This window comes from Helianthus annuus, chromosome 16 (assembly GCF_002127325.2).
Source record: "Helianthus annuus cultivar XRQ/B chromosome 16, HanXRQr2.0-SUNRISE, whole genome shotgun sequence".
Taxonomy (NCBI): domain Eukaryota; kingdom Viridiplantae; phylum Streptophyta; class Magnoliopsida; order Asterales; family Asteraceae; genus Helianthus; species Helianthus annuus.
The window spans coordinates 142633384-142705472 of record NC_035448.2 but is presented as its reverse complement, the minus strand read 5'-3'; the positions used below and the strand labels follow the sequence as shown (position 1 = coordinate 142705472).

Here is a 72089-nt window from a genome sequence, read left to right as displayed (position 1 = left end):
TTTACCTGCCAAATTCAAATACAACCCTTTCAATATGTGTCCCTGTTATATTTAATAAGTATTAAATCCATCTGTATGGTTTTATAAAGTATCAAGATCCATATATACATTCGCATTTCTAAAGTTAGATTACATTAACATTTCATAATATTAACATAATATTATGAAATATATATATATATATATATAGGTATATAGTGGAGAGTTTAAATGAGAAAAATTTTTTGTAAAAAAAAAAAAAATCAATCAGTAAGAATGTTTTATTTTACTTCATTTAATATAAATATTTAATGTTACTATAAGGATAAATTAAAATATATTAACATCTCAAAAAATTAACATTTCTAAATATATATAACACATTAATCATTATGACTTATGATTACATAAAAAGTTAGATAGTCCTACAAACACTTATATCAAAAGCTAGACTATACAAACACCCGCTTGTGTCTCGAATCAAAAGTTGTATTGTTCTAGAATCTCAGGACCACACGAACTTGCATGATGAGATGGCTTATGGTAACGATAACCTTAATACCAGCTATAAATGTTCAAATTAGTTGTATCAAATTAAATTTTTCAAAATAACTACACTATTTAAAAATTAATCAACATGTATTAACCAAACAAAGTAAACTAATCAAATATTATAAACTAAAATAACTACGATAATCATGCTTATTAAACAAAATAACTACACTAATCATAATTATAAACCAAAATAACTACACTAATCAAAATTATATATATAACAATCACTGTGGCCAAATGATTTCCTTTTCTTTGTCTTTTTCTTTTTTTGTTTTTGCTTTTTTTTTTTGGTTTTTTATACATTTTAAGTACGTGTCTTTATTGTACCAAGTTGGTATACATTTTGACGTAAATGGTCGACGTTTTGTCATAAATTTTGTTCAAAAACGAGTCGCGTCAAACATACATAATACGTTTTTATATACAAGGTGGCAAATAAGTTCGAGTTACTTTTCGTTTCAACGCTTCTTTAACGCACGGTACCATTCTTAACTTAAAAAAACATTATTTTCTTATGTGATTTTTTAAAATATGTTTCAGTATAAATCTAAGTTGGTTTACATTTTGACGTAAGTTTTGTTCGGAAACGAGTCGGATCAGATATTTGACGGTACAAATTCGAGTTTTAAACAAAACCAAAATGACTAATTAAGTTCACTACCCGCCACACCATGGTTATCGACGGTTGCCTCAGCTTGAAATGGCATCTTTTCGTCGTGGTGTGCGATCGAAGCAGAAGGGGATTGTAATGGTGTGACCAGAACTGAATAGGGCTGCGAGAGTTTGCGATTGTGGTGTGCGATCGTTGTGGTGGTTGCCATAGTTGTGTGCGACGGTGTGGTGGTCGCAAAATAGGGTGTGGGATGGTGGTGATCGATGGTGTACGACGGTGTGTTGTGTGCAATGGTGTGGTAGTTGTGATGGAGAAGACGGTGGTTGGGTTAGCTGTGGTGGAGAAGACGAAAAACCACCAGGTGATGGGGTGAGGTTCGGTGGTGATTGACGAATGACGGTGGTATGGGTGTGGTGAGATGGAGAAGACAATGGTGGGTTAGGTTAAATAGTGGGAGCGTAGGTTGAAGAAATAAGGATTTGTGAGGGTGTGTGGCTGATATAGGGTGCTAATGGTGTGTGAAATGACGTTTTACCCCATGGTTGTTAGCTTTTAACTAAAAAATTTACCAACACGAACTCAACATGTGGCACTTTTCAAACGAGAAGGACTCAGGTATGCAAACGTTTCATCCGGGGACGTAGGTTGATGCCACCCCTAAACCACATAAACGCAAATTGCACTTTACTCTTTTATCTTTGTTCTTTTAAATTTCATTATAAGCGTAACGAATTAAGCTAATATATCGATATTCGTTATAAGCATAATTAATTAAGTGGATATGATTCTAGATCTATAGAAATGATTAACCCACTTGGGAAGGTAAAGATTATAAAGTTTACAACATCAAAGGATGCTTGGATCAATCTTGAAGGGGGTGGTTCGAAGGAGAGCAAAGGTTAAGGGTCTATAAGTATAATTGTTTCAATTTGTTATTACTATATACTAATATTAATATTAATATTAATATTAATATTTTATCTATAACATTTAGAAGTTGCTGACGTAGGCGGGGAACAGGTTTTCCAATTCATTGGCCACTTTGGGCGGCATTTTGACTTTGCTTTTTTTTTTCTTTTTTCATATAATAGTTATTTATAGGTGATGCCAAATTACAATTTTATCCCAGGTATAAAATTACGATTTCGCTCTCGATTCAAAATAACATTTTGCTTTTTCCCCTTGCTTAAATTTACGATTTTGCCCTCAGTTAAAAAAAACAATTTTGCCCTCAGTTCAAAATAAACTTATGGTTTTGCCCTCATTTCCAGTTTAAAATTATGATTTTGCCCCCAGCTAAAACTTACGATTTTCCCCGCAGCTAAAATATTACGATTTCGCCCCATTTCAAAATAAAAAAATGGTTTTGCCCTCAATTCAAAATATTATTTTGCCTCCATTTTAAAATTATGATTTTACCTCCGCTAAAAATTGCAATCATGCCATCGTTTTTTTCCTTTGGCAAAACCATGGTAGTGTTTTATTTTACTTTATTGACTTAATTTTGTTTTTATTTATGCCAAATAGCTGCCTAGCACTCGCTAATTGGTCCTCACAAGTTATTGTTTTGCCCCCAACTTTAAATTACACGTTTGTCTTCGTTTTAGTTAAATTTTTTTTATCATAACTATGCTACTGGTTTTCTTTAATTGGTTAACTTGATGTATCTTTTTTGATATCGTGCTATAGGTAGCATGTATAACTAACCGACATAAAGGCGTACATGCTATTAACCTAAGAAATACTCGGTTTAGCGCCCCGCAACGCGGGCGGCGCATAACTCTAGCTGCCTAACACTGGCTCATTAGTTCTAAAAAATTACAGTTTTGCCCTGAGCCTAAAATTACGGTCTTATCATCGTTTTTTTCATAGCAAAATTAAAGTAGTCTTCTTTTTAGTTGATTGAGAATTATTTGGCAATTGCCCCGCAACGCGGGCGGGGCATCTACTAGTTAATAAACGTAAACGAATTGAAATGAATAGTAATTTTAATATTATAATAATATATATTTTTTTAATACTTTTATTATTTTAATATTATAATAATATTTATTTTCTTTACTTTTTAACTTTAATCCTTTTTTTAGTATCAGGGGTTGGGATAAGCTTGGTGTCAACCGGTATCGAACCAGTATTGGTATCGAAAATACCGGTACGGTCCTGTTCAGTATTAGTACATGAAGGTAAAAACCGGCACTAATACAGAAAACGCCAAAAGTTGGTGCCGAATTTATATTGGAAATCTTTTGGTTCGGGAAATTCAGTGCTGCTACCTGGTACCATTTGCTCATCCCTGATCACGGTTACCGTACGAACAACGGTATCGTACAACTTTTTTTGTAGATTTTCTTCAACTTTTAATTTTTTCTTTTTTTAGTTTCAGGGGTAGGGATGAGCTCGGTGCCAACCGATACAGAATCGGTACTGATACCGAAAATACCGGTTACGGTACCGGTATATCAAAGCAAAAAACGGTAGTGAACCGGTACCAGGACCGCCAAAAGTCAGTACCGAATTGGTAGGTACCCAGGACAATTTGCTCATCTCTGACCACGGGTTTCATACGAACAACATCGTTACCATACAACTTTTTTGATTGATTTTCTTTCAGTTATCTTTTTGTGTTTTTTTCTACATTTTCTTTTTATTCTTGTCAGCAGTTTCGTTCGCAACACGCTCGTAATAATTTTAAAACACATGTAAACACAGACTAAATAACAAAAGAAATTCGCCGCAACGCGGCGAACGTTTTTAAACCTAGTTTAAGTTCAAAATTGTTGTTTGAATTTGTAAGGGATGTATATTAACTTGTTATTTAAGTTTAAAGTTGTTGTTTGAATTTGTAAGGGATGTATACGAATCAAATTAGGATAGTTATAAGTTTCAAATGTGATGTATCTGTTTTTTTCTTCTTGAATAACTCGTTTTAATCATACCTGGAGTCCAAACCCAAACCTAAACCCGTTTTGACGAGTACTAAACATAGTTACAAGAAGACAGTGACGGATCCAGGAATTTTTTTCACTGGGTTCACTTTTTAGATACTCCAGTCATATGACTGAACATAAAAAATTCGGGTCGGTACGGCTGTTCGGATCGGGTAAGGTTCATCACATAATAAAAGTACGATACAATAATGAAAAGAAAATCGTCATTAGAAATTTAAAAACACATAATATAAAATACAATAGTCTTTACAAATAAAAAACACTACCTAAAGTTGTTGACGACGAGTTTTCATCTTTTGAAAACGTTGCATTACACTCTCAACGGAAACTTGTTGTAAGAACTCCTTTTCAATGTAACAACTGCAAGAATCGTTCATGTATCTATCACCCATCCTATTACGCAATTCTGTCTTCACAAGCTTCATTGAAGAAAAACTCCTTTCAACACTAGCCGTTGCAACCGGTAAAACTAGTGACAACTTTATTAAACGATAAACCAACTAATACTCAATGTGTTTCCTTGTTTCCACCATCCTTTTGACAAGTTAACTAACCCAAAACTATTTTCAAGGGTTTACTAGTTGAAGATGACGATTCAATGTTAGATGGTGGTTGCCTTTGAAAAAAACTTGAAATATTCTTCTGCATAACTGATAATGCCTAAATACCAAATTCAAGTATAAAACATTAAAAGCTGATTCAATGTAATCAAACCCATTTTATGTAATCAAACCTAGTTTATGTATAACAAACAGATAGTCAATTAACAGTATTCAAAGATCAACAATGCTGACTAATTAAAGTTATTTAACAGTATAACAAACAGGTAGTCAATTAAAGTATTCAAAGAACATAATCTCAATTGGTTGTGTAATAAACAGATAGGCAATTAAAGTATTCAAAGAACATAATCTCAATTGGTTGTGTAATACTCATATCTAACAAAAAGTTATTTGTGAGCTTAGATTAAGTCTAAACAGATTCGGTCAAATTCAGAAATCAGAAACACATTAAGGGGGCGTTAGGTTCGCAGGAATTCAATGAAATTTAAGGGAATTGGAATTTGAATTCCATCACTTAAGATGTTTGGTTCACAGAATTTGATGGAATTGGAATCCCAATTCCAATCTTTATATGTTTGGTTGACAATGGAATTAGAATAGGCATGAATTCCTTCAAATTCCTTTAACTAAAGGAATTCAAAATCCTTCCTATATGTGAAGGAATCAAAGTAAATTCATTGGAATCTTTGACCGTTTAGACCCGCACCGTTTCAACCCGTACCGTTTCGATCCATACTAGTTTCGATCCGAACCGTTTCGACCCGTACCGTTTCGACGCGAACAGTTTCGACTCGCACCGTTTTGACGCGAACGGTTTCGACCCGTAACCGTTTCGACCAGTACCGTTTCGAACCGCTTAGACGCGAACCGTTTCGACCCGTACCGTTTCGACCCGAACTGGTGGTTGTGGGTGCCGAGGTGATGGATTCCAATTAATTTGACAACCAAACACAACAAAAATGGAATTAAGATTCCAATTCCAACAATTTTCAATTCCAATTGGAATGTTCAAATTCCAAATCCAATTCCTTCAAATTCTAATTCCTATACAAATTCTAATTCCTATACAAATTCCAATTCCAATTTCAAATCATTCCGCGAACCAAACGCCCCCTAAGATTAACCTGTCGGTGGAGGCGGAGGCGGAGCCGCGGAGGAGGACGGCGGCGACTGTGGAGGCAATTTGTCATTTCGTGTCTTCGTCACTTGTTCTCTGAGTCTCTGACTTCGTCACTTGTTCTCTGAGTCTCTGACTTCGTCACTTGTTCTCTGAGTCTCTGACTGTGGTGTGGAGGCGATTCATTTGTTTTGTTATAACCCTAAATGTGTTTTCCTTTAAAAAAAATAAAAAGAGAAATTAAAAAACGGAACAAAAAGTATGCCATATACGAGATTCAAACCTGAGTATCTTGAGGAGAATAATGCGGACATAACCAGTGGAGAATAAAGGCTTTTTTATTTATGGGTTCCCTTTATATTTTACTTATGTATTCCTTTTCAGTTTGTTATATATATAAATACTAAAAATTAAAAACTGAATGGTTTCTGAGAAACCATACTTTCTTAATAGGTCCGCGCTGCAAGAAGAACTCAACTTCTCAAGAATAAAACTTAAATATATAAAAAAAATTAAAAAAAAGGAAACAAACCAAAGACACTTAACAGCCACATGCTGAAATACAAGTCTTCAAACGTGTGCCGCACATACCTCAATTAAATTTATAATTTCAAGTAAAAGTTAAATAATTTAATAAAAAATATTAAACTTTAATCAATAATATGTCATCATCTTCATTCATTCGTTAGAATCAATCAAAGCCCAACTAATAAAACAAAAACAAAAATAAAAATAAAACAGATCACAGAGGTTACCCACCCAATAGCCATGGATGAAGAAAACAAGAGCAGTACCCAAACCCGAAAATACTTTTGGGGAAACACACCAGAAGAACAAGACTACTACAACCTCCACAACATCAAATCCACCTCCTCCTTCTTCACCTCCCCAAGAGGCTTATCTCTCTTCACCAGATCATGGCTCCCTCTTACCCCTCCACGTGGCATCATCTGTATGGTCCACGGCTACGGCAACGACATCTCCTGGACCTTCCAATCCACCGCCATCTTCCTCGCTTCCAACGGCTTCGCCTGCTTCGCTCTCGACATGGAAGCCCACGGCCGATCCGAAGGCCTCAAAGCCTTCGTCCCTGACGTCAACTCCGTCGTTGAAGACTATATCGCTTTTTTCACATCCATCGTATCGAGTGATGAAGGTTACGAGAAGCTTCCGAGATTCCTGTACGGTGAATCTATGGGCGGTGCTATCTGCCTTTTGCTTCAGTTTAACAAGCCTTTCTTCAACGGAGCTGTTTTAATCGCTCCGATGTGTAAGATTTCAGATAAGGTTAGGCCGAAATGGCCGATACCGGAGATTTTGATGGTTGTGGCGAAATTTGCGCCTAGGTTAGCAATTGTACCGACGGAAGATCTTGTTGATAAGTCGGTGAAGGTGCCGGAGAAGAGAATAATTGGGGGGATGAATCCGGTGAGGTATACGGGGAAGCCGAGGTTGGGGACGGTTATGGAGTTGTTGAGAGTGACTGAGGATTTGAGTAGGAGGTTGAGTCAGGTGGAGATACCGTTTATTGTGTTGCATGGTGATGCGGATGCGGTTACGGATCCGGATGTCAGTAAGGAGTTGTTTGACAAGGCTAAGAGTGTTGATAAGAGTTTGAAGGTTTACGAAGGGATGTGGCATTCGTTGTTGTTTGGTGAGACGGATGAGAATGTTGAAGTTGTTCGTCGTGATATTCTCGAGTGGTTGAATCATCGGAGTTGATTGAAGATGATTGATTTAGTTGTTGGTTTGATTGATTGATTTGTGTTGATGAATCATGAATGTGTGTTGTTGATATTGTTTGTTCTAGTGTTTTGATCAAGTTAAGAACCACTGAAATCGAGTTTGTTGTGCAATGTTAAGAATTCTTCTTTACTTCATTAGTTAAAATCCGTTGTGGTTGCGATCTCATGGGCGTGGAGGAGCCACAAGCCACGTCAGGTGGTGGGGCGCGCGCAGGGAGGGCGCCAGGTGAGGGCAACCATGGTCGTGCCAGCGATTTGAAAGAAACCAAACTGCCCAAATCAAAGTAAATCATATGGTTTAACCGGCTTAAGGTTTATATGGTTTGGTCTACAGATTAGAAAACTAGGTTTAATGTTTCAGTTTTATAATTTACTTTTTCATTTTTAAACATACAGTTACGCATATTTATCATTTTTCTTTAATAATACGAAGTAAAAAAGTTTCAAACTGTAATTTGCCCCACAACCAACTCTCACCAGTTGGACGGGACCATAAACAACCTAGTTGCAATCATATATGTTTATACAGTAAATATAACAATTTGTTTTCATTTTATAAATACAAGGTATAAAAATTGAGTCAAACTAATGGTACAAGTAGAAGACAGATAATAAATGATAAAACATATAAAAATAAAATGCAAAAAGAAACCTCTATATCCTGCTGTATGCCATTATCATCATCCTATACATGGAGATCAAACCCAAAAACATTTTCTGAAATGAATTCAATCTTTCTATAACCTTCTAATGAAAAACTATCAAGAAACTGTAGAAAAAATCCTGCTTTAGTTAATTATCATCACTGGAAGTCAATATATCCATTAATGAACCTTGTTGATTATGATTGAAAGAGGTATTTCAAGTCATCAACTGTAAGACGAGTCTGGCTGCTACCCGTCTCATCTTCCCCGAATGCAGAAGCCACCATTTCTCGCTTCTTTTGCTGCAAAAACCACACACACTTCTAATTTCAGTAATTTTAAAGGGCAGATATGGAAAGTTTGAAACTGTAGTCCAGATTTCCAAAGGGCCAAAGACCAGTTTGTCAGATCCTGAAAATTATTATTATTCAAGTAACCCTCTAAATTTAAATTTGAGTAAAATGCCATTTTCATCCCTGAGGTTTGGCTAGTTTTGCAACTTTCGTCCAAGAGTTTTTTTTGCATCTGGCTCCAAAAGGTTTGAAATCTTGCCATTTTCATCCAGCTTGTTAAGTCCATCCATTTTTCTCCGTTAAGTCAGGGGTATTTTCGTCTTTTTTGTTAACCTAAAGAGCAATTCGGTCTTTTTCACTTTATGTAAAAGCATTTAGCATAGTGTACAAGTATTCAAAAGACCAAATTGCCCTTTAAGTTAACAAAAAATACCCCTGGCTTAACGGAAAAAATGGATGGAGTTCACAAACTGGATGAAAATGACAAGATTTCAAACCTTTTGGATCCAGATGCGGAAAAACAAACCTTGGGACTCAGGAAAGGGTTTCGGTTTTTTTCTCGGGTTTCGGGTTTTTCGGGTCGGGTTGTTCGGTGTTTTAGTTGGGAAAAAGTGACCCGAGAACCGAACCATTTAAAGCTCGGGTTGTTCGGGTTGGGTTGTTCGGTTTTCAGGTTTAGATGTAATATTAAAAAAATGTTTTTTTCGCAAAACATAATTAAAATTCAGCATTCTACTTAAAAATATCTTCAAAATTAAAATATATTTGACAATATGATACGATAATGTTCAAAGTGTCCTAAAACATAATGTTTCAGATACCAAAAGCTTTAAACCAAAACACATCTACCAAAGAAAGACACTAAATGTTCGGGGGTTTTTTTCGGATTTCGGGTTTTCAGTCGGGTTTTTCAGGTTTTTGGCTAGGAAAAAGTGACCCGATAACCGACCCATACAAGGTTCGGGTTATTCGGGTTCGGGTTGTTCGAGTATTCTCTAAGTCGGGTCCGGGTGGCTTCAAATTCGGGTCGGATTTCAGGTAAAAATGAACAGCCCTAGACTCGGGGACGAAAATGGAATTTTACTCTTTAAATTTTAAAAGGTGAAGGGTTTCAAGATAATATACCTGAAGAGCCAATATGCGATCTTCGACAGTATCTTTAACAGTCAGCCTTAAAACAGAAACTGGACGAGTCTGCCCGATCCTATGAGCTCTATCAACCGCTTGATCTTCAGTTGTTGGATTCCACCATAGATCCAAAAGTAGCACATGACAAGCGGCAACCATGTTCAATCCCAGACTTGCTGCTTTCAACGACATTATCATAACATTAACCTACAACAATCACAAAATCGTTTAACGTTATTTCCAGGAATAACACTCCATACGCATATATGTATATATAGTAGAAAAAGGCGTTAGATTCCCAACAAAGTTGAACAAACCTCTGGAAGAGTGTTAAAATCTTTCACGGCTTTATCTCGCGCCGCAATAGACATTGTTCCATCTAGTCTTCTGTAACCAATGGAAGATTTATTCAAGCAAGCTTCAAGCAAATCCAGCATCCGAGTCCACTGTGAAAACACAATCGCTTTCTCTCTAACAACCTTGACGTTATTCTTATCATCGGTTTCTATTTCACGGGGTTTAGCGATAGACTCTAGAACCTCAACTGCTGCCTTTATTTTAGAGGAATCAAGTGCCTCAGAAGCCACAATATTATGTGACCAACTAGACGAACAAGGGTCGCTAATCTCTTGTTTCACCACACCAGTAAAATCCGTTATTTCGTCATCAATAGAGCTTTTGAGTGTCAATTTGGAAAATATTGATGAAGTGTTGAGAACAACTTTGCATTTAGGAGACGGACACTGGCTATCATCCGTTGACAGATGTTCAAGTATGCACTGGTTGCAGAACACATGTTCACAAGGTGTCACCACAGCATCTTCAGGTGGATCCTGTGGAATTTAGTCATTTACAAGAACTTTAATTATAAAATTTCATCAAAGAATGTGGTTTGAGCAGGAAAAGATGGTTTACAACTTTACAGTTTACATACACTGCATATGCTGCAAATTGCTAAGGAAGCTTCCAAACAATTAAGGAGACGAATTCGTGTTTCGGTAGGAAGCTTTTTTGCCTTATCGAGAGATGACTTCCACTCAGAGTTTGGCTTGCACCCTTTGACCAATAGAGGGTGGTCACAAGCTTGTCTGAGGCGTAAAAGCATCAGCAGTATGTTAACGTAGTTTTGTTTCACAGTTCCAGCTGCTGCATATTCCTGATACAGTGAAATTTATAATATTAAGTTAATTAGCATGAAAGATATTTGACAAATGCAATAGATAGACATAAACTGATAAACATACTTCAAACTGAGCACGAGAATCAGACTCTAGCCTGCAGTAGAAATCCCGCTCCTCAGGAGTGAAATCCACTTTCTTCAGATTAATGGTCTTCGGTGGCAGAGATATAATCGGTTGTCCATCAAGCAGTGTAGCTTAACAAAACATATAAGCAACAAACAGATTAGTTTCCGGACAATACATTACTAATCAGTACAATTTGGATATGTTTAATCTTTAACAGATCAAATGGGTCAAAGGGGTCGAAACTTGCCCAAAGTGTATTTCTTATTGTAAAAATATAGTTTCTCTATCAAATCCAACAAACTAATTACTAAGAAAGCTAACAGAGTATTTTGACCTGACCCGACCCATTTCAAACTGTACTAATTAGGGCTGCAAACGAACCGAACTTTGCGAATAGTTCATGAACCGTTCGGCGGGAAGTTCGTTTTTGTTCGTTCGTTTAATAAATGAACGAGCACAAACAAGAAATTCCGTTTGTTTAGTTAATTGGATGAACATAAACAGAGGCCGTCTTCGTTCCTTTATGTCCGTGAACGTTTGGTAACGTGTTCGTTTATGTTCGGTACCTAAAATTAAGTTTATGTTCGTTTTTTTTTTTTGAGACACTATTGTATGTTAATTATGTTTATCAAGCTTATGTTAAGTACTCAAGTATGTTTGGATAATTAGGTTAGTATATTTTTGATGGATCTACTTAATGCTTGTGATGAAAGATGCCAATTTTATTCGAGATTTTATACATGTTCGTTTGTGTTTGTTCCTGTTCATTATGTTTGTGTTCGTTTCTATTTGGTCCTTATATACTGTATAACAATCGAAATATGGTCGAAAGAAAAAAAAAACTCTATTTGAGTTTGTGTTCATGAACGTTCATTTGTTTTGTTTCTGTTCATGAACGCTTGTTTTTGTTCATTTGTGTTCATGAACGTTTATTTGTGTTCGATACTTAAAATTAACGAACGAACACGAACACATTCATTTCCTTAATGAACGAACACGAACAGAAAATCTCGTTCGGTCAGTGTTCATGAACTGTTCGTGAGCACATGTATTTCCTTAACAAACGAACACAAACAATATAGGGATCATATCTTAAGAATCTGTCTCACCTTTTGTGCGGCGAAGCATAATAGTCTTCAAAACAGCCTGTAGCTTCTTATACCCATTTGCAGGATTCCTTTGAATGGGGGACTTGATCGTAGAGCAGAACGTTTTATAAACAGTATAGGGATCATATCTCAAGAATCTAAAATAGCTATAGAGATCATCAATTGCATTCTGAATAGGAGTCCCTGACAAACACCACCTACGTTTAGCCTTAAGACCCCAACAAGCCCTAGCTACTTGCGTTCGATAATTCTTAATACTCTGTGCTTCATCAAGTACTACCCTAAACCATCTCACCTTAGCAAGAGGCTTAGCAAGAACTTCGTATAATTCACTATCAATTCCCTTTTTGCCCTTCTTGGAAGACTTACTAGAAGTAGAATGTTTTCTTTTATTCCCAACAGGATTGAATTCATTACGCCTTTTTGTTTCATCGTCGTCTTCATCTACGAGTGGCTGTTTTGGGACCTCCATGCTTACAATTGCGTAAGTGGTTAGGACCACATCATACTTGGCTAGCTCACATGGGTCCTTGGTCCGGTTTGGACCATGATATACTAAAACTGAGAGCCTAGCTTTGCTGCTTACTTTATTATGCAACTCATCATTCCATTGACGAAGAACACTAGTAGGGCATACAACTAGGGTCCCTGCAGCTGGCCTACTTTGTGTATTACTTTCCACCACACAAGAATTTAATGTTTGTTTGGATTTATAACGCTCTGTCGCATCATCATCACCGTCGTCATCGTCATCATCCAAATTAAGAGTCTCTGTCTTAATCTTATTCGCTTCAGCAGTGTTAATACTAGATGATGGAGATCTTTCTTTCAGAATCAGAGAAATTGTTGATATCGTTTTACCCAGTCCCTGCAAGAGAGTTACCACACAGAACCAGAAGGGTTGATCAGCAAGTTGGGTAACGGGCCAACATGGGTTCAAGTCAAAACGATTGACCCGTATCATCTAAAAAAATTTAATCCTTTATAAATCATTAGTCTCAGATATGCTTCGGAAATTGAAAGTAATGAATTTCTAAACGTGATGATTTATAATGTTTATGCATTGAAATTACACTCCTTGTTTCCTTTTTAGCTTACTTTTTTATTACACCCATACCCCGTTCATATTAAACGGGCCAAGGTTGCAACGTCTATGTTATAAATAAATTAAACAATAAACAATAAACACCTGGTCATCAGCAAGGATTCCTCCAAAGCAGTGCAAGCTTTTAGTCTCTTTCTGTACCATCCATGATAAAGCAATTCGCTGCCAAACATCAGCATAAAAATTAGAATCATAAAAAATCATTTTCAAATAGTTATGTTCGAAAAAATAATATTTCATTCACAGATCTGAACCTGGTGTCTCAAAAGTTGAACCTCCAATGAACCTTCAGGTGCATAAGCCTCTGACTTCGGTTGGGAAAGATCCTGCAGTAGAACAACAATTCAACATTCAAATTTCATCGAATTCAACAAGATCTTGCAACTTATAATCCTTAATAAATAGAATCACCTGCAATGCAGCTCGATAAACAATATGTTCATCATTTGCCTTAGTTCTTGCATTGTTATATCCCACGGGAAGTGGAGGAACGCCAAGTGGAGGCCTTACCGGAACACTAATAGGTGATTTCCCACCCACAGAAGACGGTTTTCTAGCCGCAGGTCCACTCATATCTTCTAAAATACATATATCAGGGTCGTCAACATCAATATATGTAGTATTTTTCCTGAATGCTTGCATGCCGAGTTCTGGTGGCAAAAATGCAGAAAATCTACCATCTATTTCTTCCTTTGTAGAAACATGTTGCTTCTTAATTAAAACATCTTGATGAACATACGACTGGGAGGGTCTAAAATGGTGAGAATTGTTGATTCCGTAAAACGGTGGCAATGAGTTTTTGTCAGTTAACAGATCAGCAACATCAAATGACTTTTCAGTACCCACATCAGGTTTCTCATCCACTATAGAAATAAAGTGTTGTTTGTTTGGTAACATAGAAGGATAATGAGTTCCATTGGCAGACACTTTAGCAGGCATTTTGGTAGAGCTTTCACTGCTCCGTAAAAAAGGACCATTTCCTAATGCAATCTTATCATCAAATAACATTCCACTATTGTACATCGCAGCTTGGGTGCCAGAATACGGTTCGTTTATGTCCATGATATATGGCATATAAGATTTCTCATTCACGTTGTAGAAAACGTCAGAATACATTTCATCAGTCATCCCAGAATTATCCATCAAATTGAGATCAACATTACCGTCACCAGTACCAAAGGTCCCATTTTTAGGTTCATTAACATCATTGTGGCGGCTATATGATGAAAAATCTTCCCTATTGTCATAATGGCTAGAAGAGACACCTGGCGGAAGTGGTGCCGCCCAATCACCAGGGGTCCAACTGGAAAGGTGTGCTGAGGAGACGTCTGGCGGAGGTCCCACCACCCCGTGATTAACTGTTTGTCTCTCAAAATCAGATGAACCACTTGAGCAAACAGTTCTACCTGCTGAAGCTTCTGCATGATCTGAAGAGAAAATCCAAGTGAATAGAGATAATCCATAATCATAAAATTCGAGAATTCACATACGATATAAAATACATAAGTTGGTTCATGAAAAGTAACTGTTACCATCAAGGGTTGGAGAGTATTCATTAGGACCAGCATCTGAAGCTGACTCGTTATATGGCGCAGTACTTAAAGAAGGATCAGCTAATCCATTCTGTAAAATGTATATCAAACAGTAAGTTTCTAACTTAAATGCTTTTTTAACAACATAAGAAAAAAAATCACATTATTAATTTGTTAACAAAGGCGCCTTTCGCAACAGCATTAAGGCACTATATAAACACAAACTATTCAAGGAACCAAATTTAAACTATCAAAGTTGTTCATATTCATCATTATGTAAACAAAAACTCATCCTATGTTGTCAAAAGCCCTTCGGGTGCACGCCTCGGCCTTCAGGCGTGGCAAGGCGCAAGGAAAACACCTTGCTGCCACCAAGGCCCTCCGGCGACCTTAGAGCAGAGTTTCAGTCAGCTTTCGGTCTGATTCTGGGGAGATTCTGACAAAAATCTGCAACTTCTGGGCAAATTGGTTGGAACGTCCAAAAATGGTCTGGAATCTCTCTAGCCCTAAAACATGTCTAAAACCCCAAACTTTGGCACATTTATGCTATGCGTAGTGCTTATCTCAGGGCCCTCGCGTTGTAAGCGCCTTGTGCCTTTGACAACTATTAACTCATGACTCATCTAATGATGTTAAATCCTACAATCAAACACATCATTAGCCCGAAAATACGACAAATACCAGGCTAAAAGAAACAAAAACATCAAACACCTTATGCAATTACACAAAAACCATAATCCACACATCAAACCCTAACAAACATCCCACATGGTATACTCTAAAACCATCACTCCACAATTCCACTTTTAAAAAACCAAAATGATATTTAATCCTCCAATCAAACACACACACAATTCATACAACATCACATAACGTCATAACCAACATTCTTCCACTATCAAACACCAAATCAACCTCATATAACCAAACAAACAACAAAAAACTACCTGAGAACAATCCTCCGGCATCGTCTCCTCCAAAATACTCATAAACGAGTCCATATCCATGCTCATCGATGCATCATCCGCAACAAAGCCTTCATCCTCATCCTCGCCGTCGAATTTCCACTCATACGATGTCCCTACGTTCGCCGTCATCATCACAGCCAGAAAATCATCCAATCGGTTGAAAAAGGAAACCCTAATTCGTGAATCGCGACGGTTAACTGTTGAATTGCGATCGGAATCAGTGGATCGTGAATGATAAATAAGGTGAAATTGTGAGGGTTATAGAGAGAGAGAGAGAATTAGGGATTTGTGTGTGAAATTGGGGAGAAAGTTCTATGGAGGTTCTGGTGATGTGTGTTTGTGTGTGTATGTGCGACTTTTCCCCGTCGTTGAAGGTTAAAGATTTGGAATCTGCGCGTGACTGGTGCTGTTTTTCGTAGCTTTTTGTTTTTTTATTTTTATTTTATTTTGGTTGCCGTTTACTTATTATTTAATTAATTAATTAATTTTGAAAATAAAAAAGATTAATTTAGATGCAATAATTATGAAATTCTTTTTTGGGGGAACAGATGGTAGGATTTTTTTTATTATTTTAAATGATGATAAGAGATGTAATTTAGTTATAGTTTAAGTGTAACTAATACCGTACTTATATACCGTACTTATATAATCTATCTATACTTTCTATAAAAGGGGAAATTTGAGTGATATAAGAAAAGCTGACGTGGCAGCTAGAGAGGCTGTCCAACAATATTTTTCTTATGTCAGTACTGCATCATAAAGCCTAATATATAAAATCACTTTAAAATCTATCTAAACCTCTGCTCATATTCATCCATACTTTAAAAGCAACAGCGGTTGAAGGTTCATATAATGCTATATCTCATCAGATGTTTAGTTGCCAGTAATTTCAAATTCAAAATGCCTGGGAATACGTAATTTGCAATTAATGCATGTCACTCACTCACTTCTGTCAATCATCTTCTTATATAAAGGTTTTTTTCTCATTTCCCTCTTCATATTTCCACTCTCATGTTCTCTGCTTTTGTATTTTGAAATTTGAATTCATTCCGATTTCCGAATTAGAAGCACGTCGCGTCAGTTGAGATTAACAATTTTAGTTTAGTTAACGATTTGAATCCTGAGAAAGATTTGTGGCACATGAAAGCGAGGATCACCCGAAAATGGAATCAAGGTTATAGAATGGATCTCATCTTCATTGATGAAAAGGTATGGTGTATTTGTGTTTTTTCCATTCGTGTATAAAGGATTCTATGGATGTATATCTGTGAATTCCTGTTTCTATGCTTTATAGGTTTCTATTATAACTGTTCCTGGGAAAGATTTGTGGCACATGAGAGCGAGGATCTTCCGAAAATGGAATCAATGTTATAAAATGGATCTCATCTTCATTGATGAAAAGGTAATGTCTATTTGTGTTTAAAAATATATGTATATGTGTGAATTCCTGATTCTATGCTTTGTAGGTTTGTAATATAAATGTTCATGAGTTTTGTACGGTAGTTTATTGAGGATGTATATTCTTTGATTTTTTCTTTTTATCACAAACTGTAGGTTTTTATGCAAAAAAAATACTTTGTTTAAATGTTCTTCAGGTAGATGTTGCTGGATTTGTTATTTGGTGTGGAGGTCTTGAATTCGTTGGCCGACCTTCAAAAGACACTAATAGTATGAAAAGCGATATTCAAGAGTTAGAGTAAGTGGTGGTTTACATTTTCAGTCATGAATTCAAATTATTGTTTATATTTACTGTGGAATGATCTTAAAAAATGAGATCAGGACTATTGGTATTTAAATGAGACTAACAGTCTTTGTATCTAATGTGGAATCATGGTAATAAATGAGATCAACAAATTTATTCCCTCTTCAGGTGAATATATTTGTTAATTTGTTGCTCATTTACTACTTTAATATATGGCCATAATTTTCGTTTGATTTTATGTTGTTATTCATTCACTTTTTGATTTTATAGATTCTAGAAAACTAGTCATAAATTAGTGTTTAGTTTATGGTTAAATGAATATTGTTTCCATGTTGGGTTACGGTTTTGCGATGTATTGTGTGGAATGATTATGCTCTGCAGTTTAACGAATTCATCTATAAAATGACAGCTCATGAGCATCTGATGGCTGTTGTACAACATGTAAAGTGTAAGGAAATGGAAAAGTAATTTTTGTTACTTTCTGCAAATCATAACTATACTCTTTATTTCTGGCAATATAATAACAGATTGAATAAATATTCATTAGTTGTTTTATGATTTGTTGCAAGGATGTTGGTCATGTTACGAAAGACTTTTCAGCAGCAGAGGTTGAAAAGGATTCTGGATTAAGTCTGAATGGAAAGTAAAAACAACTTATTTTGAAGACTAAAATTGTGGTTTTTAGTTATGTTTGTTAACTGTTGTTTTAACCTGGTGTGTTTGAAAGTTTGGTATGTTATGGCTACAATTTGAATCATCTAAACTGATGGATTTTGTATGTAATTGCTACAATTTGAATATTATTGTTATTATATTATTGTTAATATTCATTTTTTGCACAAGTAGTATGGTTATATATATTATTTTTAGTGAATGAGTACTACTTTAATGAATTGGTTAGTAGGAAAACTGTTAGAATCCGTTGAGCAGGTTTTGCTTCAACAGACCTTATCACCAGTTGATCATGGTCTGTTAAAGCTCTATTGAACTGCATCATCTGTTAGTCCACAGCAGAGGTTCTCTTTGGTAGGCCTTTGCTTGAACAGTCTCTTTGTTTATCAACAGATGTTTCATTCAACAGACTTTGCTTTTACAGATTTTCTCTTCAACAGAGTTTTGGGTTTGGTAGACTTTATATAAGAAGATGTTGACTGTATTCCTTTTGTTGCAGATTTTCAAAAGACTGTTATTTGTATTTAGAGGTTTTAGAGTATAATTCAAGTTAGATTATGACAATGATCGGTCGTAAATTTGTTGATCATTCAACAGACCTTATCATCTGTTGATCATGATCCGTGTGCTTCTCAGATGTTGAAATCCTCTGTTGAACTGCATCATCTGTTAAATCACAGCAGATGTTAGCTTCATCATACTTTTGTATTCATCAGCAGAGGTTATCTTTGGCAGACCTTTGGTTCAAAAGTCTTTGTGTTTATCAGCAGAGGATGTTTGGTTCAATAGACTTTGCTTCAACAGATGTTGTCTTCAAGAGAGCTTTAGGTTTGGCAGACTTTAGCGAAATAGATGTTAAGTGTCTCCTTTAGTTTCAGATGTTTAAAGCAGGGGCGGCTATGAGGGTGTGCGGGGAGGACTTTCGCACAGGGCCCGTGATTTCGAGGGGCACGTGTTTTTTAGACTGATATATATATATATATATAGGTAGAGGATCCTGTAAAAAGTGGGACTTTTGTGAGAAGTGTGAGAAATAATTTGGGAATGACAAGTGTGTCCTTTATCCTAATTAATTCAAAAGGATATATTAGTAATTTGACATTTTTATCATTTAATTGATTTCCAAGAATAACTGCCAAAAAAAAAACTGGCGATGAGTTTTTTTAGGGTTTGAATCGAATTTTGAATTAGGAGAAATTTTAGGAAACAGTATACATCTGATTGTTTTATATTCTTCATCATCTTTTAATCATACATTGTTCATGGCGTGGTGTTTTAAACATCTGGATACATTGTTCATGGTGTGGTGTTTAAAAATCTGGAGACATTGACTATGATTCAAGTTATGGTGTTTTATCTGGAGACATTGTTCATGGCGTGGTGTTTTAAACATATGGAAACATTGACTATGATTCAAGTCATGGTGTTTTATCTAACTTGAATTCCAGATAAAACACCATGACTTGAATCATAGTCATTGTCTCCAGATGTTTAAAACACCACGCCATGAACAATGTCTCCAGATAAAACACCATGACTTGAATTATAGTCATGGTGTTTTAGAATCTGGGAATGTTTTGTATTGATTGTCCAGATAAAACACCGTGACTTGAATCATAGTCATGGTGTTTTAAAATCTGGGAATGTTTTGTATTGAATCATAGTCATGTTTGTATTGAATAATGTCTCCAGATAAAACACTATGATTCAAGTCATGGTGTTTTCTGGATTCCAGATAAAACACCATGACTTGAATCATAGTCAATTTATCCAGATGTTTTAAAACACCATGCCATGAATCTGATTACAGTTCTTCTAAATGTAAAACACCACGCCTTGAATCTTATATAAAACACAGAGGCTTCCGATTTAGATATTGATTATTAATTCCGATTTTTAAGGGAAAAGGAGTGAATGTAGGTGTTTTTGGTTGTGTAGGATACGGTTACTATATTTGAAACATTGAAAAAGACACTATTGCCCTTCAATTTTACATAACGTCCCTCTAATTAAAACACAATTTACATTTTTATACCCTATTGATCTCAACCATTAGATCAAATATCCAATGGTTTAAAACACTTCTTACCCTTCTTACATTTTAGACACTTTTTACCATATCCCTATCATATATATATATATATATATATATATATATATATATATATATATATATATATATATATATATATATATATATATATATATATATATATATATATATATATATAGGGTAGGGATCCTAAGAGAAGTCCACCCTATTTGAGAAACTTGAGAAGCAATCTGGACCACACATTTTTCCTAAGCAAAATATGCAAAAAAAAAAAAAAAGGTGAAAAAAATGCAAATTTTTTTTTTGAAAAATCGCAGCTTTTTCTTTAAGGATTAATTTTTTTTTAATTTTTTTTTGGGATTTATACATATGAGTATATTGTTAATCTTTTAACTATACATATATGTATATTGACAATTATACATATATGTATATACATGTTTAAAATTGAAAAAATATGTGTTATAAATCCTAAACCTTATACCATAAACACAAAAGCTAAACCTTAATGCTAAACCCTAAACCCTAAAGCTAAACCCTAATTCTAAACCCTAATGCTAAACCCTAAATCTAAACCCTAATTCTAAACCCTAAAGCTAAACCCTAATGCTAAACCCTAAAGCTAAACCCTTAATGCTAAACCCTGATGCAAACCCTAAGTTAAAGCTAAACCCTAATGCTAAACCCAAAAGCTAAACCCTAATTCTAAACCCTAATGCTAAACCCTAAACCATAAAGCTAAACCATAAACCCTAATGCTAAACCCTAAATACTAATGCTAAACCCTAAATAACACTTATTTTTCAATTTTAAACATGTATATACATATATGTATAATTGACAATATACATATATGTATAGTTAAAAAGATTAACAATATACACATGTGTATAAATCCCAAAAAAAAATTAAAAATAAAAAATCAAAAATAAAAAATTAAATTTTTAAAGAAAAACCTGCGATTTTTCCAAAAAAAAAAAAAGTTGCATTTTTTTACTTTTTTTTTTTTTTGCATTTTTTTGCTTAAGGAAAATGTGTGGTCCAGAATGCTTCTCAAGTTTCTCAAATAGCCTACTACTTCTCACATGATCCTTATCCTATATATATATATATATATATATATATATATATATATATATATATATATATATATATATAGGGTAAGGATAGTGTAAAAAGGGCCTAAAGTGTGAGAAGTGTAAGAAGTGTATTATAACACTATATATAATACAATATAACACCATATAAACACCGTATAACAATATGTAACACCATATAATACCATATAACACTATGTAACACTATATATCATTATATAACAAATATAACACTATAGGTTGTCTGATAGCATGTCTATGATAGATGTATAGTGTTATATTTGTTATATAATGATATATAGTGTAACATAGTGTTATATGGTATTATATGTTGTTACATATTGTTATACGGTGTTTATATGGTGTTATATAGTATTATATATAGTGTTATAATACACTTCTTACACTTCTCACACTTTGAGCACTTTTTACAGGATCCTCTACTTGGGTAAGGATAGTGTAAAAAGGGCCTAAAGTGTGAGAAGTGTAAGAAGTGTATTATAACACTATATATAATACTATATAACACCATATAAACACCGTATAACAATATGTAACACCATATAATACCATATAACACTATGTAACACTATATATCATTATATAACAAATATAACACTATAGGTTGTCTGATAACATGTCTATGATAGATGTATAGTGTTATATTTGTTATATAATGATATATAGTGTTACATAGTGTTATATAGTATTATATGTTGTTTCATATTGTTATACGGTGTTTATATGGTGTTATATAGTATTATATATAGTGTTATAATACACTTCTTACACTTCTCACACTTTGAGCACTTTTTACAGGATCCTCTACCTATATATATATATATATATATATATATATATATATATATATATATGTTAATAAATAGAAATCGAATCAAAGAATATACATAAAATGATCTTTGGTGCAGTGGCGCGCGTGTTTTGGTTAGTTCTTTGGGCCCGGTGAGACTCGGGTTCAAGTTCCTTGGTTCACTTCTTTTTTATTGAGTTTCATTTAACAGTTTCCAATAATTGCACAACTGGTCCCTGCACTTAAAAGTTCTAAAGAAATACCAAATCAGTCCCTTCAATTAGGAAATTAATTTAATCTAAAATTTATAACTAGGTTAGTTATTTCTTTTGTAATTATTAACGGGACTAACAAGTTTCATTCATAAAATTAATATTTTAAACCCGAAAAAAACTAGTTATAGTAATTTCTAAATACGCGACATCTAATATAAATAAAAGAAGTTCGTTTAGGATCCGGTTTTCAAAACGGATGGGTATCGGAGATCCGTTTTTGGCGGATGTTGCACATTATTTATCGAATAATACGATTTTGTCATTTCCGTAAATGCCTTGTTTATCGTTAAGATATAAGGGCACATTTTTTTGACCTCGAACAGGGTACATGAATTCTCAGAGACGCCACTGGTTTAAAGACTGCATCATCTGTTAAGTAACAGCAGATGTTAGCTTCATGATACCATTTCAACAGTTTTTGGTTGATGGATACATGATGATAGAATCTGCGAGGTTGAATTATATAAGGTCACAACAACCAAAACTTAGAACTTAAAGTCTTAAGAACTTGAATGCTATTGTTGAAAGTGGAGAGAATAATGCCTCAAGTTGTGGTAAACCTATACTTTTACCTTCATCATTTACTGGTGGTTCTAGATATATGATGCAAAAGTACTTGGATGCTATGGCAATTTGCAAGTCTGTTGGATATCTCGATTTACTCATAACGGTGACTTGTAATCCCAACTGGCCTGAGATTTGTAGGTGTTTGCATGATAAAGCTCTTAATGCTGAAGACAAACCGGATATTATCTCTAGATTATTCAAGTGTAAATTGGATCATCTTATAAAAGATTTCAAGAAAGATAAATTCTTTGGTGATATACAAGCAGGTACCTTTTAGTTATATTTTTTACTTTTAACATCTAATTATATTTATCTAACAACTCACTGTTGAAAAATTTCAATTATGTATACAGTAGTATTTCAGAAGCGTGGACTCCCACATGCTCACATATGTTTGTTCTTGAGTGCTGAAAGCAAATTTTCAACTGCATCTGATATTGATTGTGTTATTAGTGCTGAGATATCAGATAAAGAAAGAGATCCTGAATTATATGAGTTTGTCAAGCAATTTATGATTCATGGACCATGTGGTACAGACAACCCACTTTGTCCATGTATGGTTCAGCAAAAATGTTCTAAAAAGTTTCCCAAAAAATATGTAGATGAGACTTGTGTTGATTCTGAAGGATATACTGTCTATCGTCGTCGTCAAACAAGTAATACAGTAGTAAAGAATGGTGTGGCACTTGATAATAGGTTTGTAGTTCCTTACAATACTCTCCTGCTCAGAAAGTATCAGTGCCAAATTAACGTTGAATGGTGCAACCAGTCAGGTTCTATCAAATATTTGTTTAAATATATTAATAAGGGGCCTGATAGAGTCACGACTTCTGTTTTTCAATCCAGTAGCACCAACAATGATACGCAGCAGAATGTAGCTGTAGATGAGATAAAAGCATACCTTGATTGTAGATATATCTCTGCTTGTGAAGCTGCTTGGAGAATATTCATGTATAATATACATTATAGATATCTAGTTGTTGAAGTATTGTCTTTTCATTGTGCCCGCGATGGACTTGCCTTTCCGGCTATCAGAGTATTGTGTATAACGATCATGATAATTTGTATGATATTGTTAATGATCCAACTCTGAAAATGACAATGTTCACAGAGTGGATGAATTGTAACAAAGTCGATGAATTTGCCAGGACATTGAAGTATGTTCAGTTTCCGGGATATTATGTATGGAAAGCTAAAAATCGGAAATGGAATCGAAGAAAGCATCTGTATGGATCAGTTGGGAGGATACATTATGTCCCACCATCACTTTGTGATTGTTATTACCTAAGGATTTTACTGGACCATATTAGGGGACCAACCTGTTTTGAAGATATAAAAACAGTTGATGGACAGGTTTTTGAAACATTTAAAGATGCATGTTTTGCACGGGGACTGTTGGATGATGATAAGGAATATGTTAATGCCGTCAAAGAAGCTAGCACATGGTCAACCAGAGATTTCTTGTGACAACTGCCACTTTCTGGTAATTTTCGTACATTTAAATTAAACATTTAAGTTATACAGTTATGTGTTTTGAACATTCGAACTGCATGATTACATGACATACACCTAGAATACTCATGAAATACATATTTATAGTGTACATTATTCATTTTATTGGTCACATCTGAAACAGATTAAACAATGCATCTAAACAACTAGTACAGTTACCTAGTAGACTATTAGTGCAGATAGAAACGCAGGAAGCGCAGAACTCAGCTTAATGACATATTTAGGAATTAGGCGAGTGTCCAACATCAACTATACATTAAACCCTAAGTGGGAATGCAAGGGTTTAGTTTAATACCTTCCCGAAGTCCAACAAACACTAAAAACTATCCGAAAAGCACTATAAGTAACAAATTCAGCACTTTTATGCAGAAAATCGGCAAAATTCTGCATTTTATTTTTAATACAATGTGTAAAAGTGTTGTTTAACTTCAAATTCATATGAAAATACATTGGGGTTATCATTTAAACCAATAACCATATCATTCCTTACAATTTACATAAGCTAATCCTTCAACTATTTACTAGCGGAACAAACGCCAAACGAATATCCGAACACTATCTAGACATTTTTTTTCCGAACTAGTTAACACTATTTTTGGTCATTTAAAGCTAGTTATGATCATCTTATATCTTAAAACAATTGAAAACCCTAAACATCTAAACACTTAAATCTTTTTCTACATTTTTACTAACATTTAAACACTTAAAACATTTCACAAAACAAGACCCCCCCCATACATGACCGCCCCCATGTGGGACCCATAGCTTGAACAACTTGATGAAATATCTAGATATTTTCCTAAGTTTTGCAAGTGGTAACTTGATGAATGATTAAAACCTTGTAATCTTACCTTTACTTGATCATTTCCATCATATTTCACACCATCAAAAACACACACATAACTTCCCATCTTCATCCCCATTTTCAGCCAACATAACCTTCATCCCATCTTCATTTTCAAGCCACTTTCTTGATGATCAAGATGCATTTCCATGGAACATGAGAAGATCTAAGGCATCTCCAAGTTGAAGCAAGCAATTTAATCCATCTAAGAGCTTTCAACCATCATAATCTTCATCATCTTTGCTCATCATTTTCATCAAGATCTTCCCTAGCCACAAGAGCTAGAAGTGAGCATCCTAATCTTTATTTCATACTTGTTTATGTATATATTACTTATGAACAAGTTATTATCTAAAACAATCATACAAAAATAAAGATGGAAATACATGAAAGCAAACTAAAAATCATAATATATAAGTAGTTTATGTTGTGATATGAAACTTGTTACTTGTTTATTTGAGCTAGTTATGATGAACATGATATGTAAACTTGTTAGATGATGTTTAAAAACATAATCTAACAAGTGTACATGAAAGTCTTGAAAGGGTTATTTTAAACTTGATGTTAATGGACGAACATAAATATTGATGTTGAAAAAGTGTGTAAAAGATTTCACTAAAAACTATAAACTTTGAAAGATTTATAAAAGTAAACATACAAGATGGGTTTTTATAAAAGTTTGGCAAAACTTGAAGTAAAGTATGATTTTTAAACAAGTAAACGTATGTAAAGATCATACAAAAACCCTACATGTTTAGGAGTTCATCTTGTTAAAGTTTGTTATAAATCTCATATACTTTTGTGTAGAAATGATATGAGTAATTTGTTGTTGATTTTTAAAGAAAATGATATGTTTTAATAAACATGGCAAAGTTCATATTTCAAAGGAACTATGGCCAATTTTTCTTGAAAATCTTGCGTTAGAAAAATTATCATTTTTTTTTACAAAGTCATTACAAGAATACAAGATTAGAAAGTGTAGTTTTTCTAAAAACAAAAATAGATATAAATATATATTTTTGAGAAAATATATATTTAGTGATCTTAACAAATATGTGCTAGGTGTTTATTATTTGTATTAGTTATATATGAAAGTTAGGAACTTGATTATAATGATACAAAAAAATACAAGACACGTTTACAACTAAAGACTTACAAGAATACATATAAAAACACCTTGAATACAAATTACGGACGATTCGGACACCCGGATACAACTTATGGACAAATTGGGCATATGGACAAATAAACGGACTTTATAAGTATTTTGGACTACAATATATGATATATCAAAGTTTGGTAAACTACATTTTCAAAACCGAACAAATGACCTTATATATTCTACAAGTGTACAATATATATTACACTTGGTTTATCTTAAAAAGGTATTATTTTTGAAGTAAATAAAGATATATATATATATATATGTATATATATATATATATTTCATAACATCTAAAATGTATTATTTTGGTGAAAGACTAAAATTATATATTGTCTTAAAAATAGATTATTTTTAAGATGATTTTACACATACCTTTACCAAGCATAAGTTATATATTTATATATATATATATATATATATATATATTTCAAGAATACAAGATCATGTATAATGAATACAAAGCTATACGTATTCCTATACGTACAATTGTATACCCACTTACATCACCAACACTTGGTGAAAATACAATTATACAAGTATGATACGACTCACAAGATACAAGAATATATATATTTGGCAAAATATATATTAAACAGTTATCAATTAATACATCTAAGATACAATTCAACGAATAACAAATACATACAAGTCCTAATACATATTCAAGATAGAAGACTTGTACATGAGTCATTACAAAGACCGAAGTGTCTAACAAATCTAGGACGTTTGTAGGTCGTGATACAATTCAAGACAACCGCATGTGAGATCACAGTTACACACAGTTTACGGACGCAATTCTGTGAGTTCATGTCCCCTCTTCATTTTAAATGCTTTTCAACTTTACAACTATCGGGGAAAATACATGTTCAATAGTATGATAAGTCAAGGAATGAAACACCATAGATCATGTGCGAATAGGGTTATACAACTAAGCACCATTAATCTAGTTTGGACCTAGGAACAAAGGGTTAGATCTAATGGGTTTTGGCGAGCCCCACTCTTGGTCTTGGACCCATACAGAAGAGTGCGTTTGTGTCCCAGTCGAGGATAGTCGACACGAAATCGTCTAGGTATGGATTGCTTCCTAATTCGTCACATATATTATTGTCCTTTCAAAACATTAATGATCAACGATTTCATTGACTCTTTACATACTACATCACACGTTTTACAAATTCATCTTTTACAACTGAACTGCATGAACTCGCCAACTTTTGTTGATGTTTTCAACTTAACATGTATTTCAGGGAATTAGTGGACCATGTCGGGGATTTCAGACAAGAAAACAAGTATCAAGACTCCATGTCATCTTTTAAAGGGTTTGCCTGTTATATACCACCTCTTTGCGGCAATATAGTGGTCAAAGCCTTAGTAGTTTGAAACTCTCATTTTGATGTATGAAACAATGACAATTTATTTTCAGTTAATGGTTTGTAACCAATACACTTAACTCGTGTTGTGTTCTTTTGAAACAATTATGTCAATGGCATTGGAGCATGTTTTATTCATTTAGAATGTTCACTTATATTGATTATGCAATGAGAACCAATCAGATCACACATCGCGCTTTCGCTATGAGCGGGTGTGACATTTCTTGAGGACTTTTTTTGTAATGTTGTTGCTGTCAAATTCGATATCTCATCCTGGTTTTTTTGGTCGGAAACGAAGTCCCTGTTATGTGAAGACATTCTGTATCAGCAACGAAAGATAACTGGCATTGCAGGTAGTGTGATTATTTTATTAAAGTTGTATACAACTACATTAATGTTATGCAATAGCTCCGTTATTGGGAAAAAACTAATACTTTTTTCAGCATTTGTTTTAGATTTGGTTCTTCAACAAGAAGAACTTGAAAATATTTGTCTATCTGAAATTGAAAAGTTGCTACTTATCAATGGGAGTACAGTGAGAAATTTTGATGATATACCAAGTGTTCCGGACAATTATATTTCGTCGTCGAACAACCGATTGATAATGAAAGAACTATCGTAGGACAGAGTAGCTCTTCAAAGGGAACATGATGGTTATGTAAAGTGTTTAACTGCCGAACAGGAAAGAATATATAAAATTGTTATGAAAGCGATTGAAAAAGGTGATGGAGGTGTCTTTTTTGTATATGGTTATGGTGGAACTGGAAAGACGTTTCTTTGGAAGACATTCGCAGCTGCATTACGATCGAAAGGTGAAGTTGTATTGAATGTTGCATCCAGTGGAATTGCTTCACTTTTGCTGGATGGTGGTAGAACTGCTCATTCAAGGTTTGTAATTCCAATCAACATTAATGAGGATTCAATATGTTCGATAGAGCCTAATACTGAATTAGGTGATTTAATTAAAAGAGCAACTTTGATTATTTGGGATGGAGCACCTATGACTCACAAGCATTGTTTCGAGGCTCTCGATAGAACAATGAGAGACATATCACGTTCCAGTCAACCGAACATGGAATGCAAGCCTTTTGGAGGAAAGGTCATTCTATTTGGTGGTGATTTTAGACAAATTCTTCCGGTCATCCCTAAAGGTACCAGAACAATGATAGTCAATGCTTCTTTGAATTCTTCTTATATATGGCGATACTGTCAAGTACTAAAGCTAACTGGGAATATGAGATTAAGAGTTGGATGTCAGGAAACAGATTTAAAAGAAATAAAGGAATTTGCAGAATGGATTTTAAAGCTTGGTGATGGTCTGCTTGGTGAAGAAAATGATGGTGAGGTAGATATTGAAATTCCAGATGATTTACTTATTCATGACCAAGTCAATCCTATTTCTTCTCTCATTTCATTTACATATCCGGACATGAATAAGTTTCTGTGGGATTTACGTATTTCCAACAAAGAGCGATTCTTGCTCCAACTAATGAAGTAGTGGATTCAATAAATAAAGAGTTGTTAGAGAATTTGCATGGTGAAGAGAAGATTTATTTTAGTTCAGATAATTTATATCAATCTGAGGAAGAATCAGAGCTTAACATGGCATTGTTTCTACCTGATGTGTTAAACAATCTTCGTTTGTCTGGTTTGCCTAACCATAAATTAGTATTGAAACTTGGTGCTCCAGTGATGTTACTTAGAAACATTGATCAGGCAAATGGATTGTGTAACGGTACACGTTTACAAGTCACGAAACTCGGAAAAGTTGTGATTGAAGCAAAAATTATCACAGGGACTAATGTAGGTCACCATACTTTGATTTCAAGACTGAAGATGACACCTTCTGATAAAAGAATACCAGTGAAGATTTCTTGAAGACAATTCCCACTTTCACTGTGTTTTGCTATGACAATAAATAAAAGTCAAGGACAATCGTTGGAGCGTGTTGGTTTGTATCTTCCACGTCCAGTGTTTAGTCATGGCCAGCTCTATGTTGCTGTATCTAGGGTAAAAAGTAGGAAGGGGTTGAAAGTTTTGATTTATGATAAAGAAAAACGAGTTTGTACAACCACTACTAATGTAGTTTACAAAGAAGTTTTACAAAATCTATGGTGATACTTAACATCTGTCAAGCTGGCAACGTCTGTTGGGTATAATGGAGGAACAGTTGTTAGGAAATGTTTGTTGGAAAGCAATAGAAGTTTCTGAAAGCATCTGATATTTGCTCTGCATGAAGCCTATCCTGAGAACATATGCTGCAAAAAATGTTTATATCTAGTGTTGTAGTAACAAGTTCCCATGTCTCATTTTTAATGAGAGCAATAAATTCATTGTTCATAACATTATTCTCTTAACATCTGTTCACTAACCCTTTTAACTTCCGTTGACTAACCTTTCTAACATGGGTTGACTAACATCTGATACTTACCATCTATCAATGTTGCAAACTCTGTTGGAGATAATGGATGACATTTATTAGCAAACGTCTGTTGGAAAGCAACAGAGGTTTTTAACAGTCGATAGACAACAGTGGTTTGGTTATCAACATAATGGAATTCCTGTTGACTAAACCCATTGACCATTAGTTTATATCAATTTTGTAAGTCTGCACTAATTATTTTTTTACTTTCTATCAAAATGTGTTATGCATGGTTTTCTAAAAGCCACCCGTGTTTGCACACGGGTCTTACCGCTAGTCTACTGTAGTAAAAGAAACCAATTTTTGGACACGTGTCATTCATTGAAGACATCCTCAAATCTATACTTATCTTATATTAACCAAATAAATAATAAATTAATATTAAATCTTATCATACTTTAAATGTTATTCTAATTTATTAAAAATATAACTTTTTTTTATTATTTGGTATACAAAATTATATTTATTCAACTCGTGTAAAACGCGTAGTTTTTAAAAATATAATTTTTTTTATTTTTTACTATACAAAGTTATATTTATATAATCCGTGTAATAAACGAAGTTTTTAAAGATATAACTTTTTATCATTGCTATGTAAAATTAGATTTATTCAACACGTGTAATACACGTGGTTTTGTAAGGATATAGTTTTTTTTATTATTTGGTAGATTTTTCAACCCGACTATACACGGGTTTTTTAAAGATACGACGTTTTTAGTATCTAATATACAAAATACATTTATTTAATCTGTGTAATACACATGGTTTTTAAAGATATAACTCTTTTTTAAATCTATTCAACACGTGTAATATAAGAGGTTTTTAAGGATGTAATTTTTTATTATTTGGTAGATTTATTCAACCCGATTATACACGGATTTCTAAAGATACGACGTTTTTAGTATTTCAGTATATAAAATTACATGTATTTAATCTATGTAATACACATGGTTTTTAAAGATATAACTTTTTATTATTATTTGATATATAAAATTATATTTATTTAACCCGTACAATATACGGGGTTTATAAAGATATAACTTTTTATTATTTAATATATAAAATTACATTTATTCAACCCGTATAATACACGGGTTCTAACCTAGTTTATTACTAAAGGTATGTGTATTGTATTTTTATTGGCTTTTCATTATTTATTAAGGAAAATGCCCTGTAATAATCCTACCTATACCTTATTGGCCATTAATAATCCCACCTTAGAGTATTCCCCCCACCAATCCCACCTTTCACCTATTTTTTTCCTACAATGGTCCCCCATTAAAAAAACTTAACAGAGATAAGCTCTTTTCCAAATTATAAACAGATTTTTAGGGCTTTTGATTAGAACGACGATACGAGTCCATTGATGTAAAACTTGCCAAGAAACGGTGCTCCAAACGATGAAAACGGCGCTTCAATTCGGGTGTTTAAATATCCAGTTAACCAAAATCAAGTCACTTGGAGCACCACTTCGAAGTAAGTTCTACATCAATGAACTCGTATCATCGTTCTGATCAAAAGCCCAAAAAAAACTGTTTGTAATTTGGAAAAAAAGCTTAACTCCGTTAAGTTTTTTTAATGGGGGACAATTGTAGGAAAAATAGGTGAAAGGTGGGACTTATAGGGGGAATATTTTGAGGTGTGATTATTAATGGCCAATAAGGTCTATGTGAGATTATTACAGGCCAATTTCCCTATTTATTACTAATGGTATGTGTATTGTATTTTTATTGGCTTTTTATATTATTTTACACTTTATGTTTTTTGTTCGAACGCATTTTACACATTATGTTATGGTACGCATTAGTAGATGAAAGGCTTAAGAAGAAAAAGAGAGACGATAAGGCAAGTTTAATGATGTATTAGGAAAAACTATCCATTGTTTGTTAATGAAATAAATTAATGATGTATTAGGAATTTATCTTTTTATTTTATTTTGGGAATTAGGAATTTGATATTTATGTATTCGGAATTTGTTATTAGGTTTATCAAATTCTTTATGATTTTTTTATTACCATGTGGTGGACTTTTATCGTTTAGGATTTTTGCGGGTATGGGTATTCATAAATGTTAACACTAGATGAAGTGTCCTAACATAAGTAAGGGGCTGTTTCGCAACATCTGAATGGTTAAGTGCTGAATCAGTAAGAGGTCTGAACCATTAAGTGCTGAACCAGTAAGATGTCTGAACCATTAAGAGCATGTATAATGTTTAACTGTTCAGAGGCAAATGTCTGACCAATTAAGATTAGAGGTCTTAACCATTCAGACTCTGTATATATCTTAACCATTCAGAGGCAATGTCTGAACCATTCAGACATCTGCACGTGAAACAAACAGTCTGAACCATCAAGTGCTGAACTAGTAAGATGTCTGAATCATTAAGAGTCTCGTTAAGAGGTAAACAAACAACCCCTAAACCGATTGATTTGGTAGTTTAACCGTTTAGACGGTTTAGTCTATGGTTTGATTTGATGGTTTAACATTCCGCAAAATGGTTTAGGAATGAATGCAATCGTTTATAGATTAACTAGTTTAAGAACCCGCGAGCTTCGCGGTTTGGTAAAAGAAAATTTCTTCATTAATACCGCTGACATTAAATATTTTGATTTTATACACGGTAAAAGACAACTGAATATATTAGATTACGACGACAAATTGAAATACATGAATATGCAACGATCACTTCGTTGAAAATCTCTTTATAAACCACGTTAGTTGTTTTATCTGTAGGTTTCCCGTCGTTATTAAGTATTAATAGTTTGACCTCATCTCGTGTTTTCACCCTTGTTATAGGAAAGTTACCCACATTTTAATTTTAACAGAACGGTAAATAAAAATATAGATACCTCAGTAAGAAAAAACATTGCTAATACACCTAAACCAACATTCACTCCCTCAGTTTTATGTTCTTCAACATTCATGGTGCTACAATTATGTTCACTATTCAGCAAATCAATTTGATTCTGATCACCATATTAGTCTTGCTATAACTAATCATGCACGTCCAAAATAAACACAACCATAATCAAACTCCTATACCAGTTTTAACTTTAGATCCATATTAGAAAGCAAACATCCTTATCCTACTACTCGGTTTCTAAATGAGAGTAACGGAATGATAAACGAAGTTGGCTTTAACATTGGAACGGGTGTAATATTCAAATCATAACACTTTGAACCAAAGTTTAGCTATCTTAATTCCAAACGTACAATGCTCCACCATTCTTTTCTTCCTGCAACTCAACCACCGATTGCAGAAAAGTAGCACAAAAACACTTGAAAGCGAAGTACAACTTTAAGAAACTCATATAATAACTTTATAAATAGGTTGTAACATAAATAAATTTACATATAAAAAGGTGGTGTGCAGGTGTACTAATTTCATCTACAAAAAATGTTATTATTTTGAGAACTTGGTGAAAGTAGCAAACTTAATGAAGCACATCTATACAACCTGTTGCGTTGATGCTTTTGGAAAAGAAGCAAAAAGATGGGAAGAAAGAATATTTAGGGATTAGGAGCCCAATACTCTGTTGTGAAGGAAAATTACTTATTTCTAATTGTTATTCATAAAGTTAACCACAAATGCTTAAAATGCTATATCATAGAACCATTTATCTATAGCAACATGATTTTTTTTAACGGCAAACAAACTTTTTATTCATCACCCTAGCAATACACAATTTGCAAAGTACCAACAAGTTACTTGTACTGAGCAAAGGCTCACCCCAAGCAAAACTAAAATACATACTGTTTTACATATTAGGAAAAACTAAAAGACACCCACTTTTCCCATGTCAAACCGCAGTCCCTAGAACAATGCTTGATCCATAAGAAGCTCAAGGTTTGAAGCTCTCCAAACATCGCGTCTACGTTGGCTCTTCTCCCGGCAAATATTGTGTCATTTCGTGCTTTCCAAATGACCCAACATGAGGTCAAGAAGATTAACTGCATCAATTTATTTTTGTCATAGAAAACAATTAAGCCACTTGCATAGAACATACCTGGGTCGTGCTGACGTACATCTTGGGACCCAAAAAAATAAACTGAAGCCGAGAGCATGAGGTTTTCTTTCTTTGATGCCTAAGAGTCGAGTCACAAAATCATAGGGCCCACTGTAAAGGAACTTGAAACTCCAAGAAATATTGCAAGTCTTCTACACCAGGCTTGTGTGCACGATTGAGAGAAAAAAAGGTCCTGTCACCATAAACTCGAGCTACAAAAATTATTATGTTTGAAAAACTTACAACGTCATAACCACTTCCATGGACCCCACTAAGAAGATAAGTAATTGGTACAAAGTTGAAAAGCATTGCTTCAGGATCAGTGCCAACCGTTTGAAGTCACTTTGAATAATTGTCTGAAAATACATCCCCTTCACTTTTACACTCGATAACTGTAATGACCTGTTCCAATGTTAACCATACATAAGCTTTTTTACACATTTTCCTAACTTTTTATGTGTAACTTAGTGCGCCAAATAGTGGCCGGTAGCTAGTACTTTGCTATTGGGTGAGCAATGAATGTGACATGTTCCCTTTTAACTTAATTTCTTGATTTGACCCGTTTAACATAAAAGAAAAGTACAAAACCAAAGCCGACCAATTCAGAAGTAAACGGGTCAGATTTCAAAGCAGCCACCTCTAGTTATAACTTATAACGCTATAACGATAATATTGTAAGATCATTACCAGCAGTGTTATAAGCATGTAGCATTGTTGTATATGCAACATCCAGACCACTACGTGTCATCTTCATTTTCGAAGAACAAAGATTCTTCATTGTAATTTTTTCCTTAAAATGAGACTAATGTCATTTTTCTTATGATAAAAATGTGAAATAAAGACATAATTTTTAACGCACTTGTAAAAAATACGTAAAAGAATTTAAGTTGAAATCACATGTTAAACTATAAAGTGAATGTATAATAAAGTTATACTAAAAGCATAAAAGAATAAACCTAACTGGACATAGTTATATTCAACTCCACCATTTCTCAAAAAAAAAAAAAAAAAAAAAAAAAAAAAAAAAAAAAAAAAAAAAACCTTGGAGCTTGAGCGTATATTATATTAACATCTGATATAAAGCTAATTGTTATCACATTCCCTATGCTCATATAGCTCCTACAAAACTCTGTCACTTATAAAAAATATATGCGAACTAACCTAAAATAGTGCAAAATTCTGACCCAAAACAATGCAGAATTTCAACCATAACAGTTCATAGTTTTGACCCATAGCATAAAATGTTTGAGCTATGTCTAAATACATAATACTAATATATTTAATAACATATATTTATTATATCCAAACACACTAAAATTCTAGGATTTACATCCACATTCTTTGTATATATATAAGTCTCACATTTATCACTTCTTAGCGGGTCTAGAAAACGGGTGGGTCAAAACGTTCTTTGTATAATCTCTATCTATTAAACCTCATCATTTTCTTTTCGGGGTAACTTTGTAGAATAGTAACCAAGTTTTAAAAGTGTTCCAATTAGGTCACTCAAGTTTTAAAAGTGTTCCAATCAGGTCACTCAACATTCATTTTTCCTTAAAATTAAGGGTTTTTTCATCCATTTCATAAGTAACCATGGTGATGTGGATTTTTGTTTCTTTTTTCCCTTTTATTTGATGCTAACTTTGAGTGATGACGTGAATTGTAACTTGTTTTTTTAATTTTTAATGTAATTAAAGTGTTTTTATTTTTAATAAATATAATTTCATATATTAAATTAATCCGACCCCAACATCTTATTCTTCATTTTTTTCTTGACACATAGAAAAAAGGACATGATTCGATTTGAATGTTAAGTTATCTAATTGGGACAAAAACTATACGAGTGGCCTAATTAGAACACTTTTGAAACTTGGTTACTATTCTGTAACATATTCCCTTTTCTTATATAGTAGACAACTCACTAAGTACCAATTATTATATTTCAAATCTCTTTTCATTAACTTTTATATCTCATATCTTGTCACACCTCATTGTGATTATAGAATAGATATATAAACCAGTCTATTACCCCCAACCTTTCATGACCCGTTCTGAGTCTTCTGGTCACAACGACCCGAACCGACTACAACATGTTTATCGAGCTGCCTATAATTTCTGTATTACTCAATTTCATTGAACCTTAGGATGTTTTAGAATGGTTTGTTTTTACTCGAACAGAGTTTGGTTGAAACTAATTATGACCCGAACTCATATATTGTTGCCCCTTCTGAACGGATCCTTGGAAATGTCTTGAGGGTTGTTCCATTAACCAAATCTACTATATTAGCAAGAAAAAATTAAACTATACCCACACTTTTAGCGACTACAGTCTACAATTAGAAGTTAAGCTACATAAGATAATTGTACTCACCATAAAACAACTTCATTTCTTTCCCAGAGACTTGCCCTGTGCTAGACCCACATAATTCCACTTTGGGAGCTTATTTGAATTATCCACCGGACCTGCAAGAGTAGCCCACAAAAAATCTAAACACTTGTTTTAATCAAATTCAAATTCCATTTTAGTTACCGGTTGAGCAGAAGGTTCCCTCTCAACCTTAGCCAAATTCTTGAAATACGGATCCGAAAGTGCCTGATACAATTATGCAAAATAAGTACCTTTTAAAAAAAATGAAATCTATCGCTAAAATTTTAAAAATATCATATTTACCCAACAATAAAATTAAATATCAAATACACCCATTTCATTAAATCCGATTTTTATAATATTAACATAAAGTAAGGGTATATATGTGTTGTCATAATTATAAAAATCAATATATTTAATATTATAACTTTGTGTTGGGTATATGTGATATTAAAAAATAAAGTAAAGATATTACCTCCTCAGCAGTAGGACGATCTTTAGGCTCAAAATCAAGCATTCTTTCTAGTAAACGAAGAGCAAGAGGAACTGCATTCGGAAACTTCTGTGAAAAAGGGATCGGTTTTTTCTTCCTCATGCTGCTTAAGTATCTCCGGTCGTTCTCATTTCTTATCTGATCGGATTACATCAACATTAATAACGCAAAAATAAATATAATATATCTATGTATGTGTATTGTAAGGCAAACAAACAGACCCTGGCTATCGCTTCAGGTAATGGGGTCCCCAAAAGATCGGTCATGAGGTCCAACTAATGCACCACATTTTTCCCCGGAAAAAGTGGCTTTCCGGTTGAAAGTTCCGCAACAATACAACCAATACTCCACATATCTATAGTCGGTGTGTACTGCACAAAAACGATCAATTTAATCCAAGTGTTTCTAGCCGGGAACCAATACCGAATCAAAAGTATCACCAAAATAGATTAAATTTAAAGAAAAAATCCAACATTACATATTGCCTCGTTTACCTTAGAGAAAATGGGTCAAACATACACTTAATTGGTCATTGCTTTCAACTTTCAAATGCATGTGTTGACACCCATAAAGAGGCCCAAACTAAGTCCCTAACAGAAAAACCATTCAAAACATATTATAACCTAAACACAACTCACAAATCGTGTTATTTAACCACTTGGATTATTTATAATCCGATATTTATTTGTAGCTATGTCGATCGACCAAGCTAGCCTCGTATTGAGTTTGACACAAACATATGTCAACTCGTTACCCAACCCCCAGAACCAAGCTTAAGCTCACCTTTACCTGAATCAAGCTCAACTCATGAACAACCCGAGTTCAAAAACTGAAAGTATTAATCAGTTGATACGCAAAGTGTCAAATAACCTAATAAGCAAAATATACCCATATGTATTAAGCTGATTTGCACTATTCTTCAGAAAATACCCGACTAGTTCCCCTAAAAGAAAAAAAACACTTTATTTTTTAAGCTTTAAGTCGATGTGAACATTTAAGGTATGAATAACGTTCCTGACCAGTTCCCCTGATAAAAAAATTACACCTTATGTCAAACATAACCTGACTCGACCCATTTGTAATAAAATGGGTCACTATTATTGTTTATTGAAACTGAAGTTACTTCGTAAATTAGCATAATAAATAAAATCACAAAAAATCTTAAAATTTGAGAGAAGTCAAAGTTTGAATTCTATATGAATAAATTTTGATTGGTTGGTTCACAAATGATGGAAATTATGTACCATATTCTTTTTCTTTATCTTTAGCTTTAGCTTTGGGTGGTTATGAAAGTAACAGATACACCTGGGTCCTGTGATGGGCAACATTTAATAGAAAACAATCTTCTTGAGGGCTTGTCTAACAGGTTTATAGACTGCTTAGTGGGTCTGGTATAATTTTAATATATGATTAGAAATATTAGTTGGTGATCTTTTGTCTTGCATATGAATAAGGTGTGATTTTTTTTTATTAATTATTAGTTATGCTATATTTTTCATAGTACTCTTCAGAAACATGTTTCTGAATAAGGTGAGTTACTGTCCTAACAAAAATATTTGGTCAAACTTTACTAACTTCCCACTTAGTGTAGTCAAACACCATACTCATCAACATATTACATACCAAAAAGCAATGCAAAAAATTTATCCAAACCTTGAGATGTTGTGAGCTTCAAAACTCAAACCAACAGTAGTTGCATCTAAGCCAGTCAACCATCCCTACAAACAAAAAACATCCAATCACAAACAATGCAAATAAAATCTCACCACTATTCTCGCTATACCTTGCGCAGATTCGCTTGAGGCGAGTAAGTATATTCGTGAGTCAACAAATTAATCACAGCAGTAATCTTATCATGATCTCCAGTCATTGTCAAATTCTTCACAATTCCTTCAACCTAACCAAATACCACAAAACTCACCAACACTATCCAAAACTAAACAATAACTAATAAAATGAACACATCATACTGCAAATCCAATCAAAACAACCAAAAATGACCCCTAACCTCAATATGATGTAAGTTCAACCAATAATATGATGTAAAGCCATTGAAACTGTAATCATCAAATAATACATACCTGGTATAAAGAAGTGGGTATTTAGTACCAGCACAACACCGTCTATGATCATCGACCTTCTCGCCATCCGGCTTTACTAATAGAGGAAAGCAAGACCAGTGTGTGTTTGTAACAAATTAAGATCGTAGACACAACAAAAGTCTAGGTAGGTTACTGTAGTAACTAAGCCTATTTTTTTAACATTCATTTTTTCGTAAAAAAGTTAACTTATATGCATTAAACACATACCTTAACTCAGGCAAGCTTGGCAGCAAGCCCAGACCTGACAAATAGCATTCCCACTACCGGCACAATACCGGCTATGATCATCGACCTTCTCCCCATCTAGCTGTGAATAAGATGTGTAAAAAACGGTAAATATATATTTTTTTACTTTCTAGTTGTGTAAAAAAACAAAAACACAATGTAAAAAATCAAAAGATCTTGCTTCAAAGATTAACAATAGTTGCTCTGAACATTGGAGAAGAAACTGTCATGACATGTAAATTGGGTCATTCAATACCTCTAAATTCATACACATCAAAATAAACCTAGATCTAATTTCTTTAATTAACATAACCAGATCTAAAAAATGAACAGAATAAATCTAATCTCTTTAACACAAGTTCGTTGACCTTGAAATCATACCAATTACCGTTATTTTTCGATGATTGACAACAAATAAACATAGATTAAAAACGGATCATGAAAGAATGTTAGGTTTAGAGCAGTCTAGATCGAGAAACAACTTGACCTGTATGTATATAAGTTGCAATGGATGCGATTTCTGAATCGATGTAAACAGGTGCGATGCAATGGAGGATTTTGGGTTTTCTCAATGGAACGGTTGAAAGAAGCGTCCATCTGATTTTTAGGGTTTGAGTAGGAAGGGAAAATAAGAAGGAGAAATAAGATGGATCGTATGAGAGACGTGGGAGAGGAGAAAAAGATTGAAACTTCATTAATGCAAATTGGAAAGAAGAATTGATTACCTGATGCTTCCATGAATCGATTGCTGCCAAATAAATTCCATTATACTGCAATCGAAAATCTAAAATAAGAATCCCATATTCTCAAAGAATGATACGGAGCTGGCGATTTTAGGGTTTGGCACAAAACGATGGAGATTTCATTAGGGTTTGGCAAAGAACGATGGAGATTTCATATTTTTAGAAACCTTGAACTGATTGAATTTTTAAAATTTTTGAATTGATTGAAGAGAGAGTGTGGATGAAGGTAAAGAGGGGAAAAACCAATTGCCGCTCAAAAAGAATTCTCTGGCAAGATGAAAATGATTGGCCAAGAATAGGCCATGTGGCAAAGATGAATTCTTTTAGTATAGTAGATAGATATTTTTTATGTTTGAAATATGCATTCATGTATGTAGTATATTAACGAGTCGCCAATGATCTCTAGATCAAGTGGTGGAGAGCTTGCATTTCTCTTGAGAGATGCAGGTTAGACTCTCACTTGGTGCAGACTGGTGGGCAATGATAGGAGACCCAGGGAAACCTGGGTTGGACCTTTAGCCAAACGGGTTTTACCGGTAATTTCACTGTCGTGCCTACGGGAGGGTGGGTTACCGAGTTTTCCCCGGAATTGGTGGTGGACTCAGGTTACTCTAGGAGTACTCCGTTTGTCCAGTGGGTGCCCCAAGAGTGCTCGGGATTGAGTTTGTTGGCCGTTAAAAAAAAGTATATTAATGAGTCATTATTATTTTTAACAAACCAATGATTTTGGAAAATAAAATAAAAAGCAGGGCAATTTGACTTGTCTTTTTTAAACCACAATGGTATTTTCACAGTCCACCGACCCAGCCAACCTGGCCAATCTGGTTTGCCGTTTCTAAAAACCATAGTTAATGGTTCGACCGGAATTTTCATCATACTTGACTTAACCAGATCGTGAACACTCCTACCTAATAGACCTCTGGTCCTTCACGAAAAAAAAAAAAAAAAAAAAAACCAAGATCCTTATGCATGTCTCTTAATCTTTTTTTTCTGGTTTTGTGCTTATTCAATATGTTGTAAATTGCCCTTTTGTAGAAAAAGTATATGTTGATGATACGCACAAGCTGTTTGTTAAATTATCTTAAAGGAGCTCAAAACCTAAGTGCAAGAATTGTAGTCATTATAGGTGTCACACTAAAACGTTTTGTTTCTGGTTGCTTATTTTAGTTTCGTTCTAAAAAAGCCTATTTTACTTTTGTTTTCAGTTACAATTTGCTTAATACGAAAATGTATATTTCAATGTGATTAATGACTTTAATAATGTCAATAAAATATTTATATGTAAAATGCAACTTTTTTAAACACACTGATTTTTTTTTTTTTTATCAATTTGACATGCTATTTTTATCATATAATTCATTTTTTGAAAATAAAAGGTTTGTATTGCAAAAGAAAATGAAAAATAATGTATGCATTGTTAAAAGTAAAAGTGTGCATTGATCATTAGTAACGCATTCGTGACATTTGAAGGCTAATTTTAATATACACACATTTATGTTCAGGTGCCTGTTGTACTTGCACCTATTAATCTCGTGCGTTTTAATAGATTTCAATGATTCCATTAATTTATGGGCCAAGAACAAAGTGAGCAGAATAATAAATATCCCTTTAGATCATAAGGACCATTAATGTAACCGACCAAGGGTTTCTATGACCGACCAAGTTGAATAAATAAAGTGAATTAACATGGAACGTGCTTTTGTTTGTTTATAATATCATTTTATTTTATTTTGAACTTAAATTAGGGGCTTTACCTTCATAAATCTAGTTGATAGAAATCTATACCGTGGTGCAGATGGCATAGTGGAGATGGATATGATTGAGTGGTTCCGCTGATGACACAATTATACTCCAGTTATCTATCAGTGATCTAAATTTGGCGTTGAAAAAAAATCTATATCGTGGTAAAAAAAATCATTGGTTACATTAGGTAGATTAACTTCAATTAGACTAGTGGGTGTGGGGCGTTTTTCGGGGCGGGGGATGCCAGATAACGTTGGCTAACCCACACCGTACCAGCGTTGGCCATGGTTTTGCCCCGCTAGCATAGCTTTGAAGCCCGGCGTAACGGGGGGGGGGGGGGGGGTCTGAGCTGGCTGGCTAGGATTGGTTGTTGAAATTGGACTGTTTGAGGTAGCCGTTAGCCATAGCCGTTGGGCATGACGGTTTCAATGTAAAAAATCAAAATTAAAAAAAAATACAAATTTTTACCTATAAATACTCATCCCAAACTTCATTTTTTCCACAATTAATTACAAATCTTCTTCAACCAATCTCACACAAAACAACAATTTTTTTCAACCAAACCAACATCAAAAAACCAAACATGGTGCATTGGACGGAGGAGGAGGAGGAGGAGATCGCACTTGTCAAATCGATTGTCGATGCACAACGTACGTTACAACGCGGCCAAACCGCGTATTGGGGACAAACGTTCCAGCAATACCAACAACAAGTTGGCAACGCTCGTCACAATTTAAACGTAAACACAAGTGGTGTGAACTAAAACCGAAGCTGGATCGATTTAAAGTTTGTTTCGACCGTGTCCCTGCGGGTGCCTGAGCCACGACGATCGATTGGAGATCGCGAAGATCGAGTGGAAGCATGACGGGAATCCGGAATTTAAGTGGGTTCTCCACTTTAACATTTATCGAACTCTTTAATTTTTTTAGGAATTATTAACTACTTTTTTTTATTTGGATTTAATAAGAAGTTTTTTAAATTTTTAGGATGTTATGTAACTTTTTTAAAATTAATATAAGTTTATGTTTTATTTTAGAGTTAATTACTGTTTTCGTCCCTGTGGTTTGTCAAAAATCACTATTTCAGTCCATTAGTTTAAAAATTGCGATTTCAGTCCCTGTGATTTCACTTTCGTAACCATTTCAGTCCACTTCGTAACCATTTCAGTCCCTGTACTTAACAGAATAATGGATTGAAATGGTTACGAAAGTGAAACCACAGTGACTGAAATGGTTATGAAAGTGAAACCACAGGGACTAAAATCGCAATTTTTAAACTAATGGACTGAAATAGTGATTTTTGACAAACCACAGGGACGAAAACAGTAATTAACTCTTTATTTTATAAATCTCAAGTATATAAAAAAATATAAAAAAACCAACATAGATCACCAACACCGCTAATTCACGCCGCTTCCACACCCCACTTTTTTGGAGTGGTCTGGTGGAGCTGACAATCACCACTTGTCGAGCAATGCCCCCAACCCAAGCCCCCCCACCCCATAGTCTTAGCTTTATTTAGCTTTCCAAATTATATATTATAATTTTGTAACATGTTTGTGCATGGTGGATTTGTACTTTATGCTTTAGGTATGTTTTTGGTTTTCTTTGTTGTATTGCTTGTTTTGTTGGTTGTACATTATACATTATACATTATATATTATATAATATATAATAGTATAATTTGGAACATTTTGTTGCATTAAAGCTTCTACATCAAGCTTTGTAGACGTATTATGCATCTTATGGTTGTACCCAATGTGGGTTTACAACTTTGAGCCACACGATAGTATAAGTGATTATTGCGTAGGGTACCCCATGATAGTGTGTGAGTCTGTAGCAAGCATAAGACTATATGTAGTGGGACTTGAACTTCAAGCCCTTTTCTTGGACATTATCCGACATGTGGCTCCTATAATAGATATAATTTGTAACACTTGTATGCATTGAGCTATTGTACATCATGCTTAATTGTTTTTTTTATGCTTAATAGTATTGTACAATGGTGTACAAACACTTCACGCTTTATATTACCATTACCCATTACCTAATTACCCATTACCCAATACTATCTATATATCTATATAACTATATAATACATTTCCTTAGGATTAAAATGTATTTTTGCCCCTTAATTTTAAGATGGCAGATCAAGAGCCTTGCTTGTTCCCTGATCTTTCGTCCCTTTCTCCCAATTTTACCCTCAATTCAATGTCAGTCGCCCACAAATAAGTCTTGAGCCGATCAAGAATGCTTAGATGATTCAAACCGTCAGCGCAACTATCAATTCAATTTTCATTTTAATGCAATTGAAGATGTGGTGTTCATGGACGGATCGGTTCTTCAGTTATAAAACCCTATTGAATGTCGATATTGAGTGAATGTTGAAATTAATCAGTTCTTCAATTTTGAAACCGATGGTCTCCGGTTACCTCATTCAAGACGACCATTGAAGGAGCAATACCCTATTAAAGACGGTAATTGAAGGATTCTGCAGTTTGTTTGGTGAGCGACTGGTCCAAAACCATTCGCTATCTCAATTCTCTCCTCTCTCAATAGTGCGTTATTCAGGATAGATATCTGGTGAGCAGGCAATTGAAGCTTTATAAGCATGTGATTAAGGATTCTGATAAGACACTTCAACTTGATTCTACTCTCCATCAAGCTTATACCCTAAAAGGTTTTTTTGTTCTTATTTTGTTTTATAGTTGTAGACTGTATGATTGATTACCTCTGTTAATTGATATGGGTTATTAGATGTTTGTAATGTTAACTAGATACTGATCCTAGCTATTTTTAGTGTGATTAGTGTCCTCGAATTCAGTTCTATTAAAAGGTTGAGAAATAAGAAATTAATTTGTTCGATCTTCTCATGTTACTATAGGTTTAAAGTACAATGTCTATGGTTGACAAGCATTGATAGGCGAGCTAAAGAACGATGATACCCAACTGTGGTAGAACTCAATAAGAAGACTATCAACAATTGACCGGTGATGATTGTTCAGGGACATCAATTGGCATGAGTAATGGTGTTGGGAATTGAGCATAGGTATAATTCAATCACACAGTCATTAAAGTTGTTCATTCATTATTGTCTTCAATTTTTTCATTCGTCTCATTTTAGGTTCCGAATCGAATCTATCATTCGTTTCATTTATCGTTCACACCAAGCTCATGCCAGGCATCCCTGCAATCTTTTCCCATTTTTGTGACCAACCTCTCTGCTTTTCATCAAGTGCTAATTTTACTTTGTGTGAAATCACTCCCTTTCCCACATGTGCTAGAAGAACGGTTTCTGATGGGCCATATAGTCCCACAAGAGCACCGGGTGTCTTAGTGCATATTCAGGTATGGTTATTGTGAAGTCCAAAAGAAGGCGTGCAATTATGCAAGGACGACCAAGATAGACATGTGGTTCAAGAAATACATGCGTCATAAATGTTGACGCCTGATTGACGATGGTTCACGCACTGGGTTACAGGACCTAATGGAGGCTAGGGAAGCGGGCGTAGCCTACATTTTGGCACATGCGTATGTTAAAGCAAAACAAGTGCCAAGCTTGGTTAAAAAAGTTGTTATAAATGTTGGTTAAAAAAGCTGGGGTAGCCTACAATTTCAAATTTCTCAGGTACTTTTTATTGTTCTTGTATTCGTATTTGTCACACCCCAATAATTCCACGTATTACCGGTGGGCCCGGTGGGGAGTATCGTGACGTAGTTGATATCATCATTGTCAACATACACAAATATATAGCATAGCGGAAGGCTGGTAAATAAACTATTACAAACCATACTGTCTGTCGATGTTCGAGTACAAGAATAATACAGACTGGAATGTAATAAGATCCACAGGCGGATCATAAAGTACAAAGAAACAAAAACTACAGACTCTGGGTATCTATGGGATTTGCAAGATCCTCTACAACACCCTATAGCTCCAGCCTATTTCGATAAGTACCTGTCAATTCAATCTTTAGGAAAATACGTCAGTATACACTGGTAAATACAATTTAACTGACTCGTTTTGAAAACATTTAAGAAAATTGGTTTAAATGCACAAGGCACAAATCCTTTATAACTTGGGACAATCTTATTAAAATCTTGTATACAGTTTTACATGCTTGTCAGACATGTGGGGCCGGTTTACAAACCGGACATGATTAACTGACTCACCACTTATAGAACCCACAGAGGAGTTATCCCCAACTTGTGGGTAAATTAATATGTAGCATTTGCATCTGTCAGGTGCATGCCTGCACCCTGTGCATAGGTCGTGGCCATTAATAACTTAAATGAGCCAAGGATATCCAGGACACGGTCGTTAACCCCCAAATGTTTATGTTATCAAACAATACAGATTAAAACGGGTTATGCGGATTTATTAAATCACAATCCGACATAATAATCCCACACCCGACCAAGCGGTATTAATATACCGTATCCCAAGCCCGTATAGGGAAAATAAGTTAAAAGTATTTACCTGTTGTAGCAGTAAATTCCTAAAGTTCTTGAAAGATACTTTTTACCGGAAGCTATAAATCTGTATAGAAGGTTTAATTATCTATTAGGATGCTAACGGGTCTTTACTTAAGTCAAAGACTTAGACCGACTAGCTAGAAAGAAACCTTACGGACCTAACCGGTAGATTAAACGGAAACCGGAATTGTCACACCCTGGCTTTGCGGAAGCGTGGTTAATTTGGTGTGACTTCTTAATACCATAGCTTAATCATAAAAAGCTATATGAATTTAAAAATATGCAAGATCATCCATTAAGTTTAAAACCGAAAATACCATAACATTGTTTTAACGGGAAACACCCTAACAACCATAATCTTGTTCAACAAACATTACAACTTAAACATAACATAAACACAGTTTAAGGACTGTGACTTGTCCAGGAAAGAGTCACATTCCCTAAACCCCGGATGACCTTGGAAACTAGTGCAGCGGGAAAACGCGCCATACCGTGCCAGATCTTTTAATTCCCTGAAATACATGTAAGTTGAAAAATCAACAATAATGTTGAGCGAGTTCATGTGTAAGTGAGTATATAAACCTTTGTATTTATCAAAAATCCTGGTATGTAGCAAATAAGGAAAAAGAGATCACCAATGGTTTGCAAGGCCATTGATATGTGTGAAGTGCAAGTAGGAAGACTCAAACCTAGCGGATTTTGCGTTGGGCACAAAGTCACCCCGAGGTCCGTTATGTTGGGCCTGGGGCTGGGCTCGCTACACCCAGATAGATCTACCGCTACTGTCCCTCGGTCCTACAATGAGGATTAATGGCCTCAAGTTGCGCCTACCCACTCACATGATCTAAGTAGTAACCCTCCTTACGCTAACCATACCATGTATAAAGTACTCGTAAATAGTAACATGTATTTCACCCCCGCAGTTTAGAAAACTGAAAACAGTTAAGAGAAAAGGGGGACATGAACTCACTGTCAGTGCGTCTCTACCAAGTACTCCGAATGTCTGCTGTGCGACGACCTACATGTACTAATTCTATTAGACGGATGGCCGTGCCTTAGCTTTATAGTTTAGGTTTTTGGGAAATAGCTAGACAACTATCTCGTGTTTATATTTTGCATGTACTTGGTAGTTAATATCCTTCCCAAGGATGGGGGATTTAATACATGTGCGTTCAATTTATAATATTAAGTCTCACTTAATATATCTTCATTTCTAATTCCAAATATAAATATTTTTCTCAACAATATTATATTTCCACTTCACATAATTTTCCAAAAATAATACGTTGATAAAATACGCGTTCATAATTATTTCCGTATAATGCGTAAGTTACGTTTTAGTAATCGTGTGGTAATAATAATTACCGTTGTAACTTATATGTTTATCGTGAAAGCGTTTGTATTATTTTGGATTTGTCAACGTTTGTAAATATTATTTTTACTCTAAAAATAATATTTGTGTATTTTCACAAAATAATCATAAACAGTGTGGTGAAAATATATTTACCGAATATATATTTATCACGTTTAGTTTTGTGAAAATCCCACCTCCGAATATTTTTAAATAAAGTCATGGCGAATTATATTTTGAAAACATATCAAAAATAATTCTAACACTTGTAAATAATTCTAAGTGTTAGGTTTTTAGAAAAATTTCGCCAGAGTTTCCCCTGTAACTGGAGGTGGCCACGCTTTCAAGCGTATCATTTTCTTTTACAAAATCATTTCAACAACTTCTTGATTCAATCAAACAATTTCCGACACATCAAACTAGTCGACAAGTATGTAAATTGCATAATCGCATGAACTTGTAGTTTTTTCCGAAAACTATAGTGTAGATCCCGTTATATTTTGTGGATCTTTGTATAAAATAGTTTAATCTCGTAAAAACCTCGTTTTTAGAATAAATCCATCTTTACATCTTCCCGTCATCTTTTACAAAGATCGTTATTTTATCGAAAGTCTTCATTTCACAAGTGTTTATACACTTGTGGTTTGTAAAAATCATGCTTGTTAGTGTGTTATCCGACTTTTAGAAAACATGATTTTCTCGACACTTGGTCCTTTGAAAATACCACTTGCAGATACGTAGATCTGCTAGTTTTAAACACTATTTTACAAGTAAAAATACTTTTACACAAGTTCATGTTTCTCGTGTGGTAGAGTTTCACCTTTTAACCCTTGTACCGTCCGAAACAAGCTTATGTCAAGATCCATGATCTTAACCGAACCGGGTTAAGTGGTGATCCAAGCTACCACAACGTAGATCGGGCCTAAATAATCACATCTTTCAAGTACTACATCTTTTACACAATTATTAAGCTTTTAACCAACAAGATTCATGTATTTAGTAGACTTTAAAGATTCAAAATGCAAGTTTCCGAGTTTTAACCGTTACAAATCTTATTAATCACCTTAGATTAGTTCGAGAGGGTGTTTTAAGTGTTATACCTCTAGCTCGGGGCTAGGGAAGAATCTATGCGAAGAAGTGGTGGATAAAAGCAAGATAACGAGGTCCTTCGCCTTCCGTTAGCTCCAAGACTCCTTATGCGTGACCTTGAACACTTGTATGATGTTGGAATGGAATGAACTAAACTCGAAAATGGATGTGGAGGGGGAGGGGTGTTCGGCCGAGAGTGGTGGAGCAAGAGGGAGAGAGTTGTGGTTGTGTTATGAAATGATAATGATCTTGTGTGTAACCCTTGATACTTATAGACAATTAGGGTGAGCTTAGTCCAATGGGTTTCATGTCTCCTAGATATTATGCACAAACAATAAAATAATCAAAGTGTGTACCATGGTGTCCCCCTAGTTATGGGGCCGGTTACAAGGGGGGGGGGTCTTGGTCCGATTCCAACTAGATTAGTTAGGTTAGAGTTTAGTTAAGTAGGTTAGATTTAGGGGTTAACTCGGTTAGTGGTGTGATGCGTTCTAATGCGGGTGTTAGGGTACTCAGGGACCCTAACTGGCTCAAAAAAAGACCAATATTGTTAATGTCAATATTTTCATGTTCCGGGTATAGTCCGGTTGTTCGGTTGGATAGTAATCCGTTAAAGTGCTTAAATAAGCTTTTAAGTGTCGTAAATAACATTTTTAGTGACACAACTTATTTCTCAAAGTGTCAGGAATATTTTTCTCATGTTTTGGCACTTTATTAGTTAGCCAGAAGCTGGTATGTTAATTAAAGTGTTGTGGCTTGTGCTTAGAGTACGTTTTAGGCACATCCAGTCATTATATCTTATTCCTAGAGACGCCGTTTTACAACCCTTGTATCCCTACACTCACTATGGGTGTAGTAAAATATTTCTGGCTCATACAGGCCTTAGAGGCAGTATCTGCCTGATGCTGGCTTTATCAGCATGTTCAATAGGTTATCCGTTCATAGTGCTACTGTGCTTTTGTGCATCATGTTTGTCACTAAGGTTCAGCATGTAAATAATGTAGTGACGGTAAATAGAGTATGATGCAGGAATATACAAGTATCAGAAATCAAGTAGCAGTTCATCAGTAATTTCAAGTAAGCACAGTAATTAAGCAGCAATTAATTATTAATTAAATCGTACGGATACCTGGTTTAGTGAGGGTTGTCACAGGAATAGAATGTGATTTAGACCCGACAAGCTTGAATACTTGTATATTATGGGTAAACTAAACACATTCTCGAAAATGAGGTTTTAATGACAAGGTTAAGCCCGTTTCGGCTATTTTACGTAAACTAGTCACGTAACCCGATCCGAACGCGTATATGCGTAACGGGTAACCGGACAAGCTATAAACAGGTCTTAATCATTATTATGCTCATAATGTGTTAATATATCAGTAGTATATCAACATTTATGCCCAAAAACAATTTAAACCAAAATAGGTCCCATAAGGGTATTTTGGTAATTTTGCATAGGCTTTTAAGGGTTAAGAATAGATTTCTGAGTTTAAAACATTAGCTTACTGTAATATTATGTAATTTATTTTAAAAACATCAGTAGGTTATGAGTTTTAAATGATAAATATAGTTTTGGCCCAAACTAGGTGCTAAAAACGCTAAATATGCGATTTAAAGGGCTAATATGATAAAAATAGGAAATCTGATATTTTGGTTAGTTTATAAGGCTCAAAATAATACATTTATCATTTATGATCAGTAGCAAAAAGTTTGGCTTTAAAAAGTTATGTAAAACTCCTTTTATGCATGAAAAGGGTAAAATCGGTAATTGCCGGAACTAGGCTATAATCCTATGTTAAGTTCAGTTTAAAAATAAATAAAAATCTTTAAAAATCCCAAAATATTATTTAACATCAGTAGGTAAAAAGTTTGGTGATAAAAATCGGGTTTAGATGGGCCTTATGCTAATTACGCTTTCTAATTACTAAGAAGTCCCTTAATTACGCTATTGAGCATAACTCCCATTCTAGACCTCAAACTGATGTCAAATTTTCGGGATATGTCTAAATGTCAGTAGCAAAGGTTTTAGTTCATTCATATTGCTAAAAGTCTCGGTTTTATGTAAAAAGGGCGTTTTAGGCATTAATGAGCATAATTACGATCAAGAGCATAAATTACAAACGATTAGGCACCATGCAATATAACTTCAGAGAGTTATACTACAATGTAATATGGTCCTAATGGAAGCTTAAAACATGGAAGAAATAAGCTTGAATGGGTCAGAACTGAAAGTCATAGCAAAAGTCAAGCTTTTGTGACTTTCGGTTATAATCTGCCCTTAGATGATTAATTGTCGGATTAGGACTGATAAAATATGTTTATATAGTCATTACCGAGTCATTAGATTGTTATATCATAATTTAGAACCTCTGGTTTATTAATTTTAATCATTTTAGTCAATTCTGTCCACTTTGACTTTTTGTCAAACTACTTTGACCCGACATTTAACCAGTCAAACAAGATAATTAGGGGACAACCTTTTAGGGGTTAATCACCTATACTAATGTGGTTTCATAACCACTTTCAATTTGATCAGTGGTTAAGCCACATGTAATTAAAACGAAAGTCAAACTAATTAAACATTAAGTTTGACTTTTAAGTAATTAAACTAATTAAACAACTTAAAGGAGTAATTAGAAGCTTACTAATGGTCCTAGCAATCTTTTCTACACTTCAAGTCCACTTGTTACTGCTGAAAGCTCCAGAGCAAGTCCCAAACTTAAGTTGTTTGCAATTGTGAGTTATGAACTCATGAACTAGTACTCCTTATATAGTGAATCCCATGATCTTGGATCACTTCCAGGTGTTTATGAGGGCCCTAGGATCACCCCAGGTGTCCTAGTGGTTTATAATTACCGTCTAAGAGTCCATGGTTTCATAACAAGTCACTATAAGTCGGTTTAAAGGCAAGAACATACATCTGTCCAAAAATTCTGCCCAGCGACGCTCTTACGGACCGTAAGAGGAAGGTCTTGCGGTCCGTATCCGTGTTTTACGGACCGTAAGATGTCATTCATGCGGTCCGTAACCGAACCTGATTTTCATCGCCAGTTACCTCCTTGCGGACCGTAAGCCTAAGGCTATACGGTCCGTAACCGTTGACCAGAGGACAAAAATTTTATAATTTTTATACACTTCACCATGTATTTCCTTGTCTGATTTCTTGACCCATGTTCAGTGTAATAGTCCAAGTGATCAGTTCTGAGTGTTCATGCAATGTGTCCCCTTGGAGTTTTCAAAGATTGCCAACACATGAAGAAATTGTCGGTATTGCCTAAGAATATCACATTTTAGAATTGAAGTGTGAACCATTTCTAATATCTGAGATTTACAACTTCTCAAATAGCCATTTATGGATGTGTATGTAGTATATTTTATAAAGCTTTCGGAAATGTTTTTAAAAGGTCATTCAGAGGTAAACTTAACATGTTGACACATTAAATTCCGTAGCCTTACTTTTATAAATATACACAAATGGCTTTTTATATTCACTTAACCTTTCGATTAAGAATATATTATCCACATAGTGTCACTCAGAGGCTCGAGTTTAGCATATTGACACTTTAAGTCCCTTATGAAATTCCCACGTGTTTTAAGTACAGGACACGTGTCTTCATATCAATGGGCTTGTTTTTACGTGGTGTTACATCCTCACCCCCTTAAAAGAAATCTCGACCCCGAGATTTACTGAAATAAGTGAGGGTACTTCTGCTTCATAGTGGACTCTACTTCCCACGTATATTCGGGGCCTCTACGAGCGTCCCATTTAACCTTCACTATAGGTACATACTTTCTTCGGAGCTTTTTGACTTGCCGATCTTCAATTGCTATTGGCCTCTCAATGAATTTCAAGCTTTTGTAAACTTGTACGTCTTTATGAGACATTGCTAAAGACTCATCGGCTAAACATTTCTTGAGATTACAAACGTGGAATACATCATGGATTACACTCAACTCCTCTGGCAATCTTAGCCTATATGCTACACTGCCGACACATTCGAGGATCTCGAATGGTGCGATGTATCTAGGGCTCAACTTGCCCTTTTTACCAAAACGCATCACACCTTTACAGGGTGACACTTTCAATAAAACTTTATCGCCTACTTCAAACTTTAAGGGTTTTCGTCTCATATTAGCATAGCTTTTCTGCCTATCCCTGGCAGCTTTTAGGCGATCTCGAATTTGAATAATCTTTTCCGTTGTCTCAAGGACTATATCAGGTCCTGATATCTGAGCTTCTCCTACTTCGGCCCAACAGACAGGTGTTCTGCATCTCCTACCATACAGTGCCTCAAAAGGCGCAGCCTGAATGCTGGTATGATAACTATTGTTATAGGAGAACTCAATCAAAGGCAGGTGGTCATCCCAACTACCACCCAAATCAATAACACATGCACGAAGCATGTCTTCTAAGGTTTGAATAGTACGCTCACTTTGACCATCGGTCTGAGGATGGTAAGCAGTACTAAAATTCAGACGTGAGCCCAATGATTGTTGGAAACTTCTCCAAAAGTGCGAGGTGTATCTAGTATCTCTATCCGAGATAATCGCCACCGGTACACCATGAAGAGCTACAATCTTATCGACATACAACTGGGCCAGCTTATCGGAGCTATGCGTCTCCTTGATGGGCAAGAAATGAGCTGACTTCGTCAGTCTATCAACAATAACCCATATAGTGTCATTTCCGTGCTTCGTTTTGGGTAACTTAGTTATAAAGTCCATGGTTATCATTTCCCATTTCCAAGTGGGAAGTTCCGATTGTTGTAGAAGTCCTGATGGCTTCTGATGTTCGGCTTTAATCTGAGCACATGTCAGGCACTTAGCTACATGGGTGGCAATAGATTTCTTTAAACCTATCCACCAATAATTGGCCTTTAAATCTTGATACATCTTGTCATCTCCCGGGTGAACCGAATACTTAGAATTATGGGCTTCCTGAAGGATTACATCCCGAAGTCCTCCCTGAATAGGAACCCAAATTCTACCATTCATTCTTAGGATTCCATCCTTACCAGGTGTCAACTGTTCAACAGTTACACCTAACTTTTCGTTTGGAAGATTATTTTCCAACATGGCATCTTTTTGTGCAGCCAATAGCTTTTCATTCAAATTATTCTTCAACTCAATGCTCTTTGCATTGACCCTAATCGGCTTAACTCTTTCCTTTCGGCTTAGAGCATCTGCGACCACATTCGCCTTACCGGGATGGTAGCGAATCTCGCAATCATAATCATTTAATGTTTCCATCCAACGACGTTGTCTCATATTGAGTTCTTTTTGATTGAACAAATGTTGGAGACTTTTGTGATCTGAATAAATTACACATTTTGTTCCATACAAATAGTGTCTCCACAACTTTAGTGCGAATACCACAGCACCCAATTCCAAATCATGAGTGGTGTAGTTCTTTTCATGCACCTTTAGCTGTCGCGATGCATAGGCAATTACATTGCCCCTCTGCATAAGTATACACCCCATGCCAGTGTGTGAAGCATCGCAATAAACAACAAAGTCTTCAACTCCTTCCGGTAGTGACAAAACCGGAGCATGGCTCAATCTTTGCTTTAAGGTCTCGAAGGATTCCTGCTGCTTGGGACCCCAGATAAATTTCACATTCTTGCGGGTCAAGGAAGTCAATGGTGCTGCTATTCCTGAGAAGTTCTCAATGAATCTTCTGTAATATCCAGCTAAACCCAGAAAGCTGCGAATTTCTGTAGGGGTCTTAGGCGCTTCCCAATTCATTACAGCCTCTACTTTGGCAGGATCCACTTGAATATCGTGTTCGCTAACCACATGTCCAAGGAACTGAACCTTGCGAAGCCAAAATTCACACTTAGAGAATTTGGCATATAACTTCTCCTGTCGAAGCAGTTCTAAAATACATCGAAGGTGCTTTTCATGCTCCACTTGACTACGCGAGTAGATAAGTATGTCATCTATAAAAACAATGACAAACTTATCTAAATATGGTTTGCAGACTCTATTCATGAGGTCCATGAATGCTGCAGGCGCATTAGTGAGCCCAAAAGGCATCATTAAGAATTCGAAGTGTCCATATCTTGTTATGAATGCCGTCTTCGGAACGTCTTCGGTTCGAACCTTAAGTTGATGATACCCAGATCTCAAATCTATCTTTGAGAAGTAACTCGCTCCTTGGAGTTGATCGAACAAGTCATCGATCCTGGGTAAAGGATAATGATTTTTGATCGTTACCTTATTCAGTTCACGGTAATCAATGCATAAGCGCATTGATCCATCCTTCTTTTTCACGAACAGAATTGGAGCTCCCCAAGGCGAAGAGCTGGGTTGAATGAAACCTTTTTCTAATAACTCATCCAATTGAGTTCTGAGCTCTTTCATTTCGGTAGGCGCTAGGCAATACGGAGCTCGTGCGATAGGCGCAGATCCAGGGAGAATGTCGATCCTGAACTCTACTTGCCTCTCAGGAGGTAATCCAGGTAATTTGTCAGGAAAGACATCAGGATATTCTGAAATAATTGGGATGTCCTCAATCTTCGGCTTTGGATCATTCACCGTCACTTGTGCCATGTAAATGACACATCCACCTTTCAAACACTGGGATACTTTAAGAATGGACACATTGCTTGGGAATCCATATTATGTGTCCCCTTGGATAGTGACTGATTCACCGAAGGGGGTTTTGATAATGATAAGCTTTTTATCACATGCAATTTGGGCTTGGTTATGCGACAACCAATCCATGCCTAAAACTATATCAAAACCAGCCAATTTCATTGGCAGGAGGGACAGCGGGATAGAATGGTTCTTGATGGATATTGAACATCCATCAAGAAGAGTCGAAGCGGATTCTAAGGTACCATCAGCGAGTTCTACCTCATATTTTATGTCTAGAGTCTTAATAGGCAAATTCAATAACTTACAGAACTTATGATCTACAAAGGACGCATAAATATTATTGATGAGGAAGGTACCTGTTATGACGTTATCATCAGTCACCGCTTCCCTTGCCTGCATTTGGAACACTCGGGCATTGTTCTTCTTAGCCTATTCAGGCTTGTTCATATTCTTGGGGCAATTGGTCTTAATATGCCCCTTTTCATTGCAACCATAACAGGTTGCATCCTCGATGTTTCGGCACTCAACAGACTTGTGCCCTTTCTTCTTGCAAATCCCACACGGTTTGGCCTGTGGGTCCCTATTGCACTTGCCAAAGTGTCTCTTATGGCAAGTCTTGCATCTGGGCTTGTCATCAGTCTGCCCCTTCTTGGAACCAGAGTTCCCTTTTCCTTTCTTATTCGAGTGAGAGGACTGATCATCCTCTCTCTTCCTCTTCCCTTCTTCAGAATTTTTCTTCGCCCTGCTCCTCACAACATCCAATGTGAGGGATAGTGATAGATCCACAACAGACCTATAGGTGGTTGGCTTAGAAGCCTTCACATTTCCCTTAATCTCAGGGGCCAAACCACCAATAAAACGCGCGATGCGCTTCGGCTCAGGGGTGACTAAATATGGTACCAATCTGGACATGGAATTGAAACTTGTCACATAAGATCTACAATCTAGATCCTTCATTACGAGAGTGAGAAAATCAGTCTCCACACGCTCTACTTCGTGTTGAGGACAATAAGTGTCCTTGACCAAATCGACAAACTTCTCCCAAGAAAGGTTATACAAATGGACTTTCCCTGTGGACTGTACAAGTGCCTTCCACCACGTAAGGGCATCGCCCTTAAAAGATTGGGAGACGAACATAACTACATCTTCCTTAGCGCAGCCGCTAATGTCTATCACCGTCTCCATCTCATCTAGCCATTTCATACAATCTATCGCCCCTTTCTCTCCTGTAAAATCCCTCGGTTTACAGGAAACAAAATACTTGTAGGTACAACCCTTGGTGTACCTAGGGGTCGGCTCAAGATCTATCTGTCTTTTGGGTATACTACCCTGGTTGGACGAATGCACTGACTCACTCTTCTTATGAGTGTGAGATTTAGAATGAGCTTTAGAGTGAGTTTGTGACCGAACGATACTTGGCTCCTTAAACTTAGCATCAACCGCTTGAGAGACTGCAGCGGTGATCATAGCTTGTAATTCTGCACCAGTAATATTATTTCTGGTATTGCCCGGTGCTGGATGACTGTTTACTTCGTCGGAGCCAGCCATTTCTGAATGCTATAATATAGACAATAATAGTAATTTAAATTACATATAAGTTTATCACATTGATGATTCATTGGTTATGGTATTATTAAACCATTTAGACCATTTCATAACATAACTAAAGGTTTACATAATGCGTTATTCTACACATTACTAGACAGGGGAAAGATAGAAATTTTCACAACTGTCAATGTCATAGAAGACATTTTATCTATCATTAAACTCATTTCATAGGACATTAAAATAGCTTAGAAGCTTGTCATAAGAATGAGTTGAGATTTTAATTAATGATCTCAAAAATCAGTGATCTTTTAAGGTCTGAACCAAGTTCATTGCCTTTTTGACATGAAGTTTATGAATCGTACTTTCATTGTCATTTTACACCTTTGCTTAAAGCATGCATCTCAAATGGATGTCTTGGTCTATTCATCACACTGATATTTTCTAGCCAGGATTCGTATTGATCATTTTGGCTTTATGTGACTTGGAAGGGTCCAAGTACCTTTTGGAAGCTTGTGTGGTTCCTCGCACCGCACAGCTAGGAATGTCAACGTATTTTCAGATGTTAACTGAGATTTGCTATCTTAAAAAGGTTGTACCATCATAGCCAATTAATACTTTGGCTAGGTTATACCTCTAAGAGTTTCTTTGGCAGATTAATTATAAATTGAAAGGAAATAACATGGTGTGATAAAATACACAATTAAAACCAAAGTTAAAACTTCATTACGAAGAAAACGAATACAATTGCCCTAAACGGGACTTAAGAAAGACAAACTACCCGCGCAGGGGTATACAGGAATGAAAATAAGTCCACGCAGGGACTTGATACGGAATTCAAACAAATGTCCACGCAGGGACATTATTACAATAAACAAGAACAAAAACAACCCTCTATTTCTTCTTCCCCTTAATAAGGTTGGCAAGGCCCTTCATGAAGCTATTATGCCTCTCCTTGTTCTTCTTGGTCTTCTGCTCAACCTTGTCCAACCTCTCCAAGATTTCCTGATTTTGTTGCTGCTGCTGTAGTTACTGGGAAGGAGGTGGCTGATACGGAGGATACTGATAACCCTGAATAGGGTAGTCAGTTGGAGGCATAGGGGGGTAAGAAGAAGGATAAAGGTGATGATACTGCGCAGCCGTAAGATATGGGTCATGAGTTCCATAGCCCAATGGATATCCCGACGGGTCTCCATAAGGATTGTACCCGGAAGAACCTGGGTACGTTGGAATTGGGTTATCAAATCCCACAGGCGGCATAGGTGGTGCATAAGAAGCTTGCGGAGGATCAGCCTCCGGTGCCGCATTTAAGGGCCCACCCATCTGAGGGTCCTCTGGAATAGGGGGATAGGAACTCGACCCTCGAGGAGAACTAAAACGGGGTCCTCCTCTAACGGAAATGCGAGCGTTCCTCCTTCGCCTTGGAGGCTCGGGAGGTGGTTGTGGTGGCTGCTGCGGTGGCTCCTCTACCGGGAGTGGTGGTGGTGAGACAACTTGAAGTTGAGGATCATCTAAAGGTGGTTGAGCCGGAGAGTTATGATAAGATGGAGTAAAGAACCAGTCATAGGTAGCCATCCTCTCTTGGAAGGAGTCGGGTCCATGATAAGGAGATCCCTGGAACGGAGACCCACTAGATATGCTGATAGGGTGGCCCGGGGTTCCTGTTTGCATTTCCGGGTCAGGGTCATCATCCATTTCCATTTCCTGAGAGAAATGGTCCTCAGGGCCCAATGGGTTATAGCCAAGGAAGTCGTTCACATAGTCGGCTGGGTTGAATTGTCTTGGAGAGTAGGGGGATTCAGAATGATGAAATGAATGAGATTGCAAAGAGTTATGCGGTGGGTATGATTCACGCGAATGGTGAGATTGTTCGGGCTCATTTGGAGCAAATGGTCCGAAAGACGGATGAAAAGATGGTGAAGAGCTGAGCGAGACTGAGTGTCTTGCCGGCTCGAAGGGTTGACCCCACATATCGCGGGAGTCGGAGGTGGAAAAAGACGCCGATGGAGTGCGTCTATGAGATGGTCCTGCAGATGACGGTCCTCCACGCATGGGACCCTTGCCACGTCCTCTTAGTCTCGGAGGCATGATGGTAAATTTCCTGTTGAAACAATTAAACAAAATAAAATAAAACAGAATAATAGCGAAGGAAAAATAAAGATGCACCCTAGGTCATTTGCCTAGACTCGAGAGTCTAAGGAATGTGCTTATTGTGTCATTGAGATTAAACACAAAAGGTTAGTGTTTAATTCACTCAACCTGGCTCTGATACCAACCTGTCACACCCCAATAATTCCACGTATTACCGGTGGGCCCGGTGGGGAGTATCGTGACGTAGTTGATATCATCATTGTCAACATACACAAATATATAGCACAGCGGAAGGCTGGTAAATAAACTATTACAAACCATACTGTCTGTCGATGTTCGAGTACAAGAATAATACAGACTGGAATGTAATAAGATCCACATGCGGATCATAAAGTACAAAGAAACAAAAACTACAGACTCCGGGTATCTATGGGATTTGCAAGATCCTCTACAACACCCTATAGCTCCAGCCTATTTCGATAAGTACCTGTCAATTCAATCTTAAGGAAAATACGTCAGTATACACTGGTAAATACAATTTAACTGACTCGTATTGAAAACATTTAAGAAAATTGGTTTAAATGCACAAGGCACAAATCCTTTATAACTTGGGACAATCTTATTAAAATCTTGTATACAGTTTTACATGCTTGTCATACATGTGGGGCCGGTTTACAAACCGGACATGATTAACTGACTCACCACTTATAGAACCCACAGAGGAGTTATCCCCAACTTGTGGGTAAATTAATATGTAGCATTTGCATCTGTCAGGTGCATGCCTGCACCCCGTGCATAGGTCGTGGCCATTAATAACTTAAATGAGCCAAGGATATCGAGGACACGATCGTTAACCCTCAAATGTTTATGTTATCAAACAATACAGATGAAAACGGGTTATGCGGATTTATTAAATCACAATCCGACATAATAATCCCACACCCGACCAAGCGGTATTAATATACCGTATCCCAAGCCCGTATAGGGAAAATAAGTTAAAAGTATTTACCTGTTGTAGCAGTAAATTCCTAAAGTTCTTGAAAGATACTTTTTACCGGAAGCTATAAATCTGTATAGAAGGTTTAATTATCTATTAGGATGCTAACGGGTCTTTACTTAAGTCAAAGACTTAGACCGACTAGCTAGAAAGAAACCTTACGGACCTAACCGGTAGATTAAACGGAAACCGGAATAGAATGTGATTTAGACCCGATAAGCTTGAATACTTGTATATTATGGGTAAACTAAACACATTCTCGAAAATGAGGTTTTAATGACAAGGTTAAGCCCGTTTCGGCTATTTTACGTAAACTAGTCACGTAACCCGATCCGAACGCGTATATGCGTAACGGGTAACCGGACAAGCTATAAACAGGTCTTAATCATTATTATGCTTATAATGTGTTAATATATCAGTAGTATATCAACATTTATGCCCAAAAACAATTTAAACCAAAATAGGTCCCATAAGGGTATTTTGGTAATTTTGCGTAGGCTTTTAAGGGTTAAGAATAGATTTCTGAGTTTAAAACATTAGCTTACTGTAATATTATGTAATTTATTTTAAAAACATCAGTAGGTTATGAGTTTTAAATGATAAATATAGTTTTGGCCCAAACTAGGTGCTAAAAACGCTAAATATGCGATTTAAAGGGCTAATATGATAAAAATAGGAAATCTGATATTTTGGTCAGTTTATAAGGCTCAAAATAATACATTTATCATTTATGATCAGTAGCAAAAAGTTTGGCTTTAAAAAGTTTGGCTTTAAAAAGTTATGTAAAACTCCTTTTATGCATGAAAAGGGTAAAATCGGTAATTGCCGGAACTAGGCTATAATCCTATGTTAAGTTCAGTTTAAAAATAAATAAAAATCTTTAAAAATCCCAAAATATTATTTAACATCAGTAGGTAAAAAGTTTGGTGATAAAAATCGGGTTTAGATGGGCCTTATGCTAATTACGCTTTCTAATTACTAAGAAGTCCCTTAATTACGCTATTGAGCATAACTCCCATTCTAGACCTCAAACTGATGTCAAATTTTCGGGATATGTCTAAATGTCAGTAGCAAAGGTTTTAGTTCATTCATATTGCTAAAAGTCTCGGTTTTATGTAAAAGGGCGTTTTAGGCATTAATGAGCATAATTACGATCAAGAGCATAAATTACAAACGATTAGGCACCATGCAATATAACTTCAGAGAGTTATACTACAATGTAATATGGTCCTAATGTAAGCCTAAAACATGGAAGAAATAAGCTTGAATGGGTCAGAACTGAAAGTCATAGCAAAAGTCAAGCTTTTGCGACTTTCGGTTATAATCTGCCCTTAGATGATTAATTGTCGGATTAGGACTGATAAAATATGTTTATATAGTCATTACCGAGTCATTAGATTGTTATATCATAATTTAGAACCTCTGGTTTATTAATTTTAATCATTTTAGTCAATTCTGTCCAGTTTGACTTTTTGTCAAACTACTTTGACCCGACATTTAACCAGTTAAACAAGATAATTAGGGGACACCCTTTTAGGGGTTAATCACCTATACTAATGTGGTTTCATAACCACTTTCAATTTGATCAGTGGTTAAGCCACATGTAATTAAAACGAAAGTCAAACTAATTAAACATTAAGTTTGACTTTTAAGTAATTAAACTAATTAAACAACTTAAAGGAGTAATTAGAAGCTTACTAATGGTCCTAGCAATCTTTTCTACACTTCAAGTCCACTTGTTACTGCTGAAAGCTCCAGAGCAAGTCCCAAACTTAAGTTGTTTGCAATTGTGAGTTATGAACTCATGAACTAGTACTCCTTATATAGTGAATCCCATGATCTTGGATCACTTCCAGGTGTTTATGAGGGCCCTAGGATCACCCCAGGTGTCCTAGTGGTTTATAATTACCGTCTAAGAGTCCATGGTTTCATAACAAGTCACTATAAGTCGGTTTAAAGGCAAGAACATACATCTGTCCAAAAATTCTGCCCAGCGACGCTCTTACGGACCGTAAGAGGAAGGTCTTGCGGTCCGTATCCGTGTTTTGCGCACCGTAAGATGTCATTCATGCGGTCCGTAACCGAACCTGATTTTCATCGCCAGTTACCTCCTTGCGGACCGTAAGCCTAAGGCTATACGGTCCGTAACCGTTGACCAGAGGACAAAAATTTTATAATTTTTATACACTTCACCATGCATTTCCATGTCTGATTTCTTGACCCATGTTCAGTGTAATAGTCCAAGTGATTAGTTCTGAGTGTTCATGCAATGTGTCCCCTTGGAGTTTTCAAAGATTGCCAACACATGAAGAAATTGTCGGTATTGCCCAAGAATATCACATTTTAGAATTGAAGTGTGAACCATTTCTAATATCTGAGATTTACAACTTCTCAAATAGCCATTTATGGATGTGTATATAGTATATTTTATAAAGCTTTCGGAAATGTTTTTAAAAGGTCATTCAGAGGTAAACTTGACATGTTGACACATTAAATTCCGTAGCCTTACTTTTATAAATATACACAAATGGCTTTTTATATTCAGTTAACCTTTCGATTAAGAATATATTATCTACATAGTGTCACTCAGAGGCTCGAGTTTAGCATATTGACACTTTAAGTCCCTTATGAAATTCCCACGTGTTTTAAGTACAGGACACGTGTCTTCATATCAATGGGCTTGTTTTTACGTGGTGTTACAGTATTGGAATTAGAGGCACAATAAACCAGCAAAATCATGATTTTTTTACTATTCTTTTGGGGAAATACATATGTTTTATAATTTGGTTAGACTAGCGGCAATTGTGTCTATGAACGACCACAAACAGAATGAGGAAGAGTTAGAGAGGAATTGGAGAGAGTGTGAGAAGGAGACAACCATGGTCCGTGCCCTTGGTGGCGTCTAGGTTTACGGACCACTCTTAGTGGCAAAGAGATAGAAAGGTTTGTCAATGTCTATAAACTACCACAGGCTCAGATTAGTTTTTCCATTGAAATTCAATTCTGAAAACATACATAAAGTGTTAAAGAAAATTTCTTTGCTGAAAATATGAACTGATACCAAGTCAATCTTTAGTTCATCTGATGAACTATTTTTGTTGCAGATCAGATCCTTGTGTAGATTCTGAAAAAAAATATTTTATAAACATCTTGCAGGTTGGGAGAAAAACTATTTTTGCAACAATTGGAAGCAAGATACGCTAGCATTCTCTGAGTTTCTTCAGAGAATTAAGTCCATCAGTCCTCGTCCTCCTCCTCCTCCTGATGTTCCTACCTACTTATTTAACCTGACATCCTTTATTGGATTAGGCATGTGTATATTGTCGTGCATTATAGCTAGATGTGGCTAAATGGTAGGGTGAGTTGGGTAACGGGTCAAAATAAGAAAGTTTGAATCAGGCTGGACTTGGCGAGAACACTTTTTGTTCTGTGTGATTTAAATATGATTGCATAAGTTATACGTCTCAATTATAATATATTTTTTTAAGAAATTAATTTAGAAGATTTTAACTTCTTTTCGCTAAAAACTAGAGCAAAGATAGAAAGTTGTGTATTGGGTTCATATATCTTAACTAAAGTTACAAAATGTTAGTGGGTTTAATGTGGCTCTGCCCCAAATATGCCGGTAAAATTTCTGCCTATTTGATACGTTTACTTCAAACCTATTATTTTTAATCTACACGTTTGATGTAAGTTAGATAAAAATAACTCAAATCTACTCATTCATATCTAAACATATTCGATGGGAGTTTTGTTATTTAGGAACGATGTTATCCTTGACTACTTTTTTGCTGGTGGAACTGAAATGGAGTCGGTCAATGCTTGGTTCTGTCCAGCTTGCCCAGTGGCACCACTACACTAGGACCCACACCATAACATTCTTGCTCAGGTAGGTTGCAACTTCAGTTTCTTCTACAGACTTTTGTAACTTTTAAATTTAAACATTCTTGCTCAGGTAGGTTGCAACTTCAGGTTGCAACATATCTCTGTTCTAAAATTTTTAAACTTAAACCGATTAATTGCTCAATCATTTATATATTAGGTTAATAAAAGATTATATTTAGTTGATCCATGTAAAAAACAATTTTAATTTCTTATCATGACCTTATACTCGATTACTCTTAGATATATCTTTACTTGCGGCAAAAAAACATAAGTATCCGCAGCAACGCGTGGGCATTCCCACTATATATCTTTATGATCTTTAGAACTGTTTAAAATTTTAACGAGTAAATCTATTTGACATGTAATGGTGTATATATTTGTCAAAAAAATTAGTTTCTTAATCAATAAATTGTTGGGTTGGAATATGGCTTTTATTTTGTATTGTATATATTTGTAAAAAAAATTATCTTATTAATCAATAAAATAGTGTATTATGGTATATAGAGGACGAATCTCATAATCGTTCACGTTGCTACTTTAGCTGATACAGTTGGTGACGAAATGAATTGGGTGACAGATACGATATGTGTGGGTTATTATCTTTATATCTATTATAAATAGACATGGTAATAGACAGATAATGGTAATCATTAGTTTGTTAACAAATACATGTTGGGACTTCCTGGCACATTTCATCTTCAAATGAATATTTTTAACACTAGAACAAAGCATTACTGGAAAAGGGTTAATGGGAATAAAACGGATAACCGCAATGTAAAGGAGGGATGGACATTTGGTACTGGATACCGGTACCAATTTGTCTTAATGATTTATTTTCGGAACCGACTTTTTGGCTTTTTCGGTACCCACTTTTTTACTTTTTCGGTACTGGCATTTTTGGTTCGGTACCTATATTTTACTGAAATTTACCTTAAAATACAGGTGATTTTAGATACACGTACCCATGTGTGACGATTTTTTATACCGGTATTTTCGGTACCATTACCGAGCTTATCCCTAATGTAAAGTGTCGCTCCCGCCGCATCGCGCGGGCACCCTACTAGTAATTTGTAATATCTTTATGCATAAAGGTGTGGTACCTTATGTTTTGGGAGTTAAAAAAAATGATTTTTTTTTACTTTTAACCGAAACTATTTGATTCTTTACTTTTAACCCAAAACTATTTGATTTTTTTTTACTTTTAACCCCAAAACTTTTCATCTTAATTTTAACCCAAAACTATTTGATTTTTTTTTACTTTTAACCCCAAAACTTTTCATCTTTTACAATTTAACCTCACAACTTTTTTACTTTCAACTTTGGTTTTCTATACTTTTTATTTTTCGCAAAATTTTCGTTTTACGTTCCGTTCTAAATTTTGTGAGTTAATATAGCGCAACATGCGTGTGTGGTTAAACGTTTTTACGTTGTCTATTTTTTTCCGTTTGACAGGTTCATCGTAACGCGCGGGTCCTAGATCGACTTAATTATTCTCTTATATATATATATATATATATATATATATATTACGTTTCGGTTTATTTTCTTCGCATTAACACGTCGCAACTTCAGTGTTGGTGGTCGTCGGCAGTAGTGTGACATTGGTGTTCGCCCCCGCCGCAATGCGGGGGTGCTTAATCCTAGTTCTACTAAAGTCATGGGCGGTTCTTAGTAGGGGTGTGGCAGGGCCACGGCCCGGGCAAGTTTTTCGGCCGTAGTGCTAATTTTCCGCATTTCGATCGAAATTTTTTATACATACTATGTTTGGCCCGGGCTTGCCCGGGCTTTTTTTAGTGCCCGTGTCTTTCGGCCCTGGCACGTTCAACGGGCAAGATCCGCCACTGACTAAAGTGCCACTAGAATAACCGGTGAAACAAAGGGGTGTATAATTATCTAGGGATGAGATTTGTACCGTATTATTACAATATAGAAAAATACCAAAACCGAATTTAGCTCAACCCTAAACCGAATACCGTACCAGCTGTGTATGTGTAATTCCAGTCGATATCGTAAACTAAATATCGGTAGGTACCGACACCGAATCAAGCTCAAACTGAATGCCGAATACCCAAAACCGACTCATATCTACCATAATCAACACATTGGTGTTCGGATAATGATTACGTCTTCACATAATTTGCTTCAAGCTTTGGGCTTATGTGACGGGACTTTGGAATACATACTAAGATGCAGATTATTCCTAGCTTTGCCGACATGCCCCCACTCACCTTGACATTGTACAACAAAAATATCTAAGGTTTTAAAGAAAAATAATTCAAAGTCCTCAACGTGACAAAAAATTTAATCCATAAAGTCATAATCACTAATCACTTGTGGATTGACCGGGTAAAGAGGGCAGTTATAGACCCAAATTGAAGAAGCCAACGTTTGACAACATAATCCAATATTTTTATTTCTTTTTAGTTGATTAGTAATCTCGAGTGCCAATGAGACGGTGGTGGAGTGATAAGGGAAACACTTGGTGTTCTAATGGACTCAAGTTCGATTCTTGTCATCCCCATTATTTTCTGCAACACCTGGTGATCATGGGAGACTAGGCGAATAAGTGGAAATCGCTAGTCCGATCCTTGAACTGAGCGAGTTTTATCTCACCGCACTGTTGTGCTTTCGGGCGAGTGTTCACGGGCTTCAGCCCTAGGTGAGGGTTTTCCCCGGTTCGGAGGCGAGTGTATCCCGATGTGGTGAATTTCACCAATAGCCCATTTAAAAGATTTGTTAGCCGTTCAAAAAAAAAATCTCGAGTATTGATTGCTCCAATCATTTACGTGCATTTTTTAAAGGCAATTTTTACGCATAACAGAAAATAAAATTACATACAGGCAGGGGCGGACTCACATGGTACAGGTCAGGGTTCATGGACCCTAATAATTTAAAAAAAAATAGTGGAACCGGTATGCTATATTTTTTAAGAACCCCATAAAATAAATTAGTTGGACCCCATATTATAAGAAACAAAGATGGTGTGGTGGTAAATCCTCTTGTATTTCAACAAATAGATCTCAAGGTCAAGCATTCCATCTCCTCTTTTTAGTTTATTTTTTTCATCAAAATTAAATTAGTGCTTTAAAACAACACAACCATCCATTGACCCTCTAATTTGCTTCTTTAAAATGATAAATTTAATATCTCCGAATAATTTTACTTTACATTTGATTACCAAATAAAACTTCCAACATATAATGACGTTCATAAATAAAGCTTAAACAAAAAAATTTAAACAAAATTTTGAAGTTTCGTGAAGTAATTGTGTTGTTTAGGTGGCTATTGGTTCCAATCAACTTATTAATCACCACTGTTTGATAACTTGATGCTTAAAAATGGTTCTTAATAATGTAGTGATTTCATGTCCACTAAAGGCTTTTACATTATTTCCTAACCCCGACCCGACCTGACTACGATGACCGACCTGGAAATTTTAATGGTTGTTTGTGAAAAAAAATTTATACAAAAAATGGACCTCAAAATCCTGGGTCCACAACTGCATGCAAGGATAATAGATTGAAATGAATCAGTGAGCTACTAACGACCATGCGAGAAATTAGATCGAAATGTAAAACATGTAAAAAATAACTAAGTTGATATAGGACCCGCGTGTTGCGATGAACCTGTCAAATGAAAAAAAAAAGACGTAAATGTGTTGAACCACACATACACGTTGCATCGTGTTAACCCGCAAAATTTTGAACGAGAAGTAAAACCGTTTAACCACACACACGCATGTTGCGCCATATTAACTCACAAAATTTAGCACGAAACGTAAAACCAAAATTTGCAAAAGATGAAAAGTATAGAGGACCAAAGTTGAAAGTAAAAAAGTTGTGAGGTTAAATTATAAAAGATGAAAAGTTTTAGATTAAAAGTAAAAAAAAAAACAATTTTATAAGGTTAAATTTTCAAAAAAAAAAAAAAAAAAAAAACTTTGAGTTAAAAGTAAAAAAATTAGTTTTTTTAAACCACCCAAAACATTTAGTATAATACATACAAAAGTTACTAATTAAATTAAAAGTATGTAAATTTGTCATAAATTTATAACAACTAACTATTGATGTGTATGGGTTGGAAGAGTATTTAGAAATCAATAATACTTGAGTTATAATAGGAAACATTAACTTTTTAAACTTGTATATTAACTAATTCGTGCTATATTATGTTTTTAACCAACGTATTATAGCCTGACTCGATTTTAGCTCGGCTTAGAATATTGTCGGGTTCGCCATTGATCTTCATTTATCCTACGATTTTTTTCTTTTTTTAATTTTTTTTTTGAAAGGTGGGGTGGGGATTGTGTTATTTTTTGTTTAGGATGGACACATACCATACAACAAAATCAGTTATAGTCTATGGATATATTTCAAAGTTGAAACCCAAAAAAATGTAACAATATTTATATGGACAAATACACTGTAGTATCTTGTAGTGATATTTAAAAACCGATGACATTGGACTATAATATAATTAGTTGTATCATCGCGGCACAACCATTTCGAGGGAACAAGGCAAAGTAAAAACACTAGTCATTTTCAAATATTAACACAAAAAATAGTCAATTTTGTCAGTAAAGAAAGCAATAAATGATACCAGACTAGTGTTATTTTCACATATCCACTCATTCAATGTCCTACAAAATATAGTTGTATAAATCCAATAGTCCGATTAAAAGTTGAAACCCATTGTTGTTGCATGTTGAAAGGTGAAACTAATTGAAAGTTAAGACTGATGAAATAAAAATTTAAACAAATGTTTGATCATAGGAGTCCATAATGTTAATCTTGCATAGATAATTGTTCCAAAATATAGTGCAAATTTCCGTTTTCACAAGATTAATGGTTTGTATTAGGGCAAAATTCAAATACAATTTTTAATGTAACAAAATCCATCATTATGTTTACTTTATCAAAACACTCAATTGTCAAAACTAGCCATCTAAAAAAAACAATAAGGAATTAAGGTATCTATAAACTATAAATAAAACAGAACAATCTTATGCCACGTGTTCTCTTCTTACGCTAACTTTTTTTTTCTTTAGGCACTAAAACGAAAAAGCTTTTTAACTCGTTTCCTTTAAACCCTAATTTCAGTTTTATATCTCTGTCTCTTCTATCGCTCTATCTCTTTTGTGTTCAATCGTTCATCTACGTAATTCGCCGAGCCTGTTCGTCTCTATATAGACAATCAAGGTTTCGGAATCGTAGAGCCTGTTCATCTCGAGGTATATATATGTTTTTTACATAACCTAATTTGACGTGTCTATTGGTTGAAGCTTGATGCTTACATTTGTATAAGTCTTAGCTATTAAGTTTATCAATAACTTGATTAATTATGTTTTTGGTGTTTAGAGGTTGTGGTAAGTGATGGTTATCTTCTGCTAACCTACAATCGGAAATGATGATCTTCGACTGTAGGCGACACGCGGTAGTGTGCGATAATATGATACGGTAGTCAACTTTGGTGTTGGTCGGTGATAATCAATGGCAGAACAGTTCATCACGATCAGTTCGTCATCAAATTTGAAGACCATCGAGTAGTGGTAAGCCTTTGAATTTCATAGTAGAATGCATGGGCAATCAATTGGTATCGTTATTAAGAATAATTTATAGTTAGAGAACACAATTCAAGGTTAGGACGATCAGAAGCTATAGTCGACTATCACATGTTGTGTGAAGAAGCAAAACATAATACAACTTTCAAACCTAACTGACATAGTGATTTGAGCTTCTATTGAAAAAAATGTATAACAAAAACAAAATGGGTGGGGAATTGGGGATTGACCTTCATTCGTATGGGTTTGGTACTCTTACCTCTTATTTTGCAAGCGCGTTTTGTTGGAAATCAGGTCTTCTTCAATATAATCAAATAATGAATTCAACAAGAAAAAACTCTTTGATTAAAATCAAATGTACATAAACCCTAAACATATAATACATACTTATACTAAACAATCACCTTGCAGAACAAGTAACCTACTCCTATAAGGAGACCAAATGAAATAAAACTAGTATAAATCCTAAATCTTCCTACTAAAATAAAATTAACCCATTTAAATACTTCAACTTTTAAGTATTGACATAATTAGTTCCAACAATCACCCCTAATCTTGTCAAGTTCCTCCTAAGTCTTGAATACAAAGTAAGACTCGAAGTTCTTCCGCCTTAATACTCAGTCTCCTGTGTTCGCTTTGCATCAACACCTTTGCTGCAGCTAACACAACAACGGACTCCCTATTTTCTGACTCCTTCGGGATCACACCCATACTATGTCCAAACATTTGAGCCATCAACCACAAATAGCAACATCCTTTCTCTTCCACCTTAATCAAACCTGCTACTTCACCACCTTTGAAGTCTGTTGTTAATCCGATTTAACAATGCACAACACTTGGGTTTTCTCCTTTGATCAAGCCTGCATCATTGCTCTTTTCTTGCTACGGTTTTGCTTTTGTTGATCACAACCTCGATCACTACAACTTGTTGTTGCCGTTTGATCAACAAACCCTCTTGCACCTGCAAACCTCCCAAATTAATAAACCACTCTGATACCAATTGTTGGAAATTAGGCCTTCTTCAATATAATCAGACAATGAATTGAACAAGAAAAAACTCTTTGATTAAAATTGAAGGTACATAAACTCTAAACATATAATCCATATTTGTACTAAACAATCTCCTTGGAGAACAAGTAACATACTCCTATAAGAAAACCAAATAAAATAAAACTAGTATAAATCATAAATCTTCCTACCAAAATAAAATACAAATAAAATTAACACATTTAAATCCTCCAACTTTTGAGTATTGATAAAATTAGTTCCAACACGTTTAGGGTTTTGTAATTTCTAATTTTTCCATTAGTTTTTTTATTTGCAGCCGGAATTGTTGTTCTCGTTTTGTGCTTTACTTCTTTATTGATTTGTAGAGGATAAGTTGAAACCTTTGGAAGAAGTTAGCCGCAATTTAGCTCATTTTTGGTTAGTGATTTGATTTTTTTTTGTTTTGTATTTGTATTTTGAGAGAACGTTGGTTGTTACTTTTTTTTAGAAATCTGTTACTATATGTCAATTTCTTTTTATGTATGGTGAGTCAAAATTTTGAATAAGAACTGCTTATCGTTTGCTTTCGCATAACTTCAATATTTGCTTTAAAAAGTCTATGTTTAATCAATGGATTTTATGAGTTTTCATGGATATTTCTTTCACACCCCCAAAATACCCCACACGGATTTCACCGTGAGGCATGTGACGTACCAGGATCTAGCCACTAATCACATTGAACTAACAGTAAATAATAATGCGAAATCTGATTCAATATGAAAAGTGCATTTCAAAACGTCTGATTTAAACAAGTGTACGTTCAACGGAAGCATTTGAAATTATTCTAAGTATTTGAAAACAACTCTTCACAAAGCATAGCAAAACATTAGACGTGTTAATAAATGGCACGACCCATGACATCCTCAGCTCCTCCGATTGCAAGCTCCGTTCCATGAAGACACCTAAAGACCTGCAAGCATGCAGAAAAGTGTGTCAACATAAAGTTGGCGAGTTCACAGTTTTGTTTAACGAAAATCATGTAAGTGTTTAGTTTAAAGAAATGTTACGAATAATAAACTCTGTACCGATTGACTGTTCGTTTTTTGTGCCCTCATCAATGTCTATCATCATTGATCAAAGTGTTTAAGGTCATTAGTTCATGCACGTCCTCCCAGGTACAGTGTGAGGTTTCTCAAGCCTAATAGCGCTATCAACTAATACCTCGTTGCCTCCCAGGCAACTAACTCGGTGTGTAAGTAGGGACTTTCATGATAGAGTTGAGTTTATTAACTAACATCAAAATTAAACCAAAGTATTTAAAAGTATTCCTCGTAGGAATATTAGTTTTTTTGTCCCCCCCCCCCAGGACACATGCTTGTGAAAGAGTAGTGAACTCACCTTAGTTTGCTTGGTAAATGATAACGTGCTTTTACGCGTTAAATACAAGTTAGGTCCGTCACACACGACCTAATATACACATTCAGTGTTGATAAGTATACGAGTAAGGTTTGCAATACCCTATGTGTCCAAAAAACTTAGTGCCTGTGTGATCAGGTTATCAGGTTTATCATACAGTAACATTCAGGAATCATGGATGTAAGTTTACAAATTCTGGACATTAGAATAAACACAAGTGCGAACCATGTAAACCTTCAAAAAGTGCAGATCATATAAAGTTCCATAAGTGCGGATCATATGTGCGGATCAACAAGTGCGGACTTGAAACCTTATGTGCGAACACCTTATACCCTATGTGCGGACATTAAGTTAAACAATAAGTACGTACCTTGAT

At 35.2% G+C, this 72089-nt stretch overlaps 8 protein-coding genes across 9 annotated transcripts; 3 read left to right on the top strand and 5 right to left on the bottom strand.

Annotated features, from left to right (window-relative positions):
* Positions 1-6435: 6435 nt before the first annotated feature.
* LOC110918097 (caffeoylshikimate esterase) lies at positions 6436-7655 on the top strand. Its single transcript, XM_022162475.2, has one exon. It carries the CDS (start codon positions 6544-6546, stop codon positions 7495-7497), a length of 954 nt encoding a protein of 317 aa, XP_022018167.1. The 5' UTR covers positions 6436-6543; the 3' UTR covers positions 7498-7655.
* Positions 7656-8125: 470 nt separating this feature from the next.
* On the bottom strand, positions 8126-15946 carry LOC110918096 (helicase-like transcription factor CHR28). 2 transcript variants are annotated; one of them, XM_022162473.2, is made up of 11 exons: positions 15526-15946; positions 14579-14669; positions 13458-14473; positions 13301-13372; positions 13131-13208; positions 11942-12809; positions 10830-10960; positions 10520-10741; positions 9903-10418; positions 9583-9792; positions 8126-8466 (listed from the first exon to the last, which is right to left on the bottom strand). In XM_022162473.2, the coding sequence occupies exons 1-11, from the start codon at positions 15676-15678 to the stop codon at positions 8362-8364; spliced, it is 3462 nt and encodes a 1153-aa protein (XP_022018165.1). In that variant the 5' UTR covers positions 15679-15946; the 3' UTR covers positions 8126-8361. The 2 variants fall into 2 exon arrangements, with proteins under 2 accessions (XP_022018165.1, XP_022018166.1); XM_022162474.2 differs by having other exon boundaries at positions 13458-14464.
* A 782-nt stretch (positions 15947-16728) lies between these two features.
* Positions 16729-24190, top strand: LOC110919709. The gene is made up of 6 exons (XM_022163970.1): positions 16729-16755; positions 16841-16948; positions 17142-17242; positions 22754-22989; positions 23077-23708; positions 23759-24190. The coding sequence occupies exons 1-6, from the start codon at positions 16729-16731 to the stop codon at positions 24188-24190; spliced, it is 1536 nt and encodes a 511-aa protein (XP_022019662.1).
* Positions 24191-28317: 4127 nt separating this feature from the next.
* On the top strand, positions 28318-29492 carry LOC110919710 (ATP-dependent DNA helicase pif1-like). The gene is made up of 2 exons (XM_022163971.1): positions 28318-28954; positions 29053-29492. Exons 1-2 carry the CDS (start codon positions 28318-28320, stop codon positions 29490-29492), a joined length of 1077 nt encoding a protein of 358 aa, XP_022019663.1.
* A 6963-nt stretch (positions 29493-36455) lies between these two features.
* Positions 36456-39312, bottom strand: LOC110918256 (mitogen-activated protein kinase 15-like). Its single transcript, XM_035985521.1, has 7 exons — positions 38986-39312; positions 38688-38801; positions 38558-38622; positions 37126-37275; positions 36887-37042; positions 36574-36636; positions 36456-36506 (listed from the first exon to the last, which is right to left on the bottom strand). Exons 4-7 carry the CDS (start codon positions 37168-37170, stop codon positions 36456-36458), a joined length of 315 nt encoding a protein of 104 aa, XP_035841414.1. The 5' UTR covers positions 37171-37275; positions 38558-38622; positions 38688-38801; positions 38986-39312.
* A 13004-nt stretch (positions 39313-52316) lies between these two features.
* On the bottom strand, positions 52317-52763 carry LOC110919711. Its single transcript, XM_022163972.1, has one exon. The coding sequence runs from the start codon at positions 52761-52763 to the stop codon at positions 52317-52319; it is 447 nt and encodes a 148-aa protein (XP_022019664.1).
* Positions 52764-55661: 2898 nt separating this feature from the next.
* Positions 55662-56780, bottom strand: LOC110919712. Its single transcript, XM_022163973.1, has one exon. The coding sequence runs from the start codon at positions 56778-56780 to the stop codon at positions 55662-55664; it is 1119 nt and encodes a 372-aa protein (XP_022019665.1).
* Positions 56781-57806: 1026 nt separating this feature from the next.
* LOC110919713 (extensin-like) lies at positions 57807-58865 on the bottom strand. Its single transcript, XM_022163974.1, has one exon. It carries the CDS (start codon positions 58863-58865, stop codon positions 57807-57809), a length of 1059 nt encoding a protein of 352 aa, XP_022019666.1.
* Between the last annotated feature and the right edge of the window lie 13224 nt (positions 58866-72089).

Bases quoted from the DNA above. Each gene is read 5' to 3' on its own strand.
- LOC110919711 (XM_022163972.1), bottom strand. From the start codon at position 52,763: ATGAGACGAAAACCCTTAAAGTTTGAAGTAGGCGATAAAGTTTTATTG.
- LOC110919710 (XM_022163971.1), top strand. From the start codon at position 28,318: ATGAAAGCGATTGAAAAAGGTGATGGAGGTGTCTTTTTTGTATATGGT. The intron at 28,955-29,052 runs GTGAGGTAGATA...GACATGAATAAG, and splicing joins GCTTGGTGAAGAAAATGATG to TTTCTGTGGGATTTACGTAT.
- LOC110919712 (XM_022163973.1), bottom strand. From the start codon at position 56,780: ATGGCTGGCTCCGACGAAGTAAACAGTCATCCAGCACCGGGCAATACC.
- LOC110919713 (XM_022163974.1), bottom strand. From the start codon at position 58,865: ATGCCTCCGAGACTAAGAGGACGTGGCAAGGGTCCCATGCGTGGAGGA.
- LOC110918096 (XM_022162473.2), bottom strand. From the start codon at position 15,678: ATGATGACGGCGAACGTAGGGACATCGTATGAGTGGAAATTCGACGGC. The intron at 12,810-13,130 runs GTGTTTATTGTT...ACTCTCTTGCAG, and splicing joins GAATCCTTGCTGATGACCAG to GGACTGGGTAAAACGATATC. The intron at 10,419-10,519 runs GTATGTAAACTG...TAAATTCCACAG, and splicing joins CAATTTGCAGCATATGCAGT to GATCCACCTGAAGATGCTGT.
- LOC110918097 (XM_022162475.2), top strand. From the start codon at position 6,544: ATGGATGAAGAAAACAAGAGCAGTACCCAAACCCGAAAATACTTTTGG.
- LOC110918256 (XM_035985521.1), bottom strand. From the start codon at position 37,170: ATGACCGATCTTTTGGGGACCCCATTACCTGAAGCGATAGCCAGG. The intron at 36,637-36,886 runs GTAATATCTTTA...TAATTGTATCAG, and splicing joins ATCGTCCTACTGCTGAGGAG to GCACTTTCGGATCCGTATTT. The intron at 36,507-36,573 runs GTAACTAAAATG...CTACTCTTGCAG, and splicing joins GGGAACCTTCTGCTCAACCG to GTCCGGTGGATAATTCAAAT.
- LOC110919709 (XM_022163970.1), top strand. From the start codon at position 16,729: ATGGATCTCATCTTCATTGATGAAAAG. The intron at 22,990-23,076 runs GTACCTTTTAGT...TTATGTATACAG, and splicing joins CTTTGGTGATATACAAGCAG to TAGTATTTCAGAAGCGTGGA. The intron at 23,709-23,758 runs GTATTGTCTTTT...TCCGGCTATCAG, and splicing joins ATAGATATCTAGTTGTTGAA to AGTATTGTGTATAACGATCA.